Source organism: Gallinula chloropus, assembly GCF_964237585.1.
Source record: "Gallinula chloropus genome assembly, chromosome: Z".
Classification (NCBI taxonomy): Eukaryota; Metazoa; Chordata; class Aves; order Gruiformes; family Rallidae; genus Gallinula; species Gallinula chloropus.
The window spans coordinates 48,142,467-48,214,555 of record NC_140089.1 but is presented as its reverse complement, the minus strand read 5'-3'; the positions used below and the strand labels follow the sequence as shown (position 1 = coordinate 48,214,555).

Here is a 72,089-nt window from a genome sequence, read left to right as displayed (position 1 = left end):
GGTCCTACAGAAAAGTGGGAGAGGGACTGTTCACCAGGGAGTGTAATGATAGCAGATGGGGCAATGGCTTTAAGCTGAAAGAGGGGAGGTTTAGATTAGATGTTACAAATAAATTCTTTACTATGAGAGTGGTGAAGCACTGGCACAGGCTGCTGAGAGAGGTTGTGGAAGCCTCATCCCTGGCCATGCTGGATGGGGCTTTGGACAACCTGGTCTAGTGAAGGTGTCTCTGCCCATGGTGAGGGGGTTGGAACTAGATAGTCTCTTCTAACCCAATGCATCCTATGATTCTACAATTCTACAATTCTATAGCTTCACCTACAAGCACGAGACTTTTCTATGTACAGTGTCATCTTCCATTTCATCTTTGCTGTAAAACACAACAGAAAAAAAACAAATACAAAAGAAGAGAAATAGACTGCTAATGCATTAAGAGAGACACGTCTGCAGTGGATTTAATCCTAGGTGTTCTTGATATAACAAGTGCTTAATGTAATACTTGCAGGTCTAAGGTACTTGTATAATTATATGCCTTGCCAAGTAAATAATTGAAGCAATGAAACCTACTGGAAAAGCAATATGCAGGTCTCTGCATAGTCATCTAATCACAGAGAGGAGGGTTCTGTCAAGCAAACATTTTTCATTCTTCCAAAGAGTGATAGGTTGAGTTCAAGAAGCTCAAAATGCCTAAAATGAAGGTCTTTATCTCATAAAATTACACGGGTGTTAACATATGCTGCATTTGAAACAAGGTGCTAAGAAAATGTTCAAAGGATGACAGATGAAAGGACAGTTATTGGTAATGTCAGAAAAGATAATACTATTATGGAAAAATATTTTATATGGACAGAGTAGATTTTAATCTCACATGTTTTATAAGTGGTATTCAGGAGTCATTTTGCCTACTGGTGAAAGTCACTGAGGAATCGTAAGCTGGTTCCTTCCAGAAGTATACAGACTTGAACTGGCCACCCTCTGGGAAAGGGCGATTTCACCCCACAGAACCAGTTAGAGTTACAGGGGTGGTGCAGATTGTGGGAAAGCGCGAAAACATCCTGGCACTAATCCCCACAGCTTCAGTATTTCAAATACTTCTTATCTGCCCTGACATCTCCTGGAAGAGTAAATCAGAAATGTTTTGCATAACAGCTCTATGTCCATATAGGCTTTTTGCCATCAAAGGAATGCAATGGTGGAAAACGCTGTAAGGTAAGGCAAGGCACAGAAGTAGGACTCACAAGAAGCCATAGCAGGGTTGGGTTTTTTGTTTGTTTGGATGGGTTTTTTTGGCATTTGAAAAAAAAATTTGCTCTTCTCAGTGATGGTCAGTGATAGGGCAAGGGGCAATGGTTGTAAGCTGAGGCATAGGAAGTTCCATGTGAATACATGAAGGAACTTTTTTACTGTGAGGGTGACGGAGCTCTGGCACAGGCTGCCAAGAGATGACGTTGAGTCTCCTTCTGTGGAGATATTCAAAACCCTCCTGGATGCAGTTCTGTGTGATTTAGTCTAGCTGATCCTGCTCTGGCAAGGGGGTTGGACTAGACGGTCTTTTGAGGTCCCTTCCAACTCCTAATGTTCTGTGATTCTGTGATATTTACTGTGCGGAGGTAAGAGGTATGACAGATAGCAGAACTAGCCACAAGAGAAAGGGCAGAATACATGTAACATGGCATTGCTATGCAGATATTCAGTACAGCATAAGGCATAAAAATTCACTTAATTGGTTTAACTTTTGGTACTTCAAAATATTTGAGTATGTTAATTTTCAAAGGAGGAGAAGCTGGTGAAAAAAAATAATAAACCCCCCATCAAACTAACACGGAGAAAATTAACAACAAGGTGTTTACAAAAAACCCCAGACTGTCTTATTTGTATCTGATTTATTTTTCTTTTACTGTTAAAAATGGAAAAATTGCCATTTGCAGTTATGCTACCACTTCCTCTCTGAAATGCATGGTACAAGTCCATGGCTAGTCACCCTTTCTTTCTTTCCACTCTGGTTTAAAAGAAAAACAAACATTGTAACTGATTTTGGTGTAACTGTGTTTGCTTAGAGCTTTTTTTTTCACAGTGAATCACACTAAACCCCTGATAATTTAATGGGTAAATAACTGCATATATAGGCTGACACACAGACTTCTTTGGTACAGGTTTTGTGAGTGAAAGCTCACTGTACAAAAGAAGCCAATGGCTCTCAATGTTTGTTTGAGGATTTGCATTATCAAAGATAAATAGGGCTGTATCTTGAGGTCTTCTGGGCAAAATAAGGTGTATTGAAGATGCTTAGCAAACTTGCGTAGACAAATATTGTAACCTGATTTAACACATAAAATGCTGTTCAGATTTGGCACAGTGAGTTTTTTAAAGTGCAACAAAGCAGACTGAGATTTAAATCCGGTGTTTCTTATGCATAAGTATACAGTCATCATTACGTCTTACAGATTTGCAATAAACTGCTAAATGAGCACAAACTGATTAGCATTGTTTGGATATTCTTCTATATGGTTCCAGATGCGAAGAGGTATACTCTCTTATTTTATTGCCCTGGTGTATGTTTAACCAGGATTTTTCCATATGCTATGCTATTCTATCCAGCCTTATGGCTGACTCATCATTGCAATTTCACTCACCTAGACCTAATTTCCTTATATCATTCCCTGGTACTTCACTGCCATCTTTGGACCCATGTGTTGCTCCATACAACCTGTAATAAAATATACACATCGCCATACTGTGAACCATATGCAAAGTCGTTCCCACATATAAACATACACTGACAACTATTTATACAACCATAAAAATATTCCTCTCACTGATGAAGGAAAAAAGAAAATAAAAAGTGGGGGAAAGAATGAAGGCGCTCATCAAATATTATCTCTTATTAAGGACAGGACGTAAGTCTGGGCTTTGAAGAAATCTATTATGAACTAAGTATATCTCATTGACTAGGGAACTCCTCAAGTATTACAGTATCTAGTATTCTAATGCAATTTCAGTGGATCCTTAGGCATCCTAGATGTTTCCCTTGTCCTAGTGAAAGAAAAAGATAACTCAGGCTGTTTGGAAGGGAGTAGAGTTTGGGATTACAGCTAAAAAAGTTATCTGGTCCACAGGTCTGGCACATGGATTCTCTGATGACAACAGCATGGCTGGATTTTTGAAAAAAACAGACTTGCCAGACAACACTCCCACAGATACCACTGCAGACTGGTTGTGTGGCAAAAGAGGAGATCACAAAATGGTAAAATGAACAGATCACAAAATACTCAAATGAACAAAGCTTGGCTTTCTTTCTTATGATGTGAACTTTGTGCTCGCAACATTGCAGTCTCGGAAATTAATCTCTTACTTACACATTTCTGAAAAGTAGTGAAATTTGAGAAGTATCTGTTGTGTTGCTTGTGCGGGAAAAATCCTGCTCTAAGCGTCCAGATAGTCTTAAGTTCCTCTCTTATTTATATGTCCTGGCTGACCTATAAGTCTGCCAACAACAGCGTTATTCTTTAATACGGGCAACAGCTCACTTTTCTGATTGCTTTCAAAAGTCAAAGAGCCACTAGAAAGTAATCTATTCAGTTATTGGTCCCCTGAAGTTCTTTGAGTGCCGAAGAGTGAAGAGCCCTTTTGGAAACAGAGGCCTATACGTATGCAAGGCTGAGATACAGCTCAGGGATGTCAGAGGCAGCATTTGCCTTTTGGTCCACTTCTCAGGCTGTTTAAGCACACCTCTGTTCAGCAAGCCACAGAGTGGAAGAATGAGTAGACACCCCATTGATGCTGCCTATGTTAGAACTCTGAAAATGAGTCATTGATGAATTTTTTTACACACCACAAAGAAAATAATTTTGGACAGAGAGATTAAATCAGTTGTTACCTTGTCACAATGTGCTGTAAACGTAATGACATGTCCTTCCAATGGGTGTATCTTCTTTCACTTTGAGTTGCTGATGTATCAGTCTGAAGGAAAATAGCTTAGAATAACTATGTTATTTCCATTACTTCCTTAGCTGTCTCAAAACTATTTAAAGTTCTCCCACCTCCTCAACAAATCACAATTCTTTGAAATGCAGCTATCAAGAAAATGATAACCATAAATAATAAATACTACTGTCTGTAGTCTAGAAGGTGATACAATAAAAGAGAATCATCTCCCTCATCTTTTTAGACTCCTATTTTTTGCTGAAGATTACAGGCTGCCTGTACACCTCACACCAGAAGGAACAAGGTGAGTTTCTGGAGCCACTCAAAAGGGCCACACTTTTATTTTGGAACAAATTTGTTTCCTTGTAAAATGCCAACATCTCAGCAAAAAATGACTAATTTCCAAATGAACGGAATGAAAGCATGGGTTGCAGGGTTTGAGAGCGGAAAACGTGGGAAAGAGAAGAATGTTTCAGCAATAAGTCTCAAAGGATAAATATTTCATGGGAGCATAGCATACCTTAGGATATCAGTGTTGCCTGCAAAATTCTTCTGTCTCCTAGGAAGCTGCTATCAGCAGTTGACAAGAAGCTCTTCTTTAACCTGATAAGAACATAAGGACATTAAATGTCTTATGAAAAGAATAATTTCTGATCCAGAAAGCTACCTAAATTTGACCCAACAGGGCAGGTTCTGATTAGATGTTAGGAAAAAAAATTTTCACGGAAAGAGTTGTCAGGGCCTGGAACAGGCTGCCCAGGGAGGTGGTTGAGTCACCATCCCTGGATGTGTTTAAACAAAGGGCAGATGAGGTACTTAGGGATATGGGTTAGCACAGGACAGGAACAGTTGGACTCGATGACCTTAAAGGTCTTTTCCAACTTTGTGATTCTGTGATTCTGTGACATATACACATCAATAGACTACGTATTTTCATCAGAAAAGCCTCCAAACATAATTTGTCACACCGTAATCAAACCACGACCTGAATAGAGTACTTCTTATTCAAAGAATGTATATAGAATTAAATAAATTAACATGATTATTAAATACAAGGAAATCAGAGTAGCATTAGATGAAGGTAGGATAATATTGCAGAAAATATATTGTCTATATATTGCTATCAGTAGGACTTTCTTTCCCTTATCTGACGAGGCTTTTAAACTTATCCATGTTCCCAGTTTGCTCTGGGATCCCTAAAGTAATTGTTCTTACCATTCATTTTCCTTTATCCACTTTTCTACATCTTGGGATGAATTCCACATATGCCAAACAGTTATTCTTTCAGGGTGGAAATTATTGGTCAAGACCTTGAGCTAGAAATATTGTTGCAGAACCTGGTATTTTCACAAGATCTGGTGTACCAGGAGATTGCTACAACGTTTGGGACCACACTATCCCAGTTCAGATAAAAGTAGATTTTAGAAGCAAACAGTAGCAAAATTTATACAAAATATTCTAAAATAATCTTTTCAAAAGTATGAAAAATATGTTTTCTAATTAAAGCATAACTAACGAAAAGCAGACATCAGTAACTCCTACACATCAATTCCAAATTTTAATTTATATGTATATATCAAATAATCAAAGAGAAAGCTTAAAATATCATATAGGGTAAAATGTTAAATTGCAGAATGCAAGTGAAAATATCTGTATAACTTGTCCTGGAGGACAGTGATCCTCTTTTGTGAAACCATAAGGCTTTTCCAAAGTTTTCCACGTGTTGACCTCTAGGAAAAATAAGTCATGGTTATGCCTTTTAACATCTTAAGAGAAAAGAGCAGACATTCCACTGATTTACAATGTTAATTACTTGAAATGTACCATCAGGAGTATTTTAAGTGCATTTTTTGACAGATAAATAGTACTGTAAATTATTTAATTAACAATTTAATTCTCTAAAAGATAATGTAAACATATTTAGAAATGTCATTGCAAAAAAAAAAAAAAGTTTTGTTTGAATAAGTGTCAGGATTATTCTCCATTTTGCCAATATTTTATGGAACATAAGATCCAAGAAAATATCCAGGTTCTCCCTGGTGTGTTCATTATCAAGAAACATGGCAACATTAGTTTGTTAAGGTTCATGAAGTCAGAAACAATACATAGATAAAGCAAAAAATAGCTTAGATGTGAGAACTAGAAACAATTGCCAAATGACTATGCTGCCTATGGCCATGGAGATACTCAACACACAGTGAACAAGGCTCTGAGCAACCTGATCAAAGCTTTCGATGTTTTGATCTGGGGTTGGAACAGATGCCCTTCAGAGATCCTGCTCAACCTAAATTACTCAGTGATTCAGTAGTCCAGCCAATTGAATGTCACTGTTGGATGAATTGCAGTACTTAGTTCCTGTTACCGTAGCCAAAGTTCACTTCTCCTTGTATGTTAATTACTAGGTTGAGAAAAAGGGATAGTGAGTCACTCAAGAAGAATACCAGAAAAAGCAGGAAGAGAAAGCAAATGGCTTGATAAAATTAACCATATGAATGGCATTATCTCTTGGTCTCTTTGACATTGTCATACTGACCTCTCTAATAGTACCTGTGATTTCCCCTCAGGTCCTCTATCAAGTTAGAAAAGATAGCATTCAAAATGAGCAAGATATTAATTGCAGGAGAGACAAAGAAAAGTGCATATTCTCACATTGCTCAGTGAATCATTCATGCTCTGTTTGATTTTATAAGAGATCATGAGATTCCTCCTTGAATCAAAGAACTATTTTCTAAGACTCAGTAACCATTTAGAAACCTGAATGAAATGTCATCCATTTCTACATAAAATTATTCAAAAACTCTGAAAAACCCCACAGTTTGCAAAAAAGCACATAATGCTAGGTACCACATAAACACAGAAAAAATGGCGATGCTAATGCCTCAATTTTTGCAGTCTACATCATGGAATGTTCACTAATTCCACCTTTTTGTGCACATTGTGTACAGTCAGCTGTCATGCATATCTCATTGGGCTACAATTAGCAAGAGTCACAGAAAAGCTCTGTTGCACACCAGGACCTTCAGAGTAGGATGCTGTTCACTGCAAGCACACACAGCCCTTTTCTTCAAAGCCTACTTAATCAAGGTGAGAGGATTTAAGTCTGCTTACCATTTGTACTAACCCGTGTTTTATTTGTAGTGAATAACACTTTGTCAAATGTAAATAGGAAGCCAAGGTCAGAAAACATTCTGTAGGACAAACCATTCTTTGTGAACCTCTTTCATAAAGCAGACCTTGTGATTTTTGCTCAAAAGCTTTTTATGGTATAGGTGGAGGCATGAGAAATATTTTTCCATTACAATTACAGCTCTGAAAAGCTGCAGTAAACAAGGTGGCTAATTAGTGTTTCGATTATACAGCTGGAACTATAGCCATGAAAAAACTCTAGTCACAGTGTTCTTAGATTCTGCATTCCATATTTACTCAGATTACTTCGGTAACTCCACTGCAAAGTGTATAAATTCAGTCCTGGTGTAAGTGGGGTGCTGCAATGACTGTTATGTTTCTGACAGAGGTAAACACAGCCCAAAGCTATTTATCTGCTATTTATAAATAAAGTGCAGTTATTCTGTTTTTAACAATCACGTTCATTCTTCTGTTAACCAAATTCATACCCTTTAATTAGAAAAGTAAAAGCAAGATGAGTAAGAAAAATCTTTCTGTATTATTAACACATCTGCATCATTCTAAAACATATGGTACCTATGATTCTATCAATAATTACAAACACATTTAGCTTAAAACAGAAACAACAGAGGATGACAGATGATTATAAAATCAATTTCATAATTAAAGTCCCTTGATTCTGCAAGCAAAAATGCAAAGAAAAGAATCTACACCACAAATCATGTTCGTGTACATTACATAATTTGATTCTACTGGTACTAGAAAATGCTTCATTTAAAAATATGCCCAATGACTGTGTTTTCCTGGAGCACTAAGGCTTTTTGCTATTCCACCCTCAAAGAGTCTCAGTGAACTTTATTTTGAGAGTTGAAAGCTTCACATTTAGCAGAAAAGACCTCTTATCATATTATTTCTTAATATGAGCATTTATCCTGGACAATTCTTCTCATATTCTTTTATTTACATACACACTCATTTACCATCTTTCATGGCTGGGATGACATGCATATTCAATTAAACTCTTAAATGCTGGGAAACTTTCCCATAAGTTTCTCTCTCTCTCTTTCATTGAACTAGAAAAAATTACTTTTAGCTGAGAAAGACACCAGTGGTAGTTGCCTATAATATTTTCTAAGACTCACTAACCATTTAAAAACCTTGCCAAGATGGATTAGATTAATATAATTTTTAGTGATATACAAAACCAGGCTATTTATTAAAAATATTTTGATTCCCTTCCCATGTGGAAATTTGTGACCTGTTACGAGTCTTACGATTATAGCCTTCATAAGGTAAGCATCCTACTAGGTTGGTTTTTGGTGCAGATGCATTTTAACATTCATCTTTTTCATGAAGCACTGAAGTTTTACAAGTTTTTTAAAGAACTGCCTTTCCCTGTTAGGTGCCATGAAGGAACAGATCTTAACTTTAGGGCATAATTAATTGCAGTGATTACCGGTGAAATCTTGACTGAGTTAAATTTTGTTTATATGGTTGAGATTCAATTTGTGTGTTTAAGTATATGGAATTCATCATATCTTCTCCAAATGTTTAGTACTAATTAATTGAATACTGAATGAATCGTCTGAGAATTTACATATAAAGTTATAAACTGAATAATGGATTAAAAGGAACTAAAAATGAGTCAGAATTTAGCAACTTTGTGAGCTGGTCCTTGGCCCTACATAATCCAAACAACAGAAAAAAGGACCCCTTTCCGGCTCATTATGAAAACCAATTAAGATTTTGTATAGAGACTATATTTGAAGACACTGTTAATAGTTGCTATACCTACTTAATTGGAAAACCTGGAAGAGGTCATCAACTGAGATGACTTAAATGTACCTGTAGGAGTAGCTTAAATAACAACTATTTATCCTCTAGAGATGATTCGGTGAAATAGTTCTGCTGCTTTTTGTGATTCGGAGATACGGATGAAGCCAGGTACTCGTGTTATCTCACTTCTAGATTACATGTTCCATCCCTGCCTGTAGTTAAAGATCCTACGGTTGCAGCCCAGCTCATGTGCCAGTGCCTGATGGACACCTGGGGGCAGCAGTGGCTTGGTTGTAACCGGGTTAAGCCTAAATGTTTTCCTTCTTTCCTTAAGCATGACGTTGGCATTACTGAAAAGCACCGAATTGATCAGAATTATTCAATTTGCAAACTGGAATCTTATAAAGTGAATCTATCCCCACCCCTGAGGTCTTTCTTATAGACGTACATGGCTATATCCTACATTATTTCACCAAAAGACCTTAGCAAAATCTTGGACATGTATTTATAGTATGAGAAAATTTGTAACTCTCTATTTCCACAGAGTTTGTGGCTTCTGTAACAAGGTTATTAAGAGAGATGGGTTTTGTCTACTGGAGAAGAAGGGAAATCACCAAATATGTTTCACATAATTACATTATAATATTAACATCATGGTCATTGCCAACATAGGGCGGACATAAGTCAGCAAAGCAGAAGTGAAGGTCTATATATTCCATTTCAACCCCTGTGATCTTGCTAGTTTCCTATAATTTAGCATATTATAAAGAAAGAAAAAGTCATATTTTTATTTGGAGAGAAAGTAACCTATAGATTGTTCATATGTTTGATAATGTTTTGAAATATTTGGAGAAACTGCGTAACAGGAGGAAATTCCAGCAAAATTGTTAAAGCTACCACCTCCAGGCCCTCAAACCATTTTATTAATGCCTTTGGAAACAGAGTTGCAGGTAAATGAAGCATCTTCCCCTCCTGCACAACTTGCAAAGTCGGAAAATAATTGGAATTAATTTATCTCTCTTGAGTCTGTGCTTTGATGTAGTCTGTAACTTCATGGTAGCCTATATTTTTCTGCTCTAGATCTTTGTCCCTTTCAGTGCACATATCACAGGAAATAAAAAAAAAAAAAAGGAAAAAGAGAAATAGCATTGCACAAGACTGTAATTCCCGTTCACGCCATCAGTTGATGACTTTGGATCTGAAAACTCTCTGCACTGACCTCAGTGCTTGAACAGAGTAACAGTCTGTCATTTTGCTAGACAATCTTTGGACAAGCCCTAAAGGAAGATGAGATACTCCTGTGTATTTTTAGTCCCAAGTAAGTACTGAACCTCCAGAATCCAGAGTTAAATTGAAGAGTTTTCTACCTTCACATCTCAAAAGGTTGTGAAAGGGGACATTATGAACACGGAATGGGTAGACAAACTTTAAATCATAGAACAATGTAGGTTGGAAAAGTCCCTTAATATCATTGACTCCAACCATAAACCTAACAATGTCAAGCCCACCTCTAAACCATGTCCCTAAGCACCACATCTATGTGTCTTTTAAATACCTCCAGGGGCGGTGACTCACTTCCCTGGCAGGCTGTTCCAATGATTGACAACTCTTCCAGTGAATATTTTTTTCCTAATATCCAATCTGAATCTTCCCTGATGCAACTTGAGACCATTTCCTCTTGTACTATCCCTTGTTACTTGGGGGAAAAGACCAACACTTACCTCGCTACAACTTCCTTTCAGGTAGTTGTAGAGAGCAAGAAGGTCTCCCCTCAGCCTCCTTTTCTCCAGGCCCCAGTTCCTTCAGCTGCTCCTCTTAAGATTTGTGCTGTAGACCCTTCACCAGCTCCTTTGCCCTTCTTTGGACACACTCCACCACCTCGATATCTTCTTTGTAGTGAGGGGCCTGAAACTGAACACAAGACTTGAGATGCAGCTTCACCAGTGCTGAGTACAGGAGGAGGATCGCTTCCCTAGTCCCAGTGGCAACACTGTTTCTGATAGTAATTTTTCAGCAACAGGATGCTGTTGGCCTTCTTGGCCCCCTTGGGCACACTGCTGACATATTCAGCTGGCTATCAAACAACAGCGCCAGGTCCCTTTCCTCTGGACAGCTTGCCAGACACTCTTCCCCAAGCCTGTATTAATCCATGGGGTTATTGTGACCTCTGAAAGACTTTCCACAAAATATTCTGTAATTTCCCAAACCGAAGCTTTCTAAAAAGAATGTTTGCCAGAATTTCATCAGCATTTTGAATCCTGGATAAAACAAAATAGCCAGAATCAAGGGAGACACATATGTTTTTTAAATACAAAGCTGTAAGGATTTTACTTTGCAGAGTTATAAGGCATGTTATGATGAGAAGTAATAATTGACCTTAAAATTACTAAATCTGCATGAAATATTTGCATGTGTGTGTGTAGGAATGTTTGAAATTTATGTAGTTCGCTGAAAAACCTAAACATTTCAGATGCTTATGAGACTGTCATTCTGATCATCACAATGACACCTGATCGGTTTCTATCAGCTGTAATCCTCAAACGACAGGTCAAGACCCTCAAGCCAGACTTGATGTGTGTGTTGGTAAGAGACAGAAAGCAGCAGCAGCATTTTCATTTCCTGTGAACTGCAGAGGAAGTCGGTTCCTTGGAGGTGGGAAAGTGAGAAAAGGCCGTAGTGACTGACAGCAAGCGTTTGTTAGCCAGTGATCTACGTTTCAGTGCTGGCAATTGCTCTGTTTCTCCAAAGAAGGGGACTCAACATAAACACTTGCTGTCAGTTATTATTCCCATTTTTCAAGAGCCTGTTCTAGAGAAGTCACCCTGCTAGTGTGGATATACATTTGCTAGGTTGTGCAAATTACAGAGTTTGTGAGGAGTTTGACCAATAACAGACTATGGATGCACATAGTAATAAGCAAATACTTCCCACATGCAAATGAGAAAAACACATTACTTTTACCAAATTCACTTAAATAAAACTTAAAAGCCATGTCTGATGGAACTTCAAAGAAATGGTTGTCATATTGATGTTGCTACATCTACGGACACATGAAGAAAATTAAATCAAAACTCAACATACCTTGATAAGGCTTCCAAAAAACACCAACAAAGATTGCAAATTCCATCTTAATTTCTAATTTACTTTAGACCTTGAAGAATTCTGCTCAGCTCTTCCAGGCATTTTCTCATGGCAGTAGGTGATGAAAGATAATTTCCCCAATTGAATTTCAGGTTTAGCAGCATTGAATTGTACATATTCTTATCACCCTTAATGGGGTTTAGTCTGTAATTTTAAATTGTATGAAAGCTTCACTCTGGAAGTAAATGAGCACAGATGCTGTTTGAGGAATGAATGAAGATATTTTTACCCTTAGAAACACCATACACAGTAACCTTTAATTTGTCATTTTGTGTTTTGTCATACTGTCTCTTTTAATGTTTTCAACACTGGCTGCACATTTATCACTTACATATTTCTCATGATAAGAAGTGCATTGCAGAATGTTAATAACAAAAGTGTTATTTCTTATTCTATGAGAATAAAAAAACCTGTAGCCTTTGGAAATGGCATTATGTAAGAACTGCCTTATGGAGGGAGCAGTAATGACAAAAAAAAAAGAATGAAGTTGCTCTGTGATTTACATTTAAAGCAGCACTGAAAATTTCTTCTTTCAGTTTTCTGACTTTGACTTTCTAATATTCTGAGGACAGATAAGTATTTTTTATTACTTAAATTACAGAAATATTTGAAGAACAATGTTTGTCTTACCTTGGGTCCTATGCATCCATGTAATATCTCTGCCAAAGACTTTGTTATTTTGACTTCAATTTGTTTAATCTTATTCTCTAGGATATTAACTTTTCAGACTGTCTCTTAAAATGAAGATAATTTTAATTGCAGAGGTGTATCCTATTTGTTTCCAAATAAATGCTTCTTAAATATATACCTTGAATTATCTTGTCACAGCCTAAAAATGTGAATGCATTTTTTTCTGTGGGTTTAAATGTTGAAAACTGACATTTTTCCAATGATAATTTGGGGGATTTTTTTTTTAAATACAGAATTTTCCCAAAATTATCAGTGGTAAACTGTCACTTTTGGTGACATTATGGTGTTTGTAGCTTAGTTGGTAAATTCTTCATAATTTATTAGCTCGTTTTACTTCAAAACTCTGAACCAGATAATTCCTTATTCTCAACTGCAGTTGTCTTAAAATATTTCATCATTAATCTGCTACCACATGCTGAGCTAGAGGTTTTAACAGGAATCTAACTAAAAAATTCTGAAATACAATACGGAATTTTAAACCAAAAGTCACAGTAACAGCAGGGTAATTGATCATAACTTGTACCTTCTGCAGGAGTTGTAAATTCTAACGAAGGACTCCATGACAGCACAGAGAGAATGTTAATGATTCAAAAGGTATTGGCATTACTTTAGCAAGAAATAAATTTCTATATGCAATATAATCCAATATTTTACCAAAACAAACTGCCTACAGTTATCTAGCTGTGTACAGGTCTTACAGTTAAAGATAACAGAAAGCATTCCATCCAACTAAATATAACCTGTGAGCTTCAGCTGCATTAGGAGTTAGGTTAATTTTTAAGTGCATAAATGTATGTTTTGGTAAATAATGTGAGCAGAAAGATTGGAAATTACATACATGTCTTTAAGTCCTATGTTGTGTTGATCTCATGGGATGCAGTAAAAAGCTTATTTAGAAATCAATATTTACATATCATATGAATAAAGTCTTCTAAGCCACATTTTTAATGGCATACTTCATCTAATGCAATGCTGTATATGCAAACACAGCTTTCCACTTTCCAGTTTGTTATGGTTTAACCCCAGATAGTAAGTGAGCACCATAGAGCTCCTCACTGATTCCTTCTCCCTTCCCCAAAGTGGCTGGAGAGAAGAATGGAAAAAACCCTCATGGGCTGAGATAAAGACAGTTTAATAGGATAATAGAGGATAACAATAATAAGAGCAATAAAAAGAAAACCCACCACAACAATAATACTACATATAAAACCAGTAATGCACCAACACAATGTCTCACCACATGCAGAAGGGAACCTGTTGCCAAGTCTGTTTCCCAGCAGCTAGCTGACCTCGTGGTTACCCTCTTCTGTTCCATTCAGAGCATGTCGTTCCAGGGTCAGGAACGACAGCCTCAGCTGCCCTGGCTGTGCTCTGACAGCTTCTGGCAGGATGAGGGAAGCTGAAAATTCCTTGACTTACTGTAGACACAACTACGTAGCAACAACTAAAGAATCACTGTGCTGCCAACATTATTCTCATACTAAATCTAAAACTCAGCACTGCATCAGCTACTATGAAGAAAAATTAAATACATCTCAGCTGAAACCCCACACAGAATTGCAATTTCTCCTAAGGTTGCACAGACTTACTCTGAATGTCATTCACCACTGTAAAACATATTTCCTAAACAGAGAGACAGCTTAGGATGGCTTGATTTACTTGACTGAGGATGTTCTCACAGTGGATAACACGGTACAGACAGACACTTGCCCCTACCACAGCTTAGCTGCACTTTGAGAGTCTGACATGTGACACTAACAGCTTTTTTATCTTCTGGCATGTTAAAAAAAACCAAAGTAAGAACAAGTAGATATAACACCACTCCTCCCATCCACCCACCACCTTGATTTAATTATTTTGAAATGGGAGGGGACAGAGATGGTGAATCCCTTGTTGCTTTTTTTTTTCTTTTTTTTTTTTTACTGTGTAGAGGTGCGAGGGTGTGTGTGTGTGTGTGTGCGATTTTGATGTGTTTGGCTGGTTTTGGGGTTTTGTTTTTTTTTTTTTGTTTGATATTAGTCACCTCCTGCTGGCTTGCCTTTCTCACATAGCATTATTGATTAGCCACAGATCCCTAACCACTTCCACTGGAGGTGAAGGGAATCTGGGGAAAGAGGATAGTTTAATTACATTTCTTTACCTGTGTGCATAAGTATTGAGGGGAGTTCAGGGAGATGAAGGTTATAATAATAATTGCAATTAAATACTGTTGGAATTAGTGTGTTAAACATCCTACACTGAATGAAAATACTACAATATTCTTTCAGATAATAAAACTGTCTCCTGCGAGGGTGGTCAAACACTGGAAATGGTTGCCAGAAAGGCTGAGAAATTCCCATCTCTGGAGATATTCACATCCAGAGTAGACATGGTCCAGAGGAACCTGAAGCAGCACTCCCTTATTTGAGTCATGACAATGAGCTAGCTGATCACTAGAGGTTTCTTCCAGTGTCTGCAATTCTGAGATTCAATAGTATTTTTTTTTTGTTGTTATTGAAAAAACCCCTATCATCATAATATCATGCATTTTTTGTTATTTGTTGTTCTGGATGACTACTCCACAAACTGAGAAAGAAGAGAACTCTGTTGCAGGACAGAAGAGGAGGGTGAGCAAGAACTTGAGTGATTGGGTGGTCGAAAAAAAGGCCCTGCTCCTAAAAAGAAACATGCATTGGTACTACTGAGGACATTTCATGGCAACAGAACCATAACCTAAGAACACAACCAGCAGAGGGTATGTGAATTTGGTGAGAAAGTAGGGGAGAGTATGGATGGGGCAGAAGGAGATATAATGGAAGCAGAGGAAGCAGCTGATTGTATTTGAATGTGTGACAGTAAATGTGTTAATATTTTTCCATACTAATATAAATATAATCGTTATCTTAATTTTTATTCATGACGGCTTATTTAGAAATACCCTTACCAGCAGAATTCTAGTAGAGTCACTGAAGGGAAAAGTCTAATAACTTTTGGAAGAGACTAGGAAGAGAAAAAAATGCAGAGACATCATAGGAGATAAATTAAAGATATTAATGTTGACAAATGAGAAAATGAGAAAAAAATGGTAGAAAGGAACAGTGTAGAGTTGTAAAAAATCTAGGAAAACAGTAAAGAGGTTTGGCATAGTGAAGCATCCAAAAAAACGGTTAAGTAAAATGGACAGAGCAACACAAACGATTCTGTGATGGTGTAAGTGTTAGGAGGTAAGTGCTAGGGAGAGAAAAAAAGAAATGAGGAAATTTTGACTATAAGATTCTGGGACATTTAAGTTGCAGGCAGGAGATTTGGCTACCTGGAAAGAAGTCAGAAATTATTTTAAACATTGTTAAGCAGTAAGATTTGAACAAACTTGGTAATAAATAAAGACATGAAAACTTAAGATTTCTTATTTTATTTCCTCATATAACTCTAATCTTGAATTAGTTTTAGAAGTGGTTTAGCAAAGATATGTAGTAATACAGTTGCAACTTGTCTTTAGGTAACAAAAGAATCAAATTTTAGGTAAATATATCTAAAGCAACACATATTAATGTGTTTGTTGCAGTTTTGTGGAGCTGTGCTGCTGAGATGGCTTTTGCAAGCAGCAGCTACAGCTCGCAGCAAGCCCCAGACTGTAAATATTGGCCAATTCAAGTCCAAAGTTGCTGCTGGCCAGGGCTGAGCCAATTGGTGATGGTCACAGCACCTCTGGGAATCAGATGTAGGAGAAAAAAAACTGCTGGCAGATGCATTTTGCCACTGGAGAAAGGAGTGAGAAGATGCAACAAGCTGCACAGACACCAAGGCCAGGCCTGAAGGAGGTGGGGGGGAAGAATGCTGAAAGAGAGATTCCCCTGCAGCTTGTGGTGAAGACCATGGTGGAGCGGGTGTCCCCTTGCAGCCCATTGATGAGGATGGGGAGCAGAGACATCTACGGCCTGTGAAGAGATTGATCCACACCTCAGCAGGTTTGCCGGGGGACTTGTGACTCTGTGGAGGAGCAGGCCACAGCAGTCTGGGCCCAAAGATCAACACCCCATGGAAGAGAGACCTGCTGAGGCACGTGGTGAGGAGATGACTCCCTGACAGAAAGGACTCACGCTGGAGAAGTTTGTGGAGGACTGTCTCCCATGGGTGGGACCCCACAGCCCCACAGGAGAGGGGGGTGTGCGTGGAATGCCTCCAACCCAGCTAAGAAGGAAAACAACTCGGGAGGAACGGACTGAAAACCCCCATTCCCCATTCCCTGCCCTTCCCTGTGCTGCAATGGGGCAGGTGAGGGGCAGTGGGGAAGGAGTGAGCATTTATGATTAAAGTGTGCAAAGAAGGGAGGGATGGGGGGAAGTAGAAGTGTTATGATCAGGGGAAGGAAAGCAGCTTGTGAGGAACTGCCAGAACCCCACTCCCCATTTGCTGCCCCTCTCCACGCCATGTTGGGGTGGGGGGGAAGAAGGGAGTAGTATGATTATGAAGTTTATGTCTGCTAAGAAGGGGAGGGGTAGGGGGAAAGTGCTTTAAGACCTGGCTACTTTTCATTATCTAGACTCCGGTTCACTGGGTGTATAGTTGTAATAGTAATTAATCACCTTTTCTTTCTTTTTTTTCCATGCTGAGTCTGTTTTAGACATTGCACTAATTGGAGAGTGATCCCTCTGTGCTTATCTCAAGTCCTAAGCCTCCCAATATTTATATTTTCTCTCCTTTTTGGCTGAAAGGGGGAGTGAGTGAGCAGCTTGGTGGGCATTGGGCCTCTAGCCAGGGCCAAACCACCACAGTGTTTTACAGAACATTTGAAAAATCCCAGAGGTAGAGTCTTTGGTTAAAATGAAAGAAAGTTACATTATCTGTTCTTTAATAGTACTCGCAATACGCTTGTATCAAGCAAAGGCAGTGATTTCCCATATGCCTACCACCAACTTTTAAGTCCCACAGTTCATTTTAGACACAAACATTTTGTATATTATAAAAAACATAAGTATATATTCATAGACAGAAATCAGGCAGAAAGTGCATGACAAGGATATTTTAAGGATCCTAGGAAATGACTGTAGAGTCATAACCTGTCTATCTTTCCTTCTTCAGAAATGACGATTTTTGGATATACATCTGATGCAGACTGAGACCTGAATTTAATTCCATATTTATTCTTCATAAACAACTGTAGTGACAAGCCATGTATCAAGGTCATTGAAAATAATATTATGTCATCTCTTTGGAACGGATAGATTTTATCTATGCTGCCTGGTATCGGAATAATAATTCATAAAAAAAGAGTCAAGGAAAGCAAAACAAGGGATCTAAACAAAAATGTGCTAAATGTCACCTTGCATGAACAATACTAGCACAATTCTTTTACTCAAAGATTGGTATATCCTAAAGTGGCAATGCAACCCCCCAAAACGTAAGTTAAGTTATGCATGTTCTGCCTCATGATCTACCCAAAAGCGAAGTGTGAAGCACTGATTCAAATCTGTCTCAACATCAGAGAAAATAAAATTCTTAATTCCAGTGAACCCAGTTAAGGTTGCTGGCTGAACACCCTGCAGATTGTGCACTCCACTAGAAATATCAACCAAAAATCTGCACAGCTCTTTCTACAGTACCAGCAGGTTGTATGATGCATTCAAGTTGTTATAGGATCATTCAATGCACAAGAGGTTTTCTGTCAGCCTAAACATCCATACTGCTCTAGCGCTGAAAATTGCATTCTCATGCTGCTTGTGTGATATAAAATAATCACCATAAAAAGCTGGAAAATTTTAATGCTGCTCAGGATCAGAGGAGTAAACACAACCAACTTCTGTAATCACCATGGCAATAGGAAGCAACCTAGACTTAGTCTTATCCTGCTCTGTGTAATAATAAGCAGGAACACTTAGAAGAAAACAAAGTTTTCTGTACGGGTGTCCTGGTCCAGGCCAGGCCAGAGGTAACCTCCCCAAGCAGCCAGCACAGATGAGCCCAGCTGGCCGGGGCCGAGTACCACACCATGTGGCATCGCTCACCTGTAAAAGGGGCTGGTCGGGGAGGGATGGGTCAGTGCAGCTCCTGGACGGTCTGAGTGTGGTTGGGCATGGGGGGGGGAGGGTGTGTGTGTGTGTGTGTGTGTGGTTGGTTGGTTGGTTGGTTGGTTGGTTGGTTTGCTTCCCTTTCATGGTGCTGTGGGCTCTGTCTGGTTCTCCTGGGCAGGAGTGGGTGAGTGAAGAGGCACGTGGCGCCCAGCTGCTGCCTGGGGCTGAACCACCACAGTCCTTTTTGGCACACAATGTGCTGCTCAAAGGGTTTGCATAACGGTAGAAATGACCCATTGTGTTAAAAATTTGTGGTAGATGTTTATCGTGTTATTTAAAGAGGTGATGGCAAAGATGATGTTTTGTTTGATCACCTGGCTCTGGTATGTGAACCCACACCCACTTTACGCAATCCCTACTCTGTTGTTTGTCACCTCAGGGAGGTGAAGAGGACCCATTATATAATAAACTGCCAGAAAATGAGAAAAAATATAACCTGTTCATGGATGGGTTCTGTTGCATTGTTGGAAAACATCAGAGGAGGTGGAAGGCTGCTGTATGTAGTCCATCATGACAAGCTGCAGAAGCTGCTGAAGAAGGTGAATCCAGCCAGTTTGCAGAGGTAAAAGCCATCCAGCTGTTTTTTTGTAATATTGCCAAACAAGAAAAGTGGACAAAATTGTACCTTAATACCAACACCTGGATAGTGGCCAATGCCCTGTGGGGGTGGCTGCAGTGATGGAAACAAAGCAACTGCCTGCTCACAGGCAAACCCATCTGGGCTGCTTCATTGTGGCAAGATTTCTACCCAGCCAGAGAACCTAAGTGTAAAAGTACATCATGTAGATGCCCACATGCCCAAGAGTTGAGCCACTGAAGATCAAAACAACCAACAGGTCAATCAGGCAGCTAAGATTGAAGTGGCTCACGTAGATTTCGATTGACAATGTAAGGGCAAATTATTTATAGTTCGCTGGGCCCATGACACCTCAGGCCATCACGGAAGAAATGCCAGATACAGATGGGCTCATGATCGAGGGGTGGATTTGACCATGGACGCTATCTCACAGGGCATCCATGAATGTGAACCATGTGCTTCAATCAAGCAAGCCAAGCGGTTTAAGCCTCAGTGGTATGGAGGGCGATGGCTGAAATACAAATACGGAGAGGATGGGCAGATAAATTGCATAACTCCCACACAGACATGCCAAGGCAAGTGGTATGTGCTCACAACGGTAGAAGCAGCCACCAGCTGGCTAGAAACATATATTGTGCTCCATGCCACCACCTGGAAGACCATCCTGAGTCTTGAGAAGCAAGTCCTCTGGTGATATGGCACTCCAGAAAGAATCGGGCCAGACAATGAGACTCATTACCGGAGCAATCTCATAGACACCTGGGCCAAAGAACACGGTATTGAATGGATATATCATATAGCCTACCATACACCAGCCTCCAGGAAAATTGAAAGGTACAATGGGCTGTTAAAAATTACAACATCTGCAATGGGCGGTGGAACCCTAAAAAACTGGGATATGCATTTTGCCAAAGCAGCATGGATAATTAATTCCAGGGAACTGAGCTGGTCCTGCCCAACCAGAACTCCCACATACTGTAGAAGGGGATAAAGTCCCTGTAGTGTGCATGAAAAACCTGTTGGGGAAGACAGTCTGGGTTGTTCCTGCTTTAGGCAAAGGCAAAGCCATTTGTGGGATTGCTTTTGCTCAGGGACCTGGGTGCACTTGGTGAGTGATGGGAAAGGATGGGGAAGTCCCGTGTGTACCCCAAGGGGATTTAATTCTAGGTGAAGACAGCTGCTAAATTGTTGGTATAATGAAATCAGTCCAGCAGATGGTATAAACAAGGTATAAATGATATGTTATGAACCTCCCAAATCAACTGAAAATGTAGGATCCGGGCATGATGAAGATGGTGTGGAAAAAGGGGTGGATAATGTCCTGGTTCTGGCCAGGCCAGAGTTACCCTTCCCAAGTAGCTGGTATAGGTGAGCCCAGCTGGCCAGGGCTGTTTTCCACACCATGTGACATCACTGCCTTGTAAAAGGGGCTGGTCCGGGAGGGGTGGGTTGGAGTGACTCCTGGACAGTCCGAATACGGTTGGGTCGGTCCTCGGGCTCTGTTGTTGTTCCCCTTTCGAGGTGCTGTCCATAAACTGTCCGTATCCCAACCTGCTGGGCTCCTCCTGGGAAGGGGTGTGCAGCACGTGGTGCTCAGTTTCTGCCTGGGGCTGGCCCATGAGAAGGGCTTACCCTCAGATTCGTTCCTAAATTCCTGTAGCCCACCCCATTCACATAAAAAAACCCACATCATGTAACAAGTCAGGTTTTGCACTCTGGCCCTTCTCTTTCTATTCCCTCTCCATCAGTGATGAGTATCTCATTGCCTGTCTTGTGACTGCCCGCTCAGCAACACTCATCTGCAGTGACCTTTCCCTTCCTTTCTCAAGCCAGATCCACGGAAGTCACTGGAGCAACTATGGGAGCTGGATCTTACTGCTATATGGATGAAGCGACCTATATTGCATATATGCATCAGATAAGAAGGTGTTTGATTCAATGTCACTTTACCTGCTGGAGCTGTTTTACCTGTTTCCTAGTATTTCAGAACATGAAAGTATTTACATTTTTTTGCATTTTGTTGGTAAGTGCCTTTTCATAAGACACTTTCTATAAACTCTAGGATACATTTCTTGAACTTTCTCACCAGAGTTGGGAGAATTGTCCTGAACCCAGAGAATTAGAGAATGGATAAATGCAGTCTAGTTAGGTGGGAGGGTAACTCAGCTATGGACAATTTGGGTTCACATGTTTCTTGTTCTCATGGACATGTCCTGACTCTGGACCACGTATTATTCATATCTCACTGGGGTTTTTTTTTGTTGTTTTTTTTTTTTTTTTCAGGGGACCTGATTAAGGAAAGAGAAACTTCAAAATATATTGAGTTTATCCTGATGGAAAATCCTAAGATATTTCTCCCACCAACCTCTACACACAATGCCTGGAAACACTTCTCAAGGTGTATTTATCAAAAGTCCTTTTTTTTTTTTTTTACATGAACCCCATAAAAATGACACTGTTGAAAGAACCCGTGTTGACCCTGTGTTCTGCTCATTCTTTCAAGTGCTATGTGGAAGTCTGAAGTGGGACCTGGAATACTATACACTAAGAACTAACATTTGGCACTGAATAAGTTTTTTAGTCAGAAAGCTCACAGCAAGGAACCTCACCTGCTGAGCCCAGCTGCCTTCACTGAATGAAGTAAGAGATATGTGGAAGAGGCACTCCTAAGAAAGCTACATTCCAGATAGGTCCCTATGCTCCCTCAGAAACAGGGTCTAAAATTACACCTGCAGGTATACCAATAAGGAAAATTAACCTATTCTTTTATCCATCTTCATTCTATTAAAACATCAAGAAACACACTAAAACACCAAGAAACACACCAGGCTAAAGCCTGGTAGTTAAAGTGCCTGAAAGCATTCTCTTTCTGGGCCAATGCGCTATATTTTCAGAATCTAAACCAGATTTTATTAAGTTTTCATATTTATAAAGCAGTAATATGCTAAGGTAATTTTAAGTATTGTAAGTAGTATTGTATTTCAGCATAGGATATTCTAATATGAATCCATATACTATTCATAATATAACTTTGATGGTTTAAGAGGTGATAAGGATATAGGGAGTCCTAATAGGGAACAAGCTGAATAGATGACAATTCTCATCACTAGTTTGTATTATGAAAACAGCACTGAAAAAAGTTGCTCTATTTATAGAAAGATGACTGAGTAACTAGACCTTTGCATTTGACATTGCCTTAGTTAAACTATAAGTAGCATTCACTTTGAACTTTTTTATTCAGGAAGATCACTAGGGAGCTGCTTTGGCAGGGGGGGTGGACCCGATGATCTCTCCAGGTCCCTTCCAACCGCTACAATTCTATGATTCTATGATTCTATGATCACACCTATAGATTCCTGGAAGACAATCTTCAGCATCCTGCCAATAAATATAACACTGAAATGCAAAGTAAGAATTGAATGTCTGGTTCGTAACATGGATTTAATAAGTAGAATTTCTATAAAACCCAGCATGTTTTCAGATTTGTTCTTCATAGCAAATCATATATGTAGAACATTTACTGGATTCAGGCATAATAAACTTTATCTGCAATCTGATGAAAATTCTCACCTTAACATTGCTTGCATCTGAAGCTTCTGGTTTATTCCTCAGTGTATCAAAAAGGCCTCAAATAAATTTAAATACTTTCAAAATAGTACAGAAAAACCTTTCCTTTGATTTTTAAGAAATTAAAATTTGTATTTTTGATTTATTACTGAATAACTGGTGAAAAGAATAGTGTTGCTTTGTCCTTATAACATGTCTTTAAGCACTGTGAATCCCCAGTACTGCTTGTTCATGACAGTGTTTGACGTTAACACACAAAGTGCACTTTCTTTCCAAGTTTCTAAAAAAGTACTACTGAAAATTAAAGGTATTTCTAAATTAAGGAAAGTAGAATGTAGTGTCTTAACTTGAAACCAGATATATGTCCATGTATTTAAAGAAAATTACTATAGATTAAAAACTTGGAAAGCAAAAGTACATTGCTGCAAAGAGCAAAACCTGTAATTCATCACTGCCGTTGAAATAGAACCATAATATTCTTCCTCCAATTTGAGTAATATGATTCTAGTCATATTTTCCCAGATTTTGTTCTGGTTTAATCTTTTGATTGATGTCAACAATTTTCATTTTTAATGGTTACAAATCTTAATGTTTCACATTGTCTTCCTGACACCAACTCTTTATATTTGGTGCTTTGAAGCCATTGCTGTACTGCACTACATTGACTGAGACTTTTGCTAAGCTTTTCTTGCCAAGGAAGTCCGTAGTCCTCTTCTGTGTCACCTATTACACATACATAGCTGTTGTATACTATTTCCTGATTAAACATTGTGGATTTTCATATAGTTATAGAGTTTAAAGGATGAAGGATGCATATGCCATTTTAATGTACTGGTCCCTTATACAGTTTTGGAAAAGGTTAGATAAAATATCTTTGGTATTTTTCTGTCTAAAGAATCTCTCTCTAAAACAACAATGCGCTAGCAGAAATACACACGCAGTGAGAGCAAAAATCCAGACAGCTACTTCGTTTGAAAAGAGGAAATTTAATCTATTAGCATCACCCCACGTGTCTTTTCTATACCCAACACTGAAGTCCATGCAGGAAGTGGAAAACTTAAAAAGAAAGACTACTGCTACAGGACAAATGGGACACTGGTATACTGATTACATGGATTATGAATATGTGCTTCAGAAACAGACGATTTCAAAATACAGTGATGTCAGCTGTCTTCCTAACAGTCCTTCCACATGTGTCTCATGGTTAAGGACTCCCTGCTATGCAACTATTTGGCTCTCATGTTTTTAGTTTGGGGTTTTTTTGGCTGCAACACATTAAATTGATTCCAAACAGCAAAATAAAATATTTTTGAAAGCAGAAAGCAGTCACGAGCTTTAAGTATTTGATACAATTCTATTTATGCGAGTACATATTACAGTGAAAAATAAATGCAGAGAACCAGAGGGAAGTGCTGAAAATCAAGGCTCAGAGCTTCGGGGCCTTATCTGACCACTAACTCACAAAGCCACTAAACCATTTCTGTTTCTTACTCTCCTCATCTTTTAAACTGAAGGAATACTAAGCTACTTCACAGGAATGCTGCAAGTGTAGGTTACGTGATACTCTAGAGAGCTTTTGTATTCTTAGAAGTAGCAAAATGTTCCCGTTTCTTTTAAGATTGTAAATTTCACTTTTCTTTAAGAATTTATGTCTCTCCAATAGACTAATTGGATCCATATTGGAAAAGCCTGTGCAAGAGATAGTGAAGACAATCGTATAAATCAAGGGTAATGTCAAGGAACGTTACAAATTATTCCAAAATCATTAACAAATGCAATCTTTTGCTGTGGGATGCTTTCTGTGGTGCGTTTCCACTTGGCACACAGACTGTTTACTGCGCTGCATATGCAGTTCTGTTGAGGTGTGCTTCCTGAAAATCCTGTGAGCAGAGCTTTCTCTTGCTCAGAGGCAGTTGCACCAGCAAATACTCTGCTTCACCTCAGTGCAGCATATTGCACTAGAAAATTGCTCAGGCATACATCACCATGATTTGGAATGCATGGAACTGTACATGGAAATCACAGAATCACAGAATCACAGGGGTTGGAAGGGACCTCGAGAGATCATCGGGTCCAACCCCCCTGCCAAAGCAGCTCCCCAGCTCATATTGCACAGATAGGCGTTCAGATGGGTCTGGAATATCTCCAGAGAAGAAGACTCCACCACCTCCCTGGGCAGCCTGTCCCAGGGCTCTGTCACCCTCACTGTGAAAAATTCTTCCGCATGTTGGTGTGGAACTTCCTGTGCTCCAACTTGCAGCCATTGCCCCTTGTCCTATGTCCACAGACCACTGAAAGGGGCTGGCTAATTCCCCCTGCATTCCACGCTTAAGATACTTATAGACATTAATTAGATCCCCCCTTAGTCTTCTCAAGACTGAACAGCCCCAGCTTATTCAGCCTCTCCTGAGGCTTAGATGCTCCAGGCCCTTAATCATCTTCGCAGCCCTTCTTTGGACTCTCTCAAGGAAATCCCTGTCCTTTTTATACCAGGGAGCCCAGAACTGGACACAACACTCCAGGTGGGGCCTGACTAGGGCAGAGTTCGAATTAGGTGGGCGCAGGGAGAGGGATTTAAGCCTGTTGAAGGGAGGAGGGCAGGGAAGACGAGGACAAACCCTACACATGTGTAGAGAAGTCCATAGTGGCCTCCTCATGAAGTCAATGAGCTATTCGCCTGACAGCACTTACAAGTTATGCCTCTGTAGTTTCCAGGACATGTTGGCTTATGCTTCCACCAAGGGGAATTAGTGTCTTCAGGGGAAGACCTGAGGTGCAGCCTACAAATCATGTTGGTTTGTTTGGTTCTTTGGATCCTCGGGGACCTTGGAGGCAAATTAGGTCTACTGTGACCCAAAACATCCATCCACCATGCTAGCAAAGAAAATGGGAGATTGAAATATGTACAGGAAAAAGGGATCCTTTGCAAATGTGTTTCATGGGCCAAAGAGGCATGAGACTCTTGTATTCACAAAAGCTGCTACTTAGATTGATAAAATAAAAGACAGGCCTTTTAAATTGTCCCCTTTTTCCTCAGATAGGAAGGGTCATAAATGTTCTTTGTCACTTCCGGAATGGTGTCTTTCTTCATTTGTTTGTAAAGGATTACCTATACAATTGTCTGGTTTTGTTTGCTTCTCTCCATTTCTTGGGACGATGGGGGGGAGGGGGCGGGGCTATGGAAAATACCTGCTTTTCCTTTCTCTTCCACTACGTTTGTACAGAATCATACAGAACTCCAATTCTGTGTAGAAGGAAAAAGGTTTAAAGGCTATATGTATATATGAAATACACATATAGTTCTAGTATGGCTTTGTTTTTTAAAAATAGTTTCTGAAGCTGTGAAGGCACAGTCCAAGGCTTCATATTGAAAATACACCCCCAAAAATAAAGGAATCATGAATTAGAATGAAATAATCACCCAAGGGGGAATTCTGAAATATGATACAGGTGTAAACATAGTTACAAGGAAAATAACTGATTCTGCTAAAGGTTAACATTCTCTGTACTGAAAACACATTATAACATCTGCAATTCTTAGGAAAAAGCTATAATAGGCTAAATTATATCACCAGAACTCATAATTTCTCTGTACCAGTAACTTATATGGATACACTTAATAAGTAAGCTGCGACTCTACATATCCATTTTCATTAATTAGGTTGACTTAATAATGCTACTTTGTTAATCACTAGCTACTAGTGATAACTTTTGCCTGGTGAACGTTTTTAGAGCCATTTTCTACAGACTGAAAGGAGGGATCCAAAATAATGAGCAATTTATGGAATAGCTTTAATGTTCCAGTAAAAAAGATGAGGATTTACTATTGCAAGGTATTTATATGACCATGCACTAGAAACTGAAAACTGGAGCTAGTTATTTTCTGAATGGGATACCCCAGGGGAAATCTGAGCCAAGGGGTGAGTAGTGGTTGCAGCTATGAGCATTCTTATTGCAGAAAGCTACCAAACACTGCTCTACGATGCCTGGCAATATATGGTGAAATGCTGTGGATGCTCTATCCGCTAGGCACTTTCAAACACCTTAAACTACTGTTATAATTCTTATTATATTATCTTAGGAAAAGTATAAAAACGTGAGGAGTGAATTATTCTTCCTTAATCAGTGACATACGTGATATGCAGGGTCAGGAATATACACAAGCCAATACACGACAAGAGTGGCTTTTCTACTACCCCAGTAGTGAGGCCAAGCTATTGCTCAATAAACTTTTACTTCATACCAGGGAAGTAGAGGAACAATTACACTAGCAACTAGACAGATTTAACTGGATAAGGGCAATGCTAGCTGAAATTCTAATAGAGATAATAACTGGTTTGCTGCTTTATACATTGGATTTTTTTCATATTTACAGTATCTAGTTCTTGGGCAAATTCAGGTTTAACTAAGTGTGTTCTGCCTTCCTGCTCTTTTTCTTTATTTCAGATTGACTCTCCTATATTCCTTATTTAATCTATTCAATTATACAAGCTGCAGTAAACTGTTGGACAGAAGCTATTTGTGGCTGAGTAACTATTGTAATATAAAGTGAGTAAGTAGCTCCCACTGCAGTTAAGGTTGAGTTTTGATTTCCATCCCTCACGTATAGGAGCAGTAAATTCATCAGAGGCACAGCTTAAATCATAAGCAGGATCTGCGTGGGTAAATGTCAAACACCATCTTCCCTTCTTATTGTCGTAGTTTTGCCCCAGCTGAGAGCCGGGCACCACGCAGCCGCTCGCTCTTTACGAGGGTGTGGGGGTGTGTGGAGGCAACTGGGGGAAGAGGGAAGGGAGGGAAAAGAAAACCAGAAAAACCAAAACCTCACAGGTTGGGATAAGTATAGTTTACTGGGATAGCAGAGAGAGATATATAACACTAATAACAACAGGACTTTACAGCAAAATACACAAAACTGGTGATACACAGTGGAGTTTCTCACTGGACCGCACCACTCTGGCCGCACAGCTCAGAGCCGTCCTGAAACCGGACCATCCCCAGAACAGCGTGTCCTGGAGCTGAGTGCTCTTTCCCCTTCCCCAGCCCCTCTTTTATGCTGAGCATGACCTAACTGGCCCTTTGGCCAGTTTGGGTTACCTGTCCTGCTGGCTGTGTCCCCTCCCAGCTTCCTGGCTGCCCACCCACTTTCTCGTTTGCAGGGCAGTGTGAACAACTGAACAGCCCTTGACTGCTTGGCAACAACTAAAACATCCGTGTGCTATCAGCACTGCTCTCATCCCAACTCCCAATCACAGCATTCCACCCGCTGAAAGAAACTAACTTTATTCTAGCCGAAACCAGGACACTTATGTTTTGAGATTGAACTCTTGCATCTGAGTTTCTAGCACTAGCACAGTTAACTAACCTGGCATTCCCTGCCAAGGTTTCTTCAGCATTTTTTTTCTTTTCCTTTCTAAATCATTTGTTTCTACTACTAAATCCCACAGACAACACAGGATATACCCATACAGTAGAGACAATTTAAAAATACAGAACAATTGTAAGTAAAAGTGTCCCTTATTTGTTGCAACCTGAATCTCACTTCATGAAGCCATATTGTGATAATGGTGATTTTCACAACGATGTTTCTTTTCCTTTGATTGCCAACGGGTCTTAACACACACACACACACACACACACACACACACACACAGGCCTAGCACGGTAATAGACATGAGAGTGTCTTGGAAATATGGCATCACCGTCAACCTTGCTGCATGCCTGAAGCATTGCTGAACAAGTTATTTCCTTGCAGAGTAACTGAAAACACAAGAATTTATCAAAACTTTCTTCTGACTCATTTCCCATTGGAAATCAGCTAAATGGATTTCTGAACCTCTGAACAGTGGTCCAATTTTTTTTGAGGCTCTGCTGTGAGTCAGCAAGATTTCTCATGTTGCCTGTGGATCCATTCTCCTTTATGCTAGCACCCCTTCTCAGACTGAAAGCGTGTAATACCATTTTGACTAACAAATAGGTGTCCTCGTTTCCTTAATCCTCCTAACATATCACCCTGAGGCCATAATAGTGTGCTCACTTTCAATATTGTCCCACTGACTTTGCACACTCATTATCATGATCTGGATCGATATGTTCCTTAATAATAGGAATATTCAGCTAACACCTATGAAATGATAAGTCACTATGCAGAAAGTAATGATGATTTTAATTAAATCAATAAAAGCATGTTTAGAATTCTAGGGATTTAATTTAAATATGTTGATTTTTTTTAAACCGTATATATCTCCCACCAATGCCCTTATCTCAACAGGTTTTGATCATCTGTGTTACTCACTGGAGTTGAATGTGGTGGAATGCATTGACTTGCTTTGCCTTTTTCTCTGGTGGTATCTGAGGAAATTGCAGTTACCCAACACTGCTGATAATCACTTTAAGCTGATCACTTTTAGATAATCATACTTTATGATGTTGGCTTTCATGCTTGCTAATGCATATCATATTGCACAGTGCATAAACAGACCTTATTACAATGTCCCTCTGTCTCGCTAAATTGTATCAGTATCATAACTTCTGATATTCTTAAATTCCAGCAATTTTCAAGTAGGGATGAAGAGTTATAAAGTATAATTTTTGTAGAGGCAAAATAATACCCAAACCAGTTAGGAGTAATTTTGAAAAGACATAAACAAGGAACTGTTGGTTTTTAGTGAGAGGGTTAAAGGTCTTGAAACTCCAATAGTGGAGCGGCATCTTACATGGGGGAGTGATTTTGCACATTTTGAATCATCAACTATAAATCTATAGGAGCTCACAAGTCAACAGCATAGTGTTAACATTCTGACCGACAACCTGAACCTCTGTACTGTTAACGTCTGTTGGAGTCTTAGAGCTGTTTCAGTTAGAGTAAAACGTGGTTTCATTTTTGTTCCATCTTCTGAAAATAAATCTCAGTTTTAGCTTATTAATTGGCCTGGCTTGGCTTGTGAATTTCTGTGGCATTTAAATTGCCATAGTTGGCAGGATGTCTACAGAGGAGACAATACAGAAGCATGGCTGTAATCCTTCTCCCACAGATTTAGACTGGGCAAAGGAAAAGTGTCCTGACACTGTAGTGGCTGTGGAAAGGATAGAACGATGCTGTGGAAACAGCTGAAATGGCAAAAGTAAAGAAACCATGTGTGCCATCCTAGGCACCTGCTTGATTTGAGCACAGAGCAAAATAATGATTGCAAAAGCTTAACCATGGACAATCTAAGGAAACAACTAGAAATAATAGATTGTTTGAAATTAGAACTGCAAAGGGAAAGAGAGCAGATGAAAACTGATGTTAGCACAGGTGGATACATCTCTTTCCCCTTCCCTTTCCCTCCTCTCCCAGGAAATGGAGAAACTGGATCCTGTGTTAAAACAGAGAGGCACGCATGGACCCCCGGACCACAGCCTGCATGATTCTCTGACCAGGACCTGAGCTTAACAATTGCAAGTGAAGTTCTCATGAAAACCTGGAGATTCAAATGAAGTATTTGTGGAGACTGTCGGGGGGGGGGGAGGGTGATCAGATACTGTTGAGCGAAGATGGAGGGTTTTGGGTTCTGGGAGTGTTTGTGAGTAAGAGACTGCAGGGCAACTAGCCATTAACCTCCCGAGTGGCTTATTGGACTGGGGGTATGGACCCCAAATTGTAGGGAGAACCTTTTACCATTAAATAGAAGGACTTTCAGAGTTGGCTGAAGGGGTGCAAAAAGCCGCATGTATCCAGGCAGTGTATGAAGGAGGGCAGCAAGGCTACCAGTGGCTGCACTGGTAGACCCCAGCCACCTCAGACCTCTTATTAGGCGATGGCAGGGTGCTTTGCAAACACACGTTCATTCCGAGAGAAAGAATTCAAACATTGAGCAGTCGTCAACACCCTCAGTACCGCCCCACATGTATTATGACTTGGGTGGAGGTGTTACACGATATAGTGATCCATGGGTGCGAGATGGGATGGGCTGGGGTAGGGCTGGAGCTGGCGGGATCCCCAGGGTCAGACAAGCTGAAAACTCCACTGTGACTTGTTGAGGAGTACCCCAAACAACGCTGCATGGGCAACACTTGTCTCAGGGTTGCAGGAGGGGAAAAGTATGGAACAAAAGGAGGCACTGGTAACCTTCCCCTCCTTCCCTCAGGATTGTTTGGCAATGGTGTGCTTCATGCACCCCAGGATACAGTTGGCACATGTGCAAACTTCGCACTTGGCCTTGTGGAACTTCATCATCTCTAGATAATGTTGGCCGTCTGAACCATCTTGCAAAAATAAGTGTGAAGTTTGGTGCTTTTGAAAGTATTTTATGTTCATCCAGCTGAGCTGGGATTCTACAGGATGTCAAAACCCCACAGCTCTAGCGATGTTGAAAGATCAAGACCTCAGCCTGAAGCAGAGAATCAGAAAGATTTCAAGTGGAAACAGGATTTAATTTAATTTAATTTCATTTCATGTCATTATATACTTGTCATTACATTACATAGCATGTTATTATATATCACATCATTTTATCTTTTCATTACACATCATTTCATTTCAGTTTGTACTTTTTCAATTTTTTTTTAATTTAATGGTACCATTTCATACATGTCAGTTCCTTGCACGTAATTTCATTACATATCATGTCATTAAATGTCATGTCATTCATTTTCCTTTGTTATTGTAGTTCACTTCGTATATTTTATTTTACATAATTTCTTTGTTTGCATTTGGGTTTAGTTTAATTTAATTTATTCTAAAAGTTTATTTCATTATTTGAATTTTAATTAATATTTTATTTATTATATGCATTTTATTGTATTTCATGTGATTATTTATATTTAATATAGTTTAGTATGGTTCATTTTACATTGTTGATTGGATATGATTTGATATTTTATTTAATCTTATTTTTAATCTTATTTTAAGGACACAGGCTTGTGGGAGTGCAATATCAATCTCCCAAGCCTCCCTGTAATTATATTTCAGCTATCATTCTCCATATCAAAGAGGTTTTAACAGCTTGCCTTGCCCGACTGTAGGAATGCAGTGCATGTCTCACATTCATGGATGACCTGTGAGACCGCGTCCATAGTCATCTGCCCCTTGATTGCAAGCCCATCTATAAATTACATCTTTTCCTTGAGGTGTCATGGGCCCATCGAGCTGCAAATAATATGCCCTTATGTTGCCAGTCCAGATCTACCTGAGCCACTTAAATCTCATCAGCCTGATCTTTGTGCTGCTTGTTTTGTTGTTCCTCTTGGGTACAACAAGCTTCTCCATCTGGGCAGCAATATCTTGCCATAATTCAGCAGCTTTTCTGTTGGAGCGCACTGGGCCTCGGATCCTCTGTAGCCCCGACTCCAAAACCCCAGAGGTCGGCCTCGAGTCTCCCCTGGTGCTTTCTGCCACAGACCCCAGGAAGGGCCATTCTCCCCGGCTGTGGTGTACAGCACGTTCTTTACATCTGGCCCTGTCCAGATCAGGCCAAGTGCTACAGCATGGACTGTCTCCTGTTTGATCTGTTCAAAGGCTTGTCGCTGCTCAGGGCCCCACTGGAAATGGTTCTTCCTCCAGGTTACATGGAACCGAGGACTCACAATGAGACTGTAGTTTGGGATATGCATTCACCAGAAACTCACAGTGCCTAAGAAAGCTTGTGTCTCCTTTTTGTTGGTTGGTGGAGACATAGATGCTATTTTATTGATAACATCCATTGGGATCAGATGATATCCATCTTGACATTTTATTTCTAAAAACTGGATTTTGTGTGCAGGTCTCTTAACCTTACTTGGTTTTATAGAAAAACTGGCACTGAGAGAAGCATGGCAGCACCCACCTTTTTGTGTAAAATTTATCACAGAATAATAATAAAAAAGTACACTTTTTTTGACTCTGTAACCAATTTTTCCTGAACCTAATCTTCCTGCAAAGTAGTAAAACTGTTCTGCAACCAAAACCGTACAATAATATGTGGCTATAGAATTCTTCATTCAGATGGGACCCAAAGCACTATGCAAACAGTTTATACACTTACAACTATGATGTACATATACATCATTCCAGTATGAAAATGCTCCAGAGTAGTGGTAGGAACAGGGAATTTTTAAAAAAATTAATGGATTAAACTGTGATGCTAAATGCCTTAATTGTGCAATAATTGTACTAATGCACAATCTAAAATGTAGCCACAAAAGATCAACATCCCTAGTTATTATAATACTTGAGGGCTAAGTGATTTTTACTGAATGCAAAGTTTCAAGCACAGAGGAGAAATAAAAAAGGTAATATAAGCAAAAGCTGAATTTCTTATTCAGGGGTCAAGCAAATGTAGCAACACAAATTTGTTTCATCAAAGCTGAATTATAGTTCAATGTAGACATGCAGTTAGAGGACATCTGGCAAACAGCAGCTAAATTCACATAATATATCTTGGAACTGGATGATCTCCAATGACCTCATCTGTTATCAAGTAAGGAGTTCAGCAAGAACATTCAAAAAAGTATGAATGAACTTTTTCACTTAAAGGATGTGGAAGAAAACAAATAGCTGTTGTATATTTATTATGATTTTTGTGATTGTTTCATAAGGTAAAGGACAGTAATTCTGACGGTTTCCAAGCTAGAAATCTTTTGTTTAACAACACCACCACAAAACTCCACCACACGTTAATCAAAAGTGAAGCAAAAAAACCCCACTGTATTCTTTTTTTTTCTCTTTTCCTTTATCTCGTGTTCTACACTCCTGTTGTACTTGTTTTTACTCGCAGTGTAATGACTATCTATAGGTTCAATGTATTGTTAGAAGGCCCATCCTCAGAATTCAAACTAAATTAGAACTCACACCATGGCTAGGGAAGGGAGTTCACAGAATCACAGAATATCCTGAGATGGAAGAGACCCATAAGGATCATCAAGTCCAACTCCTGGCTCCACACAGGGCCATCCAAGTCAGAGCATGGGACTGAATGCATTGTCCAGACACTTCTTGAAATCAGTGAAGTTCAGTCTGACCATTTCCTGATGTTAAATCACTTTTGAAAATAGATTTTTGCTAAGTTTTAGATAATTTACAAAAGTTGCTTGATTTTCCAGTACCTCTTCCTGGAACCCACAGCATTTGATATTATCACTAGATTGCTTTTAATTTCCCTGTGTTCTTGTCGTTGTCAAAATCTGCCAACCCTTTTTATTTCAGTGATTAAAAACCCCTAAATTTCATTTGTCATCCTTTGTATTAAAAATTGTACAAAGAAGTGATTTAGTACTAATCGGATTTTATTAAGTACATTAAAATGGGGGTGACCCTTGAGATTTCTATCATAATTCTGAAAGTGTAAGAATTACAGCAATGCCTTGGCATTTTAATCTGATGAGGGAATGAAAGTGTGCTAAGCATAATATACAACAAGTATGGTTACCAGGATATTGATACAAGGTTTTAAATAATCACAAACTAGGCAATGGCAAAAATTAATTTTGCCTTCTGATCTCCATTGGTTTTCACTGGAATCCTGCTACAGGACACCCCCATACTAACCAGTCTTCCTTCCAAATATGACTAAGCAAATAAAACCTCTATTCCAAATGTTTCATAGATTATGGCACCAACAATGTTACTAACCCCAAATTGAGATGATTTGTGCCAGAGTTTTGGGTTTTTTCTTCCCTGTGATTGCTATTTGGTAGCATATAAAACAGTATTGAAGTAGTACTAGGGACAGTAACTGAAGGGCTAAAAAGAATGTATTTTAATTGCATAGAATCCTGTAGGTAACTTGAACAAAATAAGAAGCAAAACCATGCTTGTCCTTGAACTAGACAATACTATTCATTTGAAACTATAACCCCACCTAGTGGGACTCCTTTTTAATAGCTGACAGGATTTGATCAATTCCTTGCTCTGCTTTTGACTACTTAGTAAAGACCATCAAGCAAAAGCGGGAGATTCCCAGGTTTTGCCTGCACAAGATTTCTCCTTGAAGTATATTCCCTTTGCTGCCATTACACTTACTTTATCAGTAACAAAGGATTGGTGCATGCAATGAACTATCTACTATATCATATTATCTGGTGGAGCTCTGAAAAAGCTTAAAGTAACACTGTGGAGGAAAAAAAAAAAAGTATCCAGTTTTATGAGATACAAGTGATTCCAGGTAAAAAAGTACAAGGCAGAAGTAGCATAGGTCAACGGTTCCTGGAGCACCCAGGCTGCAGCAATTTCCTTCAAAGTAGCCCATGGTCATAGAGAAATAATAAATCATGAGGTGGCCCAAAAGCATAAAAGAAGGAAACTTACTGTAATGAATGAGCGTACGAGGCTATAACAAATCTGAGTAAATTGAGTAATAAATTTGGCATTGTACACACCTAAATTGCAATATGAGCATATTCCATTGGTTTTGTTTCTCTTGCCTTTACTCACACAAAGAAAGTGAAACCATGGGTCACCACTTCTAAACTCTTCTCACCAGGAACTGTGATGTATGGAGTAAGGAGTGCGTGCCAGGTGTTTCTGGCTCATATCCACCGCTCATGTTACTGTAACACACAACTCACACTGAATGCAAAAAACTATGGCACCCTGCAGAATGAGCTGGCCCCCCTCTCGCACACAACGACTGCTTCATTGACAGGAACCTTCAAGTTGGTTTTATTGACAGCTCTCTGAGTAAGAGCGTCTTCATCAGCACCCTGCCAAGACACAGAACTCTCAAAAGCTGCAGGGATCTTTCTGTCTTTCTCTCAAACTGTGCCTACATGGACTCAACCAATGGCATCACCTTCTGTATTCAAATGATTCTGTCATTTTTGGTATTTCTTCAATCAGCATTGACATATTGAATACTTGCAATGCTGGTCAGACAGTGCTACTGTGGTTTCCATTTTGAAAGCTTTCAGTCTGTAAGACTGCCAAGGCTAAAGCCTCCTTATAAGAGAACATTATGTAGAGCTACACCAAACTTTCACCTATTCTGGTTCTGAAACATTAATGTGTGTTTATGGAAAATACGAGCAACAGCAGAGGGATATTCCAATAAACTAGCCCACTGTCATGCAACCAGCAGCTTATGAACTTTCTGTTGCTTACAGCCCTTAATGGAGTCTTATTCCACAAACTTGTGTGAATGCCTTTTAAACCACCTGTACCTGCCATTTGGAAGTAAGTTCCATGATTTAGTTTCAGTTTCCCTGGAAAAACACCTGCTTCCATTTGTGCTAAGCATGTTGCCTGATCATTATATTTAGTGCCTCCCATTCCTGAACTGTAAGAGAGCATCAAATAATGGTAACAGTCACTTTCTCCATACCAGCCAGGATGCTGTGGTATCATTGCCTTCCCTCAGCTCTCTCACATGTACTGAAGCCATTCCACTACTCTGCTCATCCTGGTTTCCATATTCTACTTTGTTGTTGTTGCTGTTGTTAATTACTTCCTTTTTGAGATGGGGGTGAGAAGAGCAGATAGAATCAATGGATTCATGATATGCTGACATGGTATTTTCAACTTTTTTCTTACCCAGTTATTTCCAAATGATTTTTTTCTTGTCCTTTTAAAACAATTCTGAGCATTCACAAAACTAACTATAGAATTTCTAGTATCTTTCCCAAGTAGAAATCACTAATTCAGAGATCTATAAACCCATATACTAATTAGATCTTCATTGATCAACACTTTCAGCTGACATTTTAAGCATTCTCTCAAGTTCATTATATTCTTTTACAACTTTTTACTGTTTTAATCATGCTGAATAGCATTCTGTAATAAACTTTATATCTTCATTATTAATCCCCCTCCACATAGCTTAAAAATATGGCTTAGGAATAATCCAAAAAGAGCACAGAATTGAGAGAAACTGTACACCTGTGTAACTATAACAGCTCTTCATAAACTACATACTTACTCTTTGTTTCTGGTTAACCAGTTCTTAATAAATATTACAAGTTCAGCATGTGGAAACAAAAATGCTTCTGACTTCAAAATCTGTATGGGACAAGGACGTAATGATGTAATTGCTAGCAGCTGTCTGCTGAGCCTGACTCAACCACCATGAACGTTTATGGAAGGCTTTCTATCAATTTGTACATTAACTGGATTAAATAATTAGTTGATGTAAATATATATTTTAATGAAGTTTTCAAAACACAACAGAAATTTCAAGCAATAATTTTTACATGAACCTGATGTTGTAGCCAGAAACCCACCTACCTGCAACAGCTGATATAAGCTCATAAAGTTGTATCTTTCTAACTCTGGAAGCTGCCTGTACCAAAAGAACTTGTGGTACTTTGAAGCCCGCTAATTAAAAAAAAAAAAACAACCAAACTATCAACCCAAAACTGTAAGGACTTAAGTCTCCTGGTATTGAAGTTACTAAATGGTGAAGCCTTTAAAAAAGTGAAAATATGACTGTATTTTACCATAGTGACTACTTCAGAAGAAATGAAAGGTTTTGCAAGAGCATCTAGGCTACCAGGAACAGCAGAACGCAGGCACAAAAGTAATTTTAAATAATAGGTGTTGATTTAATAATACCTATGTAATCACAAATATAATTTTCCTTATTAGATGATATGGTGGTTTAACCCTGGGTCGAGGCCAGATGCCCACCAAGATCGCTTTATTGCTCCCCTTTGTAGCAGCTGGACAAGGGAGAAAATACATATGGAGAGGTGCAGGAGTCAAGATAAAGGCAGGGAGAGATCATTTTGCAATCAGCACCACGGGCAAAACAGACTCAATACGGAGTAAAGGAAAGAAACTCTCTAATTTATTACACTAGACACACACACAGAGTAAAACCGGAGTCAGATAATGAGAAGTGCGACCAGACCTTAAAGCACCTTCCCGGCCGCCGCCTTAGCAGACTTCACTTTAGTCACGATTTCGCTCCCTTCTCTCCCTCTTCCCCCCTGTAGCGTGGGGAGGGGCAGGGAATGGGGGTTTCGGTCAGTTCGTCACGAGTTGTTTTCCTCCTTAGCTGGGGTGTGTGTGTGTGTGTGTGTGTGTGTGTGTGCGGGGGGGGACATTCCTCAGACCCTTCCCCTGCGGCACCGCGGGGTCCCACCCACGGGAGACCGCCACGAACTTCTCCAACGCGAGGCCTTTCCCACGGGATGCTCCTCTTAAAACGTCAACTTCAAACAAACCAGAGCTTCGAAAAAAAACAAACCCGTCACGTAGAGAAACGCTTTCAGGTGCTAGTTTGCCAGAAAAGAAAGACCTGTCAGCTGCGGCGGGAGACAAAGGCGGCACGTTTCTCACACGGCTTGTTACACACTGACCCCAGAGCGCACAGAAAACGGCGCTTTAAGCCAACGCTGATCGCTCTGCCAAACCGAAGAGTTCTGCTCCCTCACAAGTTCAGCCCGGCACTCGGCGCGGAACACCCGCGGTACCAGGCGGAACAAGGACCCGACCCCAGTAACGTTATCAAGCGGGAAGGAAGTGCCGGCGGGATGGAAGCCCCCCCCAGCCTCGGCAACACACCCGTGCCTCCGGCGAGCGCCTTGCGCCGGGTGGGCAGCCGGCCTCCTGCGGTCGCTTGCCACGGTCCCCCGGCAGCCGTCAATGTACACCGCCGGCACTGCGCTGCCCCTTAGCGCTCCGCTCCTGCGCATGCGGCGCGCAGAAAGGAAACGGTTCTGATAATAACGGCTCCTAACGATAAGCGGCTGACCTCGTCGTGCTCGGCAGGAGGACACGCAACCGGCAGTCACACCCGCCCGGCGACGAAGGGCCAGCGAAAGGCCGCTTCGTATGGAGGAGGCTCGCTTCCCCCGGCGGATGCCGTCACCGCACGTACCGTCACACCGCCCGACCTCACCGCAAGAGCGGTTGCGCGGCTTCCGGCCGTCCGGGAGCAGTTCCGCCGACGGGGCGGGGTGGTGCCGTGACGCCAGCGGGCGGTGACGCCCCGCCTAGGCGGCGCGGCGGAGGCGGCCGCTGCGGGCGCGGGTGGCCGCCTCCCCAGCCCGCTCCGCACCGGCTGCTGCCCCGTCCCGGCCGCTCAGGGAGGATGGTGGGAGCGAGATGAGCCCCGAGCCGGAGCCGCCGCCAGCCCCGACCCGGGAGGGAGAGGAGGCGGACGAGGACGCGCCGCCGCCGCCACCGCGGGAGTGTGGCGGTGCCCGGCGGGACGGCTGCATCATGTTGGTGAAGAGGGTCGGTCTGAAGTTGGGCGGCGGCGGCAGCGCGGTGAGTGCGGGGCGGGGCTGCGGGGCACCGCGGCGGCGGCGTGCGGGCGCCGCCGGCCCCGAGGCCCAACGCGGTGCGGTGCGGGCCGGGCCGGGCGGCCCGCGGCGGCCAGCGCCCGCCCCGGCTCTCCGCCGGCGAGGGGCCGTCCGACGCCCCAGAGCGACCCCCGTGCGTCCCGCGGCCCCGGAAACTTAGTGGGAGTTGAGGTGCGGCGGGATGCCGGGCGGCGGCTGGCGGCACCTGGGGCCGGCCGTGCCGCCTCGTCACTGCCATTCGCAGGGTGACTGCTCTGCCCCGAGCAGAGGCGACACCTGCTAGCGGGTGGCTGTAAACCATTTGGTACATCGGAGGTGCCTGGAAGTTAAACCTCACTTTTCCTTTGGAGTTCTAAGAGGTGCCGCGTGGTGAACGTGCAGTGCTAATAACTTAGAGAGCTTGCTCGGTGCCATCCCTTCCCAGTACCAAAGCATTCTGAGCTATCTTTGAGCAAATAAAAGGAGCTGGCAGGGAGTGGTCTTTGCACGCCCTTGAAAGCATCTCTTAAAAAGTTGTGTTGTTGTGGCAGTTACTTTTTTCAGATGATTCAACATCATCTGGGTTGCTTAAGCCCTTCCCTTTTTACGTGCCTGCTCGCAAGATGCCTTAAAAGCAGATCTGAGATGACACCTCCAGAGCTTTCTGTAGTAGGTGGGGACGAGTGACTTGTTCGAGGCTGACACGATACAAATGGTTCTTCTTTTTGTTGGCAGCAAGCCCAGAGGGTAAGCTGTAGGAACCCGGGGGAACACCTAAAGTAACAAAACATGATCCCCTTCAAAAACTGTCAGTGTACTGACAGGTACAGACACAAAACAAGGCCAAGTTTTGCTATGGTAAATTTCTTTAGGCGAATTGAAATCGTGTAAATCTTGTTTGCAGCCTTGATTTACAGACACCAGTACTTTTTTAGATGTTCATGTTAGGGTGTTCCGGAATACTGTATTTAGTAGTAGTTTAACTACAAAATTAGATATGCTTAAAGCATTGCTTATGCCTAAAGTTTTAAAGCACTGTTAAGTTTCTGTCAGGGAGCCAACATCTGTCATCTGCCTTCCTGCAGATAAACTTCCCTGCTATTGAAGAAATAATAGTTCCCTGGTTTATGTTAATGTGAAGTAAACAAACTTGTAATATCTTTAGCTGAGCATTAATAGTGTAGCATTAATATGGTCATGGCTACAGCTCAGGAATGTGAAAGAGTAATCTCGAAACACTCATTTTGATATCAGCAGGTTCTTCGTCTTTTACTCATAACTAATGAAGAAGTTAAGGTACTTTAAATATGTGATTAACACAGAGAAGATGTAAGAAAAAATGACCTCCTATGGAATAGATTAGTCAAATTAGCTAAATGTAAGTTAATTCCAAAGTGACTGCTTCATGCTTCTTGTAACATTATTTCTGTATTCAACTCTTTCAGTTATTGTACTAATGGTTATGTATTCCAAAAAGCAGGTTGGATTCTTTCAGGAAGTGGAACTGATGCCTGCTGTGTGGTATATTTGCTATTCTAGGTTTGTGTACAGTTTCCATTTAGTACTCTAGATATATATGGTGTAGTAACCCAATCTGAAGTCAGGATAGGAATCTAGAAGAGGCCTGTTGCATTTATTAACTAAGAAGTCAAGTTTTCATTTTTATCACCATGTGAAAGACGTAAAGGATTTGAAAGACGTGAAGGATGATGCCATTATCTAGAAAAAAACCCCTAACAGATGAATTTATATTTAAGTATGAACAGAGGGTTGGAAACGGAGGCTACAGGTAGAGAAATTAAAAAAAAAATTAAGAACTTTGGTTTCTTTCTCTAACTTTGAAGAAGAATGGAACTCAAATGCAGTTTTTGGTACCTCCCCCTTAGTTGTGCCCCTAAGGGGCTTTATGTGCCTGTAATACATCTTCTAATGCAAGCCACAAAGACAGAAGGCTTTAGTCTTATCTTCCATATGTTGGTATAGTGGTAATTCAATTATACTTGTATCAGCTTAGGGTCTGCTTCACAGTTCTTGACTGAACAGTCTGTTTCCTACTTTGCTACTGCACCGCCCTGTGATTCTCATGTGGCTGTCATATTGCCAGAACCCTCTCTGCCTAGACTTAAAAGAGCCTATTCAGACTAAAAAAGGGGCCAGGTCATGGCTTTAGATGTAATTGCAGAGAGCTCGTTGATATCGGTGAGTGCGCATCCCTGATCCTTGAAAGTGGAAGCTTGTCCTTTGGGCGGCTGACAAGCAAATACAGAAGTGAAATTTTTCTGGGATGCTGCTTTGGTCTGTGAACTATGTTTTGATTTTTTCATTCTGATTCTTTTGACGTATCAGGTGGTGGGACACAGAAAAAGGAGTATGACCAAGTTTGTCAGGTTGTGCAAGGCTTTCTCCCCTTATCTCTCCAGTTTGAGAGTAACAAGCTTCTGGTTTTTGGTTTCGCTGGAACTTCAGCCTGTTAAATTCAGGATTCAATTCTACTGAATTGAAGAATTGAAATACAAATGCTGAACAAATGACTCTGTGAATTGAGTGACTGTCTCAAAACTAATACAAACAATAGTATGTTTAAGTAACTTCCTCAGGAATTAAATGTTTCTGTTGGCTGTATTACCCCAAATCCAGTGAGCTTCAGAAATGGAAGTAACTGATGCCTTGGACATTTTGTTAGTACATGTACAGTCTTGTTCCATCTGAATTGTGAACACTGGTGGTATAAAAATAAACATGTTATTCAGAATATTCATATCACATACTTCATTTCTGTGCAACCTATTGTCAGCAAAATAGTACCATAATAAGGAAGCTTTTTAGTAATATACAGTACTGTACTGTCTAAATAAAGTGCTTTTATGGGACAAGTCCCCAGATGGAATATATAAGGAGAAAACACACCTACATACTTCTTGGAGAATTAATCATGCATTGATCTTATGCTCTTGGACGCTACAGAATGTATTTCAAAGCCTAAGACCTCTTTGTTTTTAGAAACATAATGAAAGTGTTCTGAAGGTAAAAACTGTGCATCTCAGTCTGTCAGCCTTTATTCATTAAACACAGCAAAGCACAACTGGTGTATACCCAAAAAATTACAGATTTTCACCCTTCCTGCTAGCAGATTTATTCTTAATACTTTGTGAAAAATACAGTGTAGTGAAACTGAGGCAGCATGATTAAATATTTTGAGACTCTAGTGAAAGACTTTTCAGCCCAGTAAGCTGTTTTCTTAAACTTCTTGCTTGTAGTATATACATTGAATGACTAGTAGCAAGCATATTGTTCAAATTGGCAGTTTGAGTATTTAGTCTTTGGGGGACACTATCCTCTACCGAAATGCTTTTTGCTGTTATATTAGGGAGAGATAAATAGTGTTGCCTTCCCAAGGTTAGACTTCCTGCTAAATTGGAATATTAGAGATAAATGGTGTTGCCTTCCCAAGGTTGCCAGTGTCACTCTGAATCTACCCATCGTGTTAAATTAACAGTGAATCTAAATTCTAAACTAGTTATTAGCTGCTGTCTATAAAACCAAATCAGTCTTGTTTATATTCTTGCTGAGAAGGCATTTTTTGCTGTTCTGACTTTAGTGGAACGTGGAGGATCAGTAACAGTCTGGACAGTTTTGTGTCCAGACAGAAGTATGCTAGGCTAGAGCAATAGAGATTTAAATATATAAATAAGACTTTGTATTTTAGTTCTGAAGATCCAGACTTAACTACTAGGAAATCAGAGAATCACAGGCTGGTTTGGGTTGTGAGGGACCTTAAAGATCATTTATTTCCAACGCCCTGCTGTGAGCCCCAGGGGCACCCCTCCACTAGACTAGGGTGCTCAGAGCTCCATCCAACCTGGCTTTAAGCCATGAGCTTGAGTAATTACCTGTCCTGTGGAGAAGCATGTGGAATAACTGAGCAGCCTGTCCTTTTTTAGAAGAATTTCTCGTTGTCCTACATCTTTTCATATTGTAAGGAAGAAAACTTCAGCAGTGGATAAGTGAGCTTGCAATAGACAGTGCAATGCTGTCTAAAGCTAGTGGCATGGCATATGGTGATTGTCCATGGCCTTGGGCTCGAAGAGTTGGAGCAGGAATGGTATTTTCATGTTTTGTGTTCCTCAGAAGATTCCCGCTCCAGAATCTTGTCCAGTTAAAACTTAATGAGTTCCTGGTAGAAAAAATGATGTGGCAAGACAGTTATGATCCTACAAGTAAATTGTGGGAAGTGCCATGCTATTTAAGCTTGCTGTCTCTGATACCACTTTACTTTTTTCTTTTTTTTTTAGTACAGGAAGGGCAGTGACAATTGTTTTCTCTTTGCGCACTTCATGGCGCTGAACTCCGGGTTCAGTTCAGTAAATCCCAGTTGTGAATCTCTGCAGATGTTTTGACTGCAGCTTGGAGGAGTCTACTTCAGCATTCCTTCATACATTTGGCAATGTTCTTTGTCCTTCTGTGGGCCTCTTTGGCTTGTCCTTTTGTAAAATGGACTATTCAACAATGTATGCCTTAAAGCTTCTGAACAAAACCAGCAGTCATGGGATAAGAGGAAGGATCTTCATATGAATCTGATAAAAGATGGTTAGAATACCAGAAGCAGAGGGTTAAGCAAGGCAGGCACATCACATGCTGTATAGTGATAACCTTTTTCCTAGCAGCTTGTGTTTTTGAATGCACTTTTGTAATCAACTGCTGAATGTTAAACTGGCATTTCCACTTTCCTAACTATTAGTCATCTTATATGTGGAAGTAAAGTTGGTTTTTTTTGTTTGCCTTGGTTAAATTTATCTGCGTTAGTTTTAGTCTGCCATCTAACTTGTTTTACTGATTCCATCAACTTCTGATGTTCTTCACCATTGCCCTCTGACCTTTATAACATGAATTCTGTTTTGTCATCAGTGAACTTTGTCACTTTACTTTCAGTCTTTTTACAGATCAGTTATGAATATTTTGAACTACATATGCCCTAGGGTAGAGCACTGGGACTCGTAACTTTCTTCTGCTGTGGAAAGATAGTTGGTGGGTTTTTTTTTTAATAATTTATCCAATATATGTAATTTTTTTTTACTATTTTAAAAAAATACCTGTAAAGAGCTTGCACTCTTTCTGATTCAAGAGCATTTGTTGAGGGTCTTTTGAATTTTCAGAAGGTTTATTAACATGATCTCTCTTATCTATATATTCATATATTCTTTTCAGAATGCCAGGATTTTTTTTAAGCCACGATTTCTCTTTACAAAATCTATTCAGGCTTTTTCATTTTGAACGACTTTTGTTTCTGATACTCTAGATCTGTGCTTTAGCCTATTTTTTTTATGGAGAGAATGCATTGCAGTCTTGCTGTCACGACACAGATCTGGTCTTTTGCACCTGAAATGCAAGTTTGGACAACATGTAGGTTAAATTAGGTTTTGATTTCCAGCTTAGAAGGCGTGTCTAAAATGCTGAAGACTGTTGTAGACTGGAAAGTGCTTTCACTTTTGCTTGGTGTGCTTTTTGCACTGCATCCAAGTTACATGTCTTAGGCTGGGGTTTGTACGGATAGTCACTTGGTGATTCATGTGACAAAAGCAGCTAAAGATCTTCAGGGTGATTTTTTTACGCTTGAGTGAATTCTTGCTATTTGCAATAAATCTGGTGTTTGTGGGGAACAGTTGGAGTTAAGGTTGTTCTGAAATACTTCTGTTTGAAAGTTAAAGACATAGGCACTGGGAAGAGGGAAATGTGCAGTTGTGCCCGGAGAGCTACCTGGATAATATATGGGGAGTAATGAGCACCCGTAACACAGCGAGATGGGTTGGTAGCATTGTATTTGTGGTAGAATAAGCTAAAATATTTAATTAGTGATACAATGAAGCATACCAGAAAAAGTTTGCATTTGAAGCTGTTGAATATTGTGGGGAAACTAGGGAAGTAACAGTGACAGTAAGTGGGGAAAGGGAATGTGCTTTATAATTTGGCGTGAACTTCAAGGTCTGAATGATTCATGTGTGAAAACATGTTTCTCAAAATGTTTTACTGATTCTGTTAGTTCAGTTCTTTGTTTTCCTGAAAACATGAGTGTTGACATATGGGCTGCAGTGCAGGTGGTTGTGAAAAAAAAAAAAAAAGTGGTTAATTTTTGTAGGGGGAGAAGTTTTTTATAGACACTTTTAAAAAAGAAAGGAAATTTTACTAGTGCACTTGAATGTTGGTTTGCGTACTACATAGAAGGACAGCAAGTACTGTTTGCAAAGTCGTCTGTGCTGGAAGTAGAAAAAGCAATTAGCAGGCTTTCCTGAGAGATCCTGCTGCTTGGTGGGAATTTCCCAGAGGAGGGTGTGGGGGGAAGAAAAGCAGTTTCCTGTGATTGTCTGCTCAGATTTTCAGCTTGAGTTAGGTGATTTTTTGCCTGAGAGATAACAGGATTACTGGAAGGGTGCTTCAGGGAGTTCCCTTCTTCCTCAGGGTGAGATCAGGTGTGAGGCTTGAGTGAGTTGCCTGGGGCTTTTCCAGTTGGGGATTGAAAGCCTTCAAGGACAGGTCAGCTCAGTGGGCAGTGGGATCTGCTGCCTCACACTCGTGGGAGAGGAAAAAAAAGCAGGTGGTATTTATCAAATCAAGTCTTTTTCTTAATCTGCCTGGTGGGACTATATGGCCCTTGTGGAATGTTTGAATTAAGTGCACTGCAGGATTTGAGGATTTGAACAGTGAGAAGTGGTATTGTTCTGAAATAAATATATTGCTTAAGAGAAACAAGCAGTTAAACGTGTTGGAAATTGGATGCTAAGGTACTTTTTCAGCCATTTAAACAATTTCATTTCTTAAATTACAGATTTGAATTAACAGATAAATAGTTACCTAAAAGTTGGATGGCTAAACGAATACTGTTTCAGAGCTTTGCTCTGAAGATCTGGGTCTCCCTATAAAATTGTATCTACTTCAAAATACCGAAGATAAGGTATTCTTACTGATGATACATTGTATTTTTTCCCCTTTTCTGCTAGCAATTCCTTGCCAGCTGGATTTATGATCTTGACATCTTTTCATGGGTTTATTAATGTTCAACAGCTGTGTTTTCTTTAAAAAAAAAAAAAAAGGTTGTATTGCATCCCAGCAATCCTCACTGTTCTCTTCAGATTAATTTTTGGGTTCCTTCTGCCTCCAATAAAGGCAGAAGAAAAAAATTGGGTTTAGAATTGGGTATGGGCAAAAAGAAACGTAGAAGGAGCAGGAGTGTAAAATTGGAGGTATAGTAGATATTTTGGTAGAACTTCAAGGACTTAAGATTTTATGACAGTCTTAAATTTTTATTGTTAAGCATTTGAGATTACGTAATGTTTTGCTTATTATTGATTGTGCAAGTTGACCAGCAGCTGCACTTGAAAATAATTGTAATGCTCATGCATAGTTTCTCAGCCCACACAATGGGCTGTCATATGAAGATCTGTGTGGATAGAAAATAAGCCTGTGGCAGATTTTAAGACTTCCCTCTGGGCACTTAATTTTTACGTTAATCCTTTAAAATTTGGGGGTAGGGGATCATGAAAGCAACTTGTATGTTGACTGTATCTGTGCTATTTCAGAAATTATAGTTAATTTTTTTTAACCGTGAAGAATTCAGTAGGTTGTCCTGTATTGTCTCATTCAAGAAGCCTTAACACACTTTGTGCTTCAAGCTTCTTACTGTTTCTTCCATGTGTATCTCAAGTTCATTCTTGGTTAGCTGCATGCGCTTGGGTTCTGTTGCAAAGTATTTTCTCAATATAGAAATCAGCCACACCCATTTCTTCAGGGGTGGCTTCATCTTAAAAAGGAGTGTGAAGTGCTCTTAGCAAGCTCTTGGATTTCAAAATGAGTCAAGGGTTTCTGTTGCATTTTTTACCAGTGGTCCAAGCTGTGTGCGTGATCAGTCATAAGGTACTTTCTTTAAAGTTGATGCTTGATTAAAGATGGAAAGCTTTTGTGGTGTGAGTTCTTAGGACCTACAGAAAAGGTGGACGTTGAAAAGTAACTATCTGCAGTAGTTCCATTTGACCGTGTCAGTGCATTTTAGTTTTTACATGATTTTTTTTTTCTGATACAACTGTTTTTGTATCAAATCTAGATGTCTAGGGCTGTGAAGAAAAATGAAAATCATCCACTACAGTCTATGTAGATCATAGATCAGAACCTACTATTGTATCTAATGTGCAATGCTTGATGTTGATTTTGAGAGGTGCATTTTCCTTTCAGGCTTTAAATTCTGTTTTTTTCAGGTTAATGTCTTGAATCCAGAATGCTGTAGAGATTTCTAGTTTTTCAGTTGTTCAGTGCAACAATTTGTAAGCTGCACATTACTGCCAAAACTGATTTGCAGAGTACTTTAATCTTCAGGAAATACTAATTTAGGCACAGGTCAGCAAAAAGACTTTTCTTTCACAGAATTTTTTAAAATGACTACTAAGGAAGAACACTCATGTCCTTTTGAGTATGTATGTAATTTTTGTGGTAAACCACGTAAATATCAGATTAAATTTGCATGTAATAAATCAATAATAAAAAGCCCAGACTCTCAAAAACTTAATTTCTAGTGGCATTAGAACTGTTTACTGAATGCAGACCAGAGGTTTATGGTCCAGCATTATGCTTAGTGATGCAGAGGAGGAGAGGAAGTAAAATAGAGGCAGGAGGATGCCTGAGGAGTCCCATACCTACTCTCCACTGTGAAATGTACCTTTGCTAAAGGAAACTGCTGTGGTAAGGGTCTTCAGATTTCAGTGTAATCTTTGTTAAATGGTAGTATGGCTTGCATTCATCTTAGCAAAAAATACTCTTAAAATTACACTGTTATGTATTATAAAGTTATACTGTGTAGAAGTACTTGCAGACGTCTTATGTGAAGAATTTCCCCATCCCCCCTCCACCCAATCTTTGGAATCTTTGCTATTTGGAGATTAAAGGTGGCATGGTAACCTACAGAGAAATGTTAGCCATGTTTGAAAGTTATCAGCCTACCAGAGATAATCTTTGATCTATGATATTATCCTATTATTTCTCAGGACAAAGAGAACTGTTTTCTTTAAATCCTCAAGCTCTTCTGAAGCAAGTTGCAGTGTAGAAAATATTTTGAATCTGATTAGCTAGGAAAAGGTGCTGTCTGGGTTACTTTTACTGTGCTGCTACAGGTTTTGATTAGAGATCTGGGCACTTGGGACTGTCCAGTTTGTAGTGATTTCTTTAAAAATATTTAAATTAATCTTGAAACAAGTGCATTCTAAACATGTGATTCCTGCAAATCTAGGTGAAAGGTACAAAGCAGGAGAGAAACACCAAATGTGTCTCTGCTCTACCTTCATTATAGGCTGTCTGGACTTTTTGGGGGGGTTCAGTGGGAGACCCTGGGTTTCGTGTTCTTCCTACTTTACACCTGCTAAAATGACACAGTCTGGGTTGTATTTGTCACTGCACTGTTATAAGTCTGTTGTTAAAGTGATGTGATCTTCATAAAGCAGATCTGTTTCGTTGCCACTGGTGGAGGTAGCTGGGAGAGTTTCACTGTCACACTGCAATGAGTAGTGCTCAAGGGAGGGAAGCCTGAAGGCATACCAGAGGTGAGAGCAGTGAATGGGACAATATCAGGAATGGGGAAGATAGTCCTTTTTAGTTGGCAAGCGTTAGAGGGAATAAATTTTCTCAAGTTTCCTGGAGATCTTTAGTTGTTTTGTAATAACTTTCTTCCACCCTTGTTTGGCTTATTGTTCCCAAGGGCTTGGTAGAAGGTCATCCTGAAAGCTGGTTATGCTCAAAATATGTTTGTAAGAGATGTTTGCACGTGTGATGAACTGGATGTGTACAACCACTGCATGTGTTTTTCCTCCTTAGCAACAAGGTATTGGTCGGCCAAGTGTGTACCATGCGGTGGTGGTCATATTTCTAGAATTCTTTGCCTGGGGGCTCTTGACAACTCCAATGCTAACGGTAAGTACTGCTGATCAGCTGCTGTTTTGACAGTTATGACAAAAGTTAATTTGATAATTTCTACTCATTGAGATTTTAATTAGTTTCATGCTTCCTGTTTATCTCATTAACTGTATTCCAGGAGATTTAACATTTAACACTGTGCAATAGCAGCATACTACAGCTGAGATCTGTACTACTGAAAGACTAAACAATAGTGAAAAATAAATTAGCAAATCACTGTACTCTTTTTTTTTTTTTTTTTTTTTTTTTTTCCTTTAGAGTAGCTTCAGTTTAGTGTATCAATGAAACTCTCTGGAGTTTCTCACAGAAATGCATCCAGGCGGCTTTTGAATGTCTCCAGAGAAGGAGACTCCACAACCTCTCTGGGCAGTCTGTTCCAGTGCTCTGTAACCCTCACAGTGAAAAAGTTTCTCCTTACATTCACTTGGAACTTCCTATGCTCCAGCTTACACCTGTTGCCCCTTGTCCTGTTGCTGGTCATCACTGAGAAGAGCCTGGCACCATCCTCCTGACAGAGGAATCCTCCTGAATTTGGAATTAATCATTTTCCTTCCCCAAAATCCAAATAAAAACATCAGCATAACTCTTGAAGAGATTTTGTCCAACCTTGCTATAAAACAATCACTCATCTTTTTAACATAGCTAAATAATAAAAAGTCTATATAAGCAGTTAACACATTTCTGTAAACCTTACTAAATTACCATCCTGTCATGCTGTCTTGCCAGTGCCAAAATATGGGTACGCTTACCAGGTGGCCTTTCTTGTCTCTTTTACTCTTTCCCTTTTTTTCAAAAAATAAAATGCTGAACTTCGGGTTGCCCTAATTTCACACATCACATTTAAAGGGGTAATGTGCAAATAGTAATTCTTATGCAGTCTTCAAAGAAACCTCCACTTCAATAAAACTGTTAGGTGGGTTCTTCAGTAGTGTAGTTCCATGTGAATTTGTGCTGTTGGTGACAGGCAGCTGAGATACTAGTTCTTGAAATTAGTACTTGTCATTGAACTCTTGTTATGGAGTGCTTCTAATGTAAAGCTAAATTTTTTCTTTGACTGAAGTATCTGCTTTCAGTCATGGTCTTGAATCCCTTGTATTCTGAATGTTGTTTTCATCTCTTATGGGTCTTTAACACTGAAAAGGCTATTGCATTGGATAGAAAACCTAATTTAAAAAGCTGAGTGAAGTATAATGGTGAGACTTACCTTGCATGGGTATAAGTGACTTGTGTTCTTGGGGGTGGTCATATTTATTTGTAATCAACTTGCCCACACTGAAAGGCTGCTGTCTGAAATAATTTTGAATCTGGTTTGATACCTTACAAGTAGGAAGGGTGCAAAGTGCTTGTAGTAACTTACCTTGGCCTGCTGCTCAGTCGGAAGTACTAGAAGTCATGTAGAGCTTTCTTATGAGCAAAGTTCAGCCTTTGAACTGCCACCTGCCTGCTTTTGCACAAGCAGATTTGTCTGGGAGGGAAGGCAGAAGTGGAGATGTCTGGTCCATTGATCAAAGCTCAAGATCACTCCAGTGTTTTCTGGTTGTGTCATGATTCCTCCAGGTCATTATCAACATTCAATCAGAATAAAATGTGTATTATCAAAATCAATTGTATGTATTCTCTCATAGATGAGATTACTTAAAGTTTATTTTTAGATTACTGTTTCTTTTTTGACATGCGTCCTGAAAGCTGTAGAGACACACGGCACTCTGCATAGAGAAGAAAAGATTTACAATGTGCTTAGAGGACACAAAAGCTATTCTGCTTACAGAGTACTGGAAGCTTATAGCTACTACTCTTTACGGACTCCTTATGTCTTACAAGTGTATGGATATGTAAGCCAATATTAGTAAATCACCATAAACAGTATTAATTGCTTAGTTGCATATTCTGTTGTCAGTATAATATTTTTTGAATATATAAATATTTCTGTTGGCAGAACTTGAGTAAGGTGGTTTTCTCAACTGGTTTTTCAACTTGCACTCTTCTTGTCTATAAAGTAGCAGAAATTGATCTCAGAATCTTGAAAAAAATACCAGCAGTTGTTGCCTCCCAGGAAAAGTACTGGAAAATGCATCACAGAAAGATAATTAGATTTGTGACTGTGACCTTCCTCCTTGCTTTTATTATTTCTTTTTTTTTTTTACTTGAAAGACATCTGCTTTCTTGATTTCTAATTTAAGCCCTGACTTTTTTTCTTCACTCATATCATAAGATCAGTGGTCAAATACGTGCAAAATTGTTTTAAATAATCTAAACAGAAGATGGGACCAGCAGGAAAAAGGCTTGTAAATAAGCAGAATTATCTAACGAGTATGTTAACTTAAGAACAACCACCTTTATTTAAAGCTATGATTTGAGCATCTTGGTCATCCTTGTAAAAAGATGCTGATATTTTTCAGCATCTACTGTCACTAGAGTATTGTGCTTCTTTGGGCTAGTGACATTCTCAATATGCGTGTAAATAATTTTTGTAGTTGTTGGCAGTTATCTGCAGAGCCATAAACACTTTGATCATCGCAGTAACTTTTAAATCAACACAGTAGCACCTGTGAGGCCTTTTAACTCTCTTGCATATTTATGGTAAATCTGTTTAGTATAGATTAACACGCTTGCCCTTGAATTAAGACTGCTGGTAAAGCACCTTAAATGAATTCATAGTTGTACCTAAAGGCTACAGGAAGCACTCAGAACTGTTGCTAGTGTTTAAAAGCATCTAGTTGTGTTTCTAACTGCATGACTGTTGAATATCTGCAATTTTTTCAAAATCAGTTTTCAGAGTGCCTTTTGGGCAGTTGTGAATATAGCAGTGTTTCTTTCCATGTCAGAGTTACATAGCAGAGTCTCATTTTCACTCCTAATTAGTAGCAATTCTGAACAACACTGGAGGAATTATCTACTTCCAAAATTTTGTGATTTGTACCTCTGTTGCCTTTTCTTTACATTGATCTCCTTTCTGAGCAAAGTACCCCAGACAAAAACATCTCTGCAGTACCATAGAGTCTGTGCCAACAGAGGAATTTATGCCAATAAATTGATATTAAACCTTTTCAATGTTTTCTCACAAAGAGAGGGTATAATTCTGGGTTAACATACTTTTTTAGCAAGTCCCAATGCAGCTATCTGTATTTTATTTTGAATTGACTTTCTCCTGATTCAACTAATGTTGCGTGGGTTAATTTTTTGTTTTTTTCCCCCAATCAGGTGTTACATGAAACATTTACTCATCATATGTTTTTAATGAATGGTCTTATTCAGGGTGTTAAGGTAAGATTTTTTTAAAAATGTCTGACCTAAATATTCTGTGTGTTTTTTTAATATGTGTCTCCTGCATTTTCCATAAAAACATCCAAAACACTGAGAATGTAATTAATTCTTAAACCATTTTTCCATTGCAATGATTGTGTTCTTGGGCTCACTTCAAGATATACTGCTAAATGGCAGTATCTTGAAACAAGTGGAGTATTTCTTAGGAGTTTTAATTTCCTCTTGTTTGGATAGGTACCAGTTGTAGGTATTGTAATCTTGATAATGATACTTCTTAAAATGGGATCAGGTTTTTAATGTCTGCTTCCTAATGGTAGATGATTTCTATTAGAATCAGATTAATGTAGCCATGGTGATACCAGAGAGAAACAGTGAAGCTTGCAAAGTGTCTCTAGCCTAACTAAAATGTGAAAGTCTGTGGTTTGCTTTGTCTTAACACAAAGTGCTTTGAAGCCTCTCAGTAATTTATGACTAAGTTAATTTATAGCCCCTAGAAATTACTTAGCTTTGTGTTCTGTAGCAGATCTAAAATGTTTTTAGCTGTAGGAAAGTGACATCTTTATAGGATGGACTTGCCATTTTGATACCTTTTGTGGTGGATTGGCGTAACGCCATGCACTAGGGATGTCACGATGTCTCAAACTGAAAGAGGAAGTTTCCTTTGCTTTGTTCTCTTAGAAGAACAAGGGTTATGTTCCTCTTGGGGTTTTCTTTCAACTCTGTTTGTTCACAGTGCAGTGTAACAACAAATATCAAAGTAGTGGAGAGTTTCCTCTACATTTCTAATGAACGTATCTGTAGAAAACTGCATGAATACCATGCTATAAATGTGTGTATTACTGTAACAGGTGTGATAAACGGGAGCATAGACCAGAGTGAGCTTGCACTTCAGTGTCCAATATTACCTTTAAAATCCTGTTATTGAAACAGAGAAATTGTTTTGGGTGACAGCAGAACATGTTAGTTTGTATTTTACTGTAGTTTGACTCTAAGAGACTAGAACATTAATTTCAACTACGACCTGTGAGTTTCATAGGGTCTGGTGGTCTGCTGTATACCTTTTGCTCTCCATTTATTTACTGAAATAATTGGAATTGGAGTTGTTTATGTTTTATAGTGATTTAGTACAGTAGCCTGTACACATATTTTAACTTTCTTTAACCTCTAAAACTTCATCTGGAGTAGGCTTCCAGTGCATTAAAGTGTTTACAGAACCATGTATTTGGATTTATGGCAGAACAGGATGGATGAGAGAACAGTATACTGATTAGGAGGGAGATGCGTCTGTTTTGGAGGTTTTGCAATTAACAAACCTGTGAAAGACTTTGCTTATTTTAATTTTTCTGTGTCATATAGAACAGGTCTGAGGCCTAGATTCTAGGACTTTATGAAACGTCGAATAATCTAGTATTTGATCCTCAGTCCTTAGGCAATTTTTTGCATGACAACCATACCTCTAAGTTTTGACTTCTGCCACTGGAATATCAGTATGGTGTTCCACTGTCTCCTGGTGTCAGGTTTACTCAAATGGTCCTCATAGTTCCTGCAATGTACAGATGTTCCTATACATGATAAATATGTAGTTTAAAGCAGTTCTGTTTATTTACTTTTAGAGAGCAGTTAAATTACCCAGAACTCTCCCTTAGGACATTGCTAAGTAGAGGGGAACTTGAGTTTGGGATCTGTCCCTAAGTCTCCTGATAGAGGCTCAGATGTCCTTTGTGAAACTAGACTGTCGATTTTTGAGATTTTTTAGATGATTTTGCACCCTGTGTTACTTCTTTATTGAATCAAATTGATGAAAAATGCATGTCTTTTTTTTTTCTTTTAATGCGCTGACGTTTAATAAATTTGTAACATGACATCAGAATCACAGCAGACTGTAGAAGAAACTGTGTAAAATTTGTTATCTCTGATTTTTGTTTTTGATTTCTAATCAAATAAGTCCTTTTTATAGTGTGATTAAAGTGAAAGTTGGAAGTATAAATAGACATACTGTTTTTCTTCTGTCACCAGGGTTTTTTGTCCTTTCTCAGTGCTCCACTAATAGGTGCTCTATCAGATGCATGGGGAAGAAGATCTTTTCTTCTTCTTACAGTTTTCTTCACCTGTGCTCCAATTCCGTTAATGAGAATAAGTCCATGGTAAGTGGCACAGATTACAGGAGTGAGCTTGTCAGTACAGCAGAAATTCAGTCAAAGGAGTAGTTTGGGGAAGTGGGAGAGGGACAATAAAGGAAAGAGGCTTTCACTTGTCTTCAACATGTGATTGCATTACTCTGGAGCTTTTCTGCTTAAGAGGTGTTAGAACTGTGCATCTTACGAGTAGCAATTACAGAATGAGATTTAGTTGCTGTATTCAAATAATGGTAATTGAAATGGTTTGATAGCCCTGTCTAACTTGGTTTTAAGCTCAGCTGTTATTTTTTTCCCCTGAGGACTGACAATGCTGTAACAAACATTATTTTGAAGCTAAATGAACCTTAGAGTTTATTGACCAAAGAAAGATGTAATTGCAGCAAATGAGGTCTTTTAACTCTTTGATTAGGCAACTTCAAAGTTGTAACTGAGTGGAATTAACTTGGTTTCAGTTTCATTTACATTCATTGTGAAATGTAGGAGGGTTACAAAAGAACTTCTTGAATCCTGAAAGCACTCAGAGTTCTGAAGCAGCATGTGTTATACGTTATTCCTTAACTGGTTGAGAAACCAGTTGAGAGTGTGAAAATGTATAGGTCCAATGTCCTGAAGTAGCCGCTTCTTTTAGGCTGATGAATATAGACAGTAGACAGTAGAATATAAAAAATTAAAATGTCATTTTCCCATGCAATTACTTGTCTCCAGTGAAGCTCTATGTTAGTTCTCATAAATTAAATACAATTTTCTTGATTAATAAAAGCAAGAGGTCTTAGCTTAAATTTTCTAATTGTTGCTTTTATATCATTAGGTGGTACTTTGCCATGATTTCGGTATCTGGAATCTTTTCTGTTACCTTTTCTGTAATATTTGCCTATGTTGCTGATGTAACACAAGAACACGAAAGAATTGCAGCCTATGGACTGGTAAGATAAACTGAACTTCAAAAGTGTCATATTATAGCCTTTATATTGAACTTGTGTTTTGATGCACAGATTGTTTCCTGAGTAATGTAATGAGATAGATAAAGCAACAGACTGTGCAGCAGGTCAGTGTGAATGTGTTAGAGTTTGGGAATTTAGCTCTGTCTATAGGAACACAGTAAGAATTTGGCAATTTCAGAGGGCACATATAACAAATTATTACTATTTTTTTTCCAGTTTCGCAGGCAGAACAGGGAATGTTGTTAAAGGCAATGTGGATTTAATACTTGACCTACCAATGTCTTTCCACTGGCTGTAAACTACACTTCTATTTCTTTTTAACATAGAATTTCTTTTTGCTGTAGTCAAACCAGGCAGGGAGGGCAGAAATGCTCAATGCAGTATAGTTAGTAATAGCCATGAGCTTTCTTAATTAGCAAGAGAAAAGAAGAATACTTCAGTTACTGCAAACTAACTTTTCCAGTAATTCTGTAATTCTTCCTTGGTTTACTTTCCTGTATATGTACATTGGGTTATGTTTTGGAGGCCCATCAATGGATGTCCTTAGCCTTTGAACATAATTTATCTCTTCATGCTCTGTGTATCCATCTATACAGATATTCAAGGACTTGATTCTTGGCTGACTGTATTTCAAAGTCTTAAGGTGTGGGTTTTTTTTTGTTTGGTTGGTTTTTGTGTTTGGGTTTTTTGGTATGTTTGGGTTTTTTTTGTTTTCTGGGGTTTTTTGGGTGGGGGTTTTTAGCCTTAAAGATATATTATTCCTCAGATGTTGATTTCCAGTTAAGAAAATAAATTACTTAGTTCTTCTGATCTAAACTTGTGTGTATCATGGTAGAGCACAAAAAGAGTTTAAAAGTTACCACTTTATTTCTCCTGCCTACAAAGAGGGCTGTAAGTGTATTTTGAGCATATATTTGCTTGCCTTCAAACAGGTTTTTTATAACTGAAACAGCTTGATTCAAAACTCTATATGAAGCGATAGAGAAAACTGCAGTTGTTTTGATGTGGCCTCTATGTCTTTCTAATTGGTTTGTTATATTTTTTCCTTAGGATTTTTTCCTAGCTTGGTATAAAGCTAAACTAGCTGTGTTCTTATTTATTTTATAAAATAGTTATGCAGTGGGATTTTATTTTGGGCACTGGAAAAGTGTAGCAATTAAAGAAAAACAACCTAGCTTTATTACATGTTCTGATGATTTTTGTAGTGAAATTTAAATATAGCATTTGATTTTTCATCATGTTCTGCTGTAGGTAAATATAAGAAGTGATCTGTTAGTAGCTGCTTCTCACTATAACCTAGAAAAGATGCAATGCAGTAGTTGTTGATGTTGTAGCTAATGATGTCTCAGTTTGCTGTGCTATTCAGTGGTAGCTATGTATTTAAAATGCAAACTGTTAACAAAGGCATTATGCATTAATTTATTACCCAGAGTGCTGAGGCTCAGGTTCAGTTAGGCATTTAAATATGCTGACTTTTTTTTTCGTTGAAATCTCATCAAATTCATAATTGGAAAACAAAACCACTTTAGTCTATTTCAAAGTAAGTGCTGTTTTCCTAAGAGCCAAATTCACTCTTTGACTGGAAATCCTGTCGTGTATGGTCAGCTGCAGAGGGGGTTGGAGAAACTTTATTTCGACCTGTATTTAATGTCATAAGTCATTAATTTTTTACCTGTTTTTTTTTTTTTTTAACCAAACTTCTGTGAAGGGGTGGTTCTGTTGAGCAAGTTACCTAATTTTTCTGCAGTGGCAGAATAACCACTTTGACAAATTTGTGAACTGTTCATGTGTGTAGGTATCTGCCACCTTTGCAGCAAGTTTGGTAACTAGTCCTGCCATTGGAGCATACCTGTCTGCTAGCTATGGAGATAACCTTGTCGTACTGCTAGCCACATTGGTGGCTGTTGTGGACATCTGCTTCATCCTGCTGGCTGTACCAGAATCTCTGCCTGAAAAAATGAGACCTGCTTCATGGGGTGCTTCGATATCATGGGAACAAGCAGACCCTTTTGCAGTAAGATACACTTGCATAAGTTAATTGATGTTTTAATAATAATAATAATAATAACAACAATGCGTTTTGTAAGCTTCACAAATCATTAAACTTATGGGTAGATTGACTATTCAGTATACCATGCTCTCTGTTCTCTGTTCCTGCACAAAAAGATCTAGCTACATTTAAAAACCAAACTAAACTTTGTGGACTAAATGATTCTTGAAACAATGTTGGGTGCAAAATTCATAGTGAAAATGCTTTACTTTTCTAATTTACTTTGTTTTAGTGTAACAAAAAAGCTGAGTTCTTACACTGCTACATACCCCAAAACCTGATATTCTAAGACTTTTCCATATTCATTTTATGTTTTGTACTTTTGGTTGGTTGGTAATATTTCTCCATACTCTTGAATTCCACTTCTGGTTATATGTGATTTATTTTTTAATAGAGAATGAATTTGTAAAGCCTGATTTTGTTTTATTTTTTCTACAGGCATATGTGGGAAGGGTTGAATACAGTCTTTCTAGTAACTTGTTCAATTATTCATACTTACTCAACTAATTTGTGTTTTGTTTACACCTCGATAAGAGGAAAAAGCAATTGTTCTTAATGAGATCCATTCTATTGAGAACTAGTTGTGAATATTGAGAGATAACTAATTTGCTTGAAAGACTGCAGTTAATGAATTTGTTTTCCATGATTTATTTTTTACTCAAACTGATTCATATTGTGGGTGAAGAAATATGAGACGTGTAAAGAAAAATACATAATCTGAGAAGTGAAAGAGTTGCAAAGAAGCTATATTATTTGTTAGCATCTTTTAGAACAGATTATTTTGCAGATCAATTAGAAGATGTTTTGCATTTCCCTAAATATTGCATGGTGCCATTTCAGTTAATACTTGTAATTTGGCACTGAACAGTAGATTCAAAAATCAACCAAAGTTTGCAGAAGCTTCAGATACCACAAACCTTGTATAACAGGGGTTGTTTCTACCTTAAAGTTCATCTTAACTGTGTGACTTTGTACAAGTGTTGCAATACTTGTTTTGTTTCTCTGTTTTATAGTCTCTGAAGAAGGTTAGGAAAGATTCTACAGTTCTCCCAATCTGCATTACGGTGTTTCTCTCCTATCTGCCTGAGGCCGGCCAGTATTCTAGCTTTTTCCTGTACTTGAGACAGGTAAAAGTTGGTCTCTTCGTATCCTACTGAGGATGTTTAAATAACTATTCCCTAAGACCTGTTTCTTGTTGAAGACTTTGCTTAGAAAACTGCTTTCTGGTAAAATACAATTTAAAACAGTAAAAGCAGGGTACTTAGGTGAGGCAGGAACTGACTAACACTTTACTGCTGAGGCGTAAGCCTGCCACAGTTTAAGCACGTGTTTGTAAAGTGAAGGAGACCTTTGTTCATATTCAGTGCAGCACTGTGTTATGTACTGAGATGGGATCTCGCCAGTTGAAAAGCTATTGTGTCTGTGGGAAGGGATGGAGAGATGCAGTTTCCAGATACATGACTTCCTGTGTCTCCTCTTTTTGTTTTTTTTTTTTTTTTAAGGCAGTCTTTTTTCCTCGTGTTGCTTTCTTGGCAATCACTCAAGTTAAGGATTATTCTTGAAAGCAGACACTTCCTGTATGGATTTAGGCTGTAAGCGGGGATCAGTGTTTTCTTTGAAGTTATCTGTTTGCTAATAATTGTCCTGGATTGAGTTTAGCATTTGTTTTATTCTTTTCTGCTTCTCTTCAGATTATAGGTTTTGGATCTGCTAGCATTGCAGCATTTATAGCTGTGGTAGGCATTCTATCTATAATAGCTCAGGTAAGATTTGTTCTTTTTGGTGTTTTATTAAACAGTGCAAACGGAATACTGAGGCAGGCTTGTCTCAAGCTTGTCTGTAAACTTCTTGCATGCTTTAAAATGGCAACGTATCTTGCATTCACTAAAGGCTATATTATTGTATAGTTTGTGTAAATGTCTTGCTTTAAATCTGTTTTCCTTAGAAATACTGGACTTGAGCATCAGAAAATGAATCTAAAATTTGCTAAGCTTCGATCAGGAAATTTCCTGCAACTCTGACTTTAAACGATTAAAGTTATGTAGGAAATTGATTACTTTGTGCAAAGTCTTATGAAAGGGAAATGCATTATTTATTTTCAGCAAAAGGCATGTTATTTCAGTTGGCTTATGCTACCATACTTGTGTAGAAACAATGCATCCATTGTTATGGTCTGTCCAGGGCTACTTAGGTTGGGCATTGAGGCTGAGGAGGGGCGAGGTCTTGGAATATTGCTTTCATATCTCTTTAACTGGCAATTGTGAGCTGGTTTTTGGACAGGTCCTTTATATGCCTTTAAGAAATCACAGTTTTTATGATGTGGTCTTTGGTATGTGTATGGGTATAGTTTGTTTTACTGCTGTGTTAACAGGAGCAGAAATGGCAGATACAATGGGCTGTAACCTAGTTACCGTCTTTAGGAAAGAGGGGAGATCTTGCTGTTTTGATGTAAAGAATGCATTCCCCAGCACTTACCAGTCTCACAGGTGCTGGCTGTGTCCTTGATTCAAGTTGTTATTTTATCCTTGCTCTCTGGTTTGTTTTGATGCTTTTATGTGCACTCACAATTGCCACCCTTGCAGCCCCTCACCACTACCAAAACCTTGCCATGCAAACCCAAAACTTCCCCTCCTTGGTGAATCACATATGTGGTTGGGTGACCCTGGCTGCAGGAAAGTCGCCCACTTTATCACTTCTCTCCTCAGCTGGACAGGGCTTACAGGTAAAGATAAGGACAGGGAGAGGTCATTAGTAATTACTGTCATGCGCAAAACAGACTCAATGTGGAATAAAAGGCATCTAATTGATTAGTCTATCAAAATAGAATAGGAAAATGAGAAATAAAACCAAATCTTAAAACATCTCCCACCACCCCTCCCTTTGTTCCATTCTCAAGTTTTTTCATGATTTCACTACCTCCTCCCCCCAGGTGACACAGGGGGACGAGGAATGGGGACTGCAGTGAGTTATCAGGTGTTGTCTCTGCTGCTCATTCCTCCTCAGGGGGAGGACTCCTCAGGCTCTTGCCCTACTCCAGCGTGAGGTCCCAGTCACAGGAGACAGTCCTCCATGACTTTCTCCAGTGTGAGTCCTTCCCATGAGGGCTTCAATTCTTCATGAGCTGCCACAGTGTGGCTTCCATAGGGTGCACACTTTCAGGACCAGACTGCTGCAGCACGGATCCCCATGTGGTCAGAAGTCCCCCTAGGAAACCTCCTCCAGCGTGGTCCGCTCTCTCCATGGGTTGTAAGTCCTGCCAGGAGCTTGCTCCAGCGTGGGTTTCCCACCAGATTGTAGTTTCCTTCATGTGTGTCCACCGTCTGCACTGTGGGATCCTCCACAGGCAGCAGATGAGATCCCTACTCCCCATTATGTTCCATGGGCTTCAGGGAGACAACCAGCTCCACCATGGTCTTGTCCATGGGCTGCAGGGGTATCTCTCCTTCGGTGCCTGGAGAGCCTCTCCCCTTGTTCCCCTTCCCTGGCCTTGGTGTCTGCAAAGTTTCTTACATCTTCTCACTCCTTTCTCTGGTGGAAAAAAGCTAGTGCTTGCGGGTTTTTTTCTTTTTTCTTAAAAATATTATCCCAGAGGTGCTACCACTGTTGCTGATTGGCTCAGTGTTGGTCCGCAGCAGGTTCATCCTTGAGCCAGCTGGTATTGGCTCTGTCAGACCTACTGGAAGCTTCTGGCAGCTTCATGCAGAAGCCAGCTCTGCAGCCCCCCAAACCTTTTCCTGCAAACACAAAATACAATACCAGCATTTATTGTAGAACTTTCTAGTCTGTAATGAAACAGAGTTGTTGAGGTGCAGATGTAACCCTGTTTGTCGTAGAAACAGACACTGAGATATAATGTCCATAGAGAACACAATACATATGTTTCTCCATGTTCTGGAACAGAAACTGTGTATTAGGTATGTATGTCTGCACATGAAAAGTTGGTATGATCAGTCTGCATTTTGAACTTAATGCAGGGGAAGTAAGAATATGAGTAGTGTGAAGTTCCTCAGCAGTTGAAAGGCCTTCGGCACTGCTTTGTGTAGTAGAAATTACTATAGCAATCTTACTACTAAAAATAACTTTTGGGTTAACCAATTTCTCTTGCAGACTGTATTTCTCAGTATCTTGATGAAATCAATAGGGAACAAAAATACAGTTCTCCTTGGCCTTGGCTTTCAAATCCTTCAGTTGGCTTGGTATGGTTTTGGATCTCAGTCTTGGTAAGCACACATTTTCATAGGTACGTACCTGTTAAGGAACTGAAAATGCTTTTAAAGAAGTTCTACCATTTAGTTGTGTTGTCATGCCCATTTACATATTATATAAATTAGTCATTCTTGTTTGCATTACACTACTGATATTTAGTCTGTATTTTGTACATGTAGGGATGTTAGAATTTTCCAGTTACATAGTGTAAGTTGCAGACTAATAGCCCTTTTGAGGATGAAATTTTTGCACCATTTTGATCCACTGAGTTTTGTGTCTGCAGGTGTGGTTAAAACTTTTTCTTAAACTCACAAGGTTATAAGTATTGAGCTCCCTAGTAATTCTTGTAGATCCATTCTCATCAGTTACCGGACCTCTACTTTTTTCTAATGTGTCATTCTAAATAGAACCACTTTTTTGAGAAAAACTCTGTAAGTAAAGTAGAACTAGAACTGTAAGCTGGATCGTAATTTTCTTCACAGACTTTATCCTGCAGGCAGTGATGAATGTCTGTTCTTTATCAGAGCACTTCCTAGTGAGTTATACGTGTTAAAGAACTGCCTCATTGGTCCACCCTGTGAAATTGTTCCTTTGTGTAGCCTTTGGAAAGGGAAAGCCTGTGCATCACTTCACTCCCACTCCCTTCTTTTCCTCTACGGTAATAGGTAGCGTAGAATCAAATGTGCTGTTTCAGCAAGCTGGGTAGTTTTTGCAAGGGGAGCAGGAAGAAGGTCCTGACCAGATAATTTCCATTCTTTAGGTATTTTACTAAGTGAACCTTTGAAAGGGCATTAAGCCTTTAAATAATGGTAGCCTCGTGCCCCCTTTTTGGGGGGTAGGGAGTAATTACATGGGCAGTGGCATTTTAAATTCATGTTGTGCATTTAACACAGGATGATGTGGGCAGCAGGAGCTGTAGCAGCAATGTCAAGCATTACGTTCCCAGCTATCAGTGCTCTGGTTTCACAAAATGCAGAGTCGGATCAACAAGGTGAGTATGGAAAGAATTTCTGTTTCAGCATCAGACTGTGTTCTTGGATGACTCTTCTGTCTAGAAAGTAGAATTCTTATCTGTGTGTAATTTTCAAATGTGTTTATGTATAATGGGTTTCTCTGGTAGCTGTGGAAGTCTCCTAATTTTAGATAGAGGGGAAGGAGGTGCACAAATATATCGAATTTGCATTGCAGAATACATAGTTTCTATCTGACCAGCTACTTCTCTTCAAGCTTCCTGTAAATGCACTACAGCAACAGAAGTAGTAACTTTCATGTTTTTCCTTCCTTTTTTTTTTAAAGAAAAGTAACACTCTGTAAGTAGAATAGTGAGGATTAATGTAAGAATACCATCTTTTTTTAATAGAAGCTGAAAGCACATTTATCCAGATTTAAATAAGCGTACACAAGAAGCTGTATTCTGTGTGGAAAAGTTGGCCATATTTGCTATAATCCATCAGATTTTCAAAGAACAGAAAGGGAAACGTAACTAAGTAATCGATCTGAGAAGATGGGGAAAAAAATTAATGGATTTGATGTGAAGGGTAATGAGAAATCAGAAATCACTCTTCATTTAGGATGAAGTGAGGGAAGGAGTCATTACAAACTACAGTTTTGGCATGTGATAACTGAATTTAGTGTTCTCTTTAAAATAATCCTTGACAAATAAGTCATAACTCTTCCTTTAACAGTGTAAAACTTGAAGTTAGATAATGGGAGGTACAAAGGCCGTGCAGGTCTAGAAGGCAGATTCCTATAGAGTCTGAAAGGTGTCAAAGACAGTAGATCTCATGACTTTATCATTTCCCTTCTCCCATAATTTTGTTTCTAATTGTGACATTTAAAAGAATTAATTTTAAAAGAGTTGTTTTCTGTTTATTTTGTGAAATGAAAAGTTGACAGAAGTCACTGATCTTTCATTTTAAATGGAGGAAACAACTGTTAATAGCTGAGGCATACAATAATTTCTGGAGTGATGTTTTGCCACCTAGTGGCATGAAGATTTTAAGCCTGTGTGTGTCACCGTGTGGAGAAAAATCTTGGACAGCTTTCATTTTGGCATGCTTTCTTTTTCTTCCATTTTGCAAGTTACTGCCTTAAGGAGGGGAACACACAGACCACTAATACTGTAAAAATAGTGTTCTGTGGAATTTTAATCTACAAGATCACAAAAACCTTTTTGTCAAATTTACTTAATGAAGTTGAAGCAGAAATATATGCTCATGGACCTCCTGATTAATTAAGCTTTTAAAATCTCATGTAAAACTGCCGCCAATCTAGTGTTGAGAATTTATTGCAGTACTGCTTTGGCAGGGGGGTTGGACCCGATGATCTCTTGAGGTCCCTTCCAAACCCTAAGATTCTGTGATTCTGTGATTCTGTGATACTGCTGACTTTGCTGCCCCAAATAAGTTACTTGTTACTCAATAAATAAAAAAATCATGGGTTTAGACTGGTGAAGGGAAAACATCAGTTAAAATTAGAGCATGTTTTGCCAGTAACAGCCTTTAGTATGTAAAGACATTACTCAGAATTTCCCTTGAAAATAAACTGAATGGTACCATACTTAACCTCTGCTTTCTTCATTGAAGGCTGTGGGTGACAGTGCAAGAACTCAACACAGAAATTTAGACATCCACATAAATGTAGTCACTGGCATTCAAAGCTCTTACTGCTGCTTCCAGTGGCATGCAAGTACGGTGTCAGAACTGTGGTCATGCAGAGGATTATTTTAAACTAGTTATCTTCATTACATTTGTTAAAATCCTATTATGTAGAAAAAAAAATGAGATGTGCTACTTTAGAACAGCCATTATAATACACTTGGAGCCAACAGCTCTGAATGTTTCATTCTTTATTTAAAAATAAAATAAATAAATTCTACTTTTTCCTCCCCTTTTCATTAGGTGTTGTCCAAGGAATAATAACTGGAATAAGAGGGCTGTGCAATGGCCTGGGACCAGCGCTGTATGGCTTTATTTTCTTTCTCTTTCATGTGGAGCTCAATGAATTGCCACCTGATCAGACTTCTGAAAAAAAACCAATGCAAGATCCCAACAATGAGGCAAGTTTAAAATTTGGTGTGAAGCTTGCAGTGTTGAACTTATAAATAGCTGTAATTTTTGGTTGGTTTAAAATCTTGATATCTAATTCTTGAAGTACTTATGTGTCACATGTCAGCTTTATGAAAAGTAGTATTTTAAATCTAATTGTAAATACTTAGTAGCAGCTTTGATTTCAGTTTTCTAATGGAACAAGTTAAGGTCTTTTGATGTAAATTTACTGAAAACACAGCTGTAATCCTGAATTATTGTGGAATGTGAAATTCTGACAACAGGAAGGTCATTTTTGATAACTCAGGAAATTGTAATGAGTTTTATTTTTGAACCTCACAGCAATAGGTTAATTATTCAGTATACAGCTGAGGCAACTTCTATTTTTTTTCCCCAGTGGCAGCAGCAATGCTGTTCATGATTTTTTCCTTACCTGCATAAACTTTGTGGGGAGGGGAGAAGTCAGTCCTATACAACATTACTTTGGAACTCCCCTCAGTCTTCTCTTGTATCCTTTACCTCCTTGCTTCAGGTCTGCATTTTGTCTCCTTTGTTGTTTTCTGCTTGGCTACCAGAGTATGGAGAGTCTTATGGACCCTTTTTTCTTTTTAGCTTGATCACTCTGACCTCTTCAGCTACAATTTAACTGCTTTTCCAAAATACTAACAATGGATTATTCAGAGGGCTGATGATCTCTTAGCTTGTAATTAAACGGATTAAGAAAGACAATGGATTAGCTAAATATGTAAATAACTGCTGGCTATTACTGTGGAAACAACTATTCATTGTTCATCTCCCAGTCCATACCTCTTTCAGAGTATTAACTTTAACCGGTGTTTGAACATGTTTCACTCTGCTCTAATTTTTTTCAAGCAGGCTGTAGAGGTAAAGAGGGCAAAGGGTTGAAGGTAAAGAAGGCAAAGGCACTCTTCTTGTGTATAAAAAGGAAACAGTAGTAAAATATGAGAAAACGTTTATAATCATCATTTTGGGTTTAAAGATCTTTGTCATGCTTTTGCCAGCTAAAATTTTGATTTTGAACTCTTGTGGGGTTTTTTTGGTGGGGTTTTTTTTTTTGGTTTATTGTAAGCATTGAATCACATAAGCTTTTCATGAGGGCAGAGAGGGTGTTGTGGTTTTGACCTTGTACACACATTTGTGTTACAAGTAATGTCAGTATGTTCTGTTGCTTAAAGAATTTCCATGTCCTTGTTGAAGTAGCCCAGACGTACTACAGTGGAGCAACCGGCTGTTGCAGTAAGTTATAAATGAGTCAAAACTTAGGTAATGGGGTTTTCTGGAGCCAGTGGTAGAGGAAACTCCTTTGCTGAAGCCTCATGTATGAGCTCCCTTGCAAAGAAAAAAATCATTGCTTTATAAGCTGTAAGTGTAAATTAAACTTGTTTCAGATGTGCTTGTTTTCTTGAAAACCTTGTTAATAAATAAATAGGCATTTCTTTACTTAGCAGTACAGCAAAATCAGTAAGGATTTGCAAAACTTAGATTGCTTTTTACTCTTGTGTTCAGTGGGACAGCTTTTATGTATGCAGTCATAAACTTCATTAAATACTTGTAATTATATCTTGCCATGTTAATAGCTACCAGGCACCTAACATGAGAAATGATCATTCAGGAAAATAACAATACATTTTTTTTCCAATGAATTCTTATGTTCAAAGCTAATATAGCAGTGGGAAAGAACTCCACAATTAAGACGCTATATAGCTTTTAAAATTGATCTAAGTAAAATGGGTGGAAATGGAAAACAGAGAATGCATCAAGATTAGACAAGGAAGTTTACAAATATATACAAGCCTGGTTTACAGTGATCTTGCTAGTATATTGGATTTTCAAGGGCCAAATGCAAGATACCTGTCTCTTAATTTTTTTCAATGTTTTAAATTGATAACTAGGAGCTGTTTTACAGAGAAATGTAGTTCGAAGAAAGGTTTTCTTGATTTTATTAAATGTTAATAAATGTTCATTAAGAAGCATTTTAATAACAAGCTTAAACATTCAAGTACCTTGTTCTAAGAGGTTGCTGGGTCTCTGTGGAACTGCAGTTAACTGACAGAACTTGCTTTAGTGTGAGACAAGCAGTGTTAGTTGTTAAGGTTTTTTTTTAAGTTTAAGCTTGCATTCTCCCCCTGCTTGTCAAATGCAGTGGGTGTACAGGAACTCAACTGAGAATGCACTCTTACTGTGCTGAATGTTGATCAAACCCAGCGTGCTGCTGAGATGAATTAAAACCAGTTCTTTCTCCTTCGTTTCCACTACTGTAATATGCTGTTCCTGCTCCTAGAGAAGGTAGATTTTTAAGTTGCTATCAGAAATAGTTTGTTTATGTAGTTACTGTTAAAATTCTGAATATGAAGAAAAAAAGGTATATAACTTTTGATGCTCTGCTTTGAAAGCTGTCTTGTCCCATTAAAAAAGACCCCTCAAGTTTAACTTTACCACTGCGAGCTGATTATTGTTGTAATTTAGTATTGTATCTTTCAGATATAAAGTTTTCTGTGTTCACTGATAGAGTGCTAAACAGCTTTTTAGATACAAGCTTATGTAAACCTTGATGTTCCCGCAGTGGAAGTCTGGATGCAAATTTCAGTTATTTAATGTACAGAGTAAAAAGGGGAGAATACATCCTCCGAGTGGTCAGTTCTAGTCTTTATTTTAAAGAGCTCAAAGGCAATTCACAGAAAGAACAGAGCTAAGTATTATTTTCTACTACTCTAGAGGGCTTAAAAATGGGATTTTATTGAATATCACTATTTTGTTTTCCTCATGGAAGTGGGAGACTTGCAATGTTACAACAGGTCACACTTCTGATTGTCTTCCATAAAAGAAAAGGTCTGATGTGCCTGTTCGAGAAAGATGGTGTTTGCTCTGCAGATCATAAATAACAGAAATTAAGCATTTCTCTCTTAATTCCCATTTGAATTAATATTTTCAAAATCGGACAGCCTGAAGAGCAGGGTAGGATTGCATCACTATAATTATCCACGGTGAGTCCCTGCAGCAAGCAGTGCACTTGTAGGCTGCGTTTGGAGAGTAATAATAACGCCAGTGCAGTCAGCTCGGACAGCTTTTCAAATCATCTTACTCCCTTCAGGGAAACTGCAGCAGTGTACTATTCAAAAGCTGCTGAGATAAACCAGATGTTACATTACAAATGATTATAGTAATTTATGGGAGTTTATGTCATTGTTAAAGTACCTGTGGACTTAGCACTGGATTTAAGTAATGCTGTTCATATGTGTTCTGTTAATATAAATTTAGAGACCATCAACTGAAAAATCGGGTCTCTGTAGCAAGAACTGAAGCAAGGGAAATACCCCGTTCCTGTATGTTTAACTTCAACTGCTTTCCCACTTCATATTAGAATAACTTCCTCTATTTCATTTGGTAGGAAAAAAGTACATTGGATTGACAATTTTCATTTGGTTTTCGTTGGCAAAAGCACAGCAAAGTTGTTTGTTAAGAAAAAATTGAATTACTGACACTTTTTTTGGTAGAGTTTTGTCACCAAACTTACTGTTTTAAATCTAGTTTTATAACCTCTCTAGTGCGTGTTTTAATTGTGTTTATGAAATGTGGATAAGTTCTATTTTTGTGTTTCTAAGCAGTTTATTTTAAAAATTAAAGAATAACTCCAAATGTGAAGTTACCATAAATGCCAGCAAGCTGTCACTGCAGTGAGCGCGCTATGTACTGCATAGCTTGCTGTTACTTTCCTCACTCCTGTATTAATTTTTGGGGGTATTTGTTTATTTGACTCACTTTATTCAAGTCAGCCATGGAAGCAAGTGAAGAAAGTGAGGCTGTTAAAGATTTATTGAACATTTGTACTTCTGGATGTTGAAACTGTATCCTGTTAATCTTCAGAGGGCTCTTGCTGACTTAACAGGCATGTTGCCTAAAGGAAAAAAAACCTACAGAGAAGCATCAGTCGTCATCTGTTTCACCTTCTAGGTAGTCCTGTTGTCAACTGGCAGTTTTGTGCAAGTTTCTGTTTTTCAGTTCTGTTCTGCAGATTAGATTAAGAATTCTTAGGGATTGTAGATGCAAAAAGAAATGATGCACACATGACCTTGTTTGCCTCAACTTTATAGTCGCTGTAAATATGTCTCTTACTGTGTCCTGCCTTAACACTATATGTAGTTCTTAAATGCAGAAATCAGTGCCTGAAGCTTCATGAATTCTTTGCTGTGCTTGTTTCCGTGCAGAGAGCAATCATTCCTGGTCCGCCCTTCCTGATTGGAGCGTGCATTGTTCTTCTGGCTTTTCTAGTTGCCTTATTTATTCCTGAGCACAGCAAAGCCAGCAGTACTAGAAAACATGGCAGTGCCATCAGCAGTACTCTGAGCAACAGCCAAGACCGCAGTAGCGAAGAGGACATTGAACCATTGTTGCAAGACAGCAGTGTATGAAGGCCGACTGCCCAGGAGCCGAGTGGAACAAACTCACACACTGACTTGCAGCTCTGGAAGCAGAGTGTCTGGCCTCTGAAAAAGGAGGGCAGCTGTGTGCGAGGGGAGTTCACATCCTATGTGGTATTTGGGGATGATACAATAGGTGCAGAAAGGTGTGTTTAGTATGGCAGGTCACAACTAGGTGTGATTCGGCCCAATGCTGGGCTGCAGATGCGATGTCAAATCCTGGTAGTAGGTAGAACCCCAACTATATGGACATAATGGATTTTTTTTTAAAGTTTGAATGTTTGATCCCAAAGTTGTAGGCAAAATAGTCAGGTTTGGGGCAGCACAATTTCTGCCACCACAGCTAGAAGTTGTTTTGCTTTTCTTATGCCTCTTGTCTGCATGTATGCCACATGTAGTCCTCATGATGTGAAGGGGATTGATCTACATAGTTCTCATAGCTGAGATAGTGGTTATCAATAAAAGTAATTAAATTTCATGAAGACACATACTCAAACATTATTTAGTGACAAGAAGTCCAGTAGTTACCAGAAAGCATTAATGAAACTGGGATGACTTTTGGTCACACGTGACAGTCATTACCCATAAATGAAGGTCATACTGAAGTCTTAGACCCTCATTCCAGAACAGTCAGTTTTGAGCTCTTAAAGCAAATCCAGATGGCACCTGAGAGCTCTGATCACATTAACATTTTGCTGATTAAAAAATAGAATTTTAATTACAAAATGAGCAGCATCAGAAATATGGATGCTCCTGACTTCTGAGGCAGGAAAAAACTGTGGGTGCCAGAATAGTTTACATCAAGAAGTATGTGTATTTATTGCATTTTGTCACTTTATCTGCCATATGAAATAATCTTACCTATTAATTCTTTTCACCCCTGCCTTAACTACTACTTAGTGTTCAGTTATTAATCATATTTAGCCTTCATATCACTGCTGAATCTCATGGGTATATTCATATCAGATTTCCTTTCTAAAAGATGCTTTAAAGGCGTTGTGGTACAAATGTGCTAATTTTTAGAGACATTTTATGAAAAATATCAGATTTATATGTATTTTACTGCAGTGTAAATGGATCATTAAACCCAACTTTAATAAAGTACTCCTATGAATGTTTTATATGTATGCAATATATGTAGATATTTGTAAGGAGTTTTAATTTTTCCAGATGGGGTACTGTGTAAATCATGTATTTATAAATGTAATGAGGGCAATGACAGATATACAGTTTTTTAAAAAGATTGTGTATTGACTGAACAGATTTTAAAAATATATATTTTGAAACTTGTTCCACATTGAGCAGAGATAACAAACCTTTTGTACTATGCACTTTGGTTTTTAAGTTAATAAGCTTCCTAATGCATAATAAATCTACATCTTAAGCTTTCTAGGTTTCCTGTGTAAGTGTGTGTTCTTCTGAGTTCACCTGTGTGCCATCCCTGCCTCCGAACAGAAGTTGTTTAATCCCAGTACTGTCTTCAGGTACCTGAATTTCTGTTGTACTGTTGTGTTGGGTCATGTCATCAAGCATAGTGAAAAGCATGCTTTGCTCAGAAGTCCATTTGGTTTCTGACATGGTGTCCACCAGGGTAGAAAAGTGGGGGGAAGAGTAGAAGTGAGACAGTTTATTTAAAAAAAAAAAAAAGCAGCAGCATAGCTTATCTGAACACTACTACAGAATTAACATATTAAGGTGCTTTTTCTGATGAAGTTTAAGTGTGCTGCCTGACCAACCTCATCTCTTTCTATGATCAGGTAACCCACCTGGTAGATGAGGGAAAGGCTGCTGATGTAGTCTGCCTTGACTTCAGCAAAACTTTTGACACAGCCTCCCACGGTACTCTCCTGGAGAAGCTGGTAGCCCAAGACTTAGACAGGTACACTCTTCACTGAGCTGAAAACTGGCTGGATGGCCAGGCCAAGAGAGTGGTGGTGAACGGAGTTAAATCCAATGAGTCACAAGTGGTGATCCTCAGGGATCGGTACTGGGGCCCATCCTCTTTACTATCTTTACTGATGATTTGGATGAGGAATTGAGTTCACCCTCACTAACTTTGCAGGCAATACCAAGTTGCGGGCAAGTGTTGATCTGTCAGAGGGTAGGAAGATCGTCAGATGGACCTGGACGAGTTGAATCAATGGGCAGGGGCCAACGGGTTGGAGTTCAACATGGCCAAGTGTTGGGTCCTGCAGTTTGGTCATAACAACCCCAGGCAACACTACAGGCTTGGGGCAGGGCGGCTGGAAAGCTGTACAGAGGAAATGGATCTGGGGGTGTTGTCTGACACTCACCTGAACATGAGGCAGCAGTGTGCCCAGGTGGACAAGAAGGCCAATGGCCTCCTGGCTTGTATCAGGAATAGCATAGCCAGCAGGACCAGGGAGGTGACCATCCATCCCCCTGTCCTCAGCTCTGGTCAGGCTGCACCTTGAATACTGTGTTCAGTTTTGGGCCCCTTATCATAAGAAAGACATCGAGGCCCGGGATCGTGTCCAGAGAAGGGCAATGAAGCTGGTGAGGGGTCTGGAGCACAGGGTTTACGAGGAGCACCTGAGAGAACTGGAACTGTCTACTCTGGAGAAGAGGAGGCTCAGGGAAGACCTTATTGCTTACCTGAAAGGAAGTTGTGGTGAGTTGAGGTCAGCCTTTTCTAGCAGATAAATAGCAATAGGACAAGAGGGAGTGGCCTCAAGTTGCGCCGGGGATGTTCAGATTAGAAATTAGGGGAAATTTCTTTCCAGAAAGAGTGGTTAGGCTTTGGAATGGGATGCCTAGGGAGATGGTGGAGTCAGTGGCCCTCAGGGTGTTCAATGGAAGGTTGGATGAGGTACATGGTAAGTAATATAGGTGGTACAGAGACGGTTGAACTAGTTGATCTTTGAGGTATTTTCCAACCTTAATGATCTCCGATTCTGTGTTGTGTGGGTTGTTTTGGTTTTGTTGGTTTTCGTTTGGGATTGTTGGTTGTGTGTGTGGTTTGTTTTTTGTTTTTCCCCTTTGCATTACTTCATATTCAAGCCTGG

The 72,089-nt window shown here is 39.3% G+C and overlaps 1 protein-coding gene across 1 annotated transcript; it reads left to right on the top strand.

Moving 5' to 3' along the window:
• Window positions 1-38,851: 38,851 nt before the first annotated feature.
• On the top strand, window positions 38,852-70,458 carry MFSD14B (major facilitator superfamily domain containing 14B; the record flags this gene model as incomplete). Its single annotated transcript, XM_084278954.1, has 12 exons — window positions 38,852-39,016; window positions 48,880-48,975; window positions 52,180-52,242; window positions 54,259-54,386; window positions 55,189-55,303; window positions 57,117-57,335; window positions 58,385-58,498; window positions 59,063-59,134; window positions 61,479-61,591; window positions 62,471-62,568; window positions 64,478-64,635; window positions 68,851-70,458. The coding sequence occupies 12 exons, from the start codon at window positions 38,852-38,854 to the stop codon at window positions 69,052-69,054; spliced, it is 1,545 nt and encodes a 514-aa protein (XP_084135080.1). The 3' UTR covers window positions 69,055-70,458.
• Window positions 70,459-72,089: the final 1,631 nt, after the last annotated feature.